The sequence below is a fragment of the Papaver somniferum genome, chromosome 11 (genome assembly GCF_003573695.1).
Source record: "Papaver somniferum cultivar HN1 chromosome 11, ASM357369v1, whole genome shotgun sequence".
NCBI lineage: Eukaryota > Viridiplantae > Streptophyta > Magnoliopsida > Ranunculales > Papaveraceae > Papaver > Papaver somniferum.
Genome location: NC_039368.1, coordinates 110,592,362 through 110,664,450, shown reverse-complemented (window position 1 = coordinate 110,664,450; position 72,089 = coordinate 110,592,362). Strand labels below are relative to the sequence as shown.

Below are 72,089 nucleotides of genomic sequence, written 5' to 3'. Positions count from 1 at the left end.
GTCCAAAATAATCCGAACATGAATCTGGTGTAAAAGGAAAGAACTACCTAAACTAGCCTGCAAGTGCACAGGGAAGTTGAAGCAAGAAAAAGTAAATAAGGGTTTGTCCACAGGGACTTGGAGGATTTGCTAAAGTTTTCTAAATTTCTAAGGTTATCTGAGTTCAAAGGAAGATACTAAGGCTTTTGATTCCATTACTTGACCCTAGGCTAAGGAAATTATGATGCAATGTATGTCTTGTTCTTTCCTGAAAGATTACAATGAGGATTCTACTAACTATCCTAGCCAAATTACCCCTAGCATCATTTGTCTTTAATCAGCACAACTGATCACAGGCATTTAGCTTCTCTAGCTAGTTTGGCTTAAGGCAGTCTCTCTAGTGGATTGAATTCTTGGCCAAAGACCTAGCTCCACTCCTAGTATCAGCTGTCTTCTAACAGCACAGGTGATCACAAGCAGGTAGCTCAAATGACTAAGCATTCATCCTAAGGCAATTCAGCTCAATAAAAGAACATACAAATACATTAACATTCCTAGCATATGATCAAGAGCTTCCTCTAAGCCCTAGCAAGTGAATTAGAACATGGACATGCTTGTAATCATGATACTAACAGGTATAAACATGCTCCACATTACACAGCATACAATTCACATTCAACTTTTATGCATAAGAGAGATTCAACATGAATTGAAAATGAATTGCTAATGGTGCTCACTGGCTAGCCCAGAGATGCCCAATTTTACAACCCCTAACACCCTTTTATAGTTACAACAAAATAAATTCAAAATCCCCAAATCAGTAAAATTAGGGTTTCACCAAATACCCAATTCACTCACCTAACTCTCTGATTCCTTCTTCTATTTCGTCGGCCCATGCTTCCTCAACGTCTTCTGCTCCTTCCCATGCTTCAATTACAACTTTATTTCAACCTATTCTACCAATTTCACATCTAGGGTTCATGAGATTGGTGAGGCGTGAAATTGGTGGAATAGAAGTCTATAGAGTTGGTGAAAGTGGTAGTGATGATGGGTTTTAGGGTTGGTGTGTTATGATGAAGGATGGTGGTGGTGGCAGAAGGAGCAGGTGGTGGCGATGATGGAGAAGGTGGTGACAATGGAGTAGTGGTTCTGCAGAGGTGAGGTGGGGGAAGATGGGTTCGATGGGAAAGAAGGAAGGGTGCGTTTGGTTTGGTAGGGGAAGGTGTTAGGTGCTCGTGTGTTTGGCGAGTTTAGCAATTGTTGATGAACAGCGAGGATGCGACGTTGGATGCGAAGATGATGGATCGATCTAACGGCGAGACAGAAGGAAGCGAGGAGCGACCGTTGGATGCGTAAGTACAACGAAACTGACGGCTCAAGATGGAGTTAGGTGCTGTAGTGTTTGACAGGAGCTTCAGACTTTGATGTACTGGTGATGCTGCGACCATAGGATGCTGAGATGATCCAATCTGACGGCTAGAAAAGGAAACGGGTATGGATATAGGAAATGGATTTGGGTGAGGGTTTTGGGCCTTGGGTATGCCAAGCCCATATCTCCTTTAAGAACAATTCTTCCTCTTCAAGCCCACTTCTAGCCTTTTGGTCTTGTGCACAACAATCTTCGCGGCTTCCTTGCGTGATTCCTCCCGGCTTTTCACTACTTTTCTGCTCTTTTCCGCTCCGCAATTCATCTAACTTTATTTGTTACCTAAAAATGCAAAATTAATTAAGAAAAATATTTATTCTTGAAAACAATGAAAATACAGAATATGGGATAAAATGTAGAATTAACGCACAAAAGATGAGTTAAATGCCAAGAAAAATATATAGAAATATGCACTTTTTAGAACTCATCAGAATCCAGAATCAGTTGATGTGTGTATTAATGTAATCCGATTATAGTTGATGTTCATCACATCAACCCAGAATCGGAGTATGTAGGTTCACAGTAAAAGCCGATTTTGACCACAATCGGGTTGCTAGGGTTTACATATAAACTGATTCTGGGTGGATTTTCAGATACCTTGATGAGTGAATTTCAAAGTTTTAGAGGTAAATCATTGTAGAGTATCTCTTAGAAGGAAGGGTTTAAAGGGATTTAACTCAATCACCCAAATTTTCTGTTTTTGGGTGTTTTTTTTTATAAACCAAAAGGAAATTAGATTATAATTGTTGTTTGTGATTGATTAGGATTTAGTTTTAATTTTGATAGAAATTGAAAAATAAATTGAGTTTGCTTAATGATTTTTGTATTTGTTAATTAAGTTATGATTTTGTATTTGTATTTGTGTTTGAATAATTAAGATTTTTTTAAGGTTAATTTAGTAAGTTTACAATCTTTAGACACCCCTTATCATTCTCTATTGGGTGGATGAAGAAATCTATAGGCCCCAATTTAGCCAGGATATTTTTATCTTCGGATCTGGAACTGAGTATTCAAATTAATTTCTGACTTTTATGTTTCCAGAAATCAAAAAACAATTTTTGAAGTGGTACCCAAATATCATTTGTTACCATTGCAATCTGATAGCATCAGTTTATGTTTGTTGGTTTACAGAGAAAGGATGAAAGGGGACTGGGGAGAGAGATTTTTGATGGAAAAACAAATTGTTAGAGAGATACTAGAAGAAATCTTTTGGATTAAAAGAAATTTGAGAATGAGTTTGCGGGATTTACTTGGACGAGTCGATCAGGAACACTGTCAGCGGTAGCGTAGTAAGCTTTTTCAGGTTGGAATTTGAAAGGGGAGAAATGAGGAGTGAATTTTGCATGGTAATTGATGTTTGATGCTATTTCTGATGGTTTCTCGGCTAATGGATTTGAAACGGCCGGAATCTTTGTAGAATCGGTACCATTCGTTGACATTTTCACTGAAAAATAAACAAGAAAAAAAGTATCAGCAGAAGAAGAAAATTCCATAGAAGAGGACAAATCTTCTGATATTTTCCTTGGGAGTTTGGAATGTTGCATATGAATATGTGATTCGGTAGGAGGAGGTGGGGAACATGCATGACCGCATCAAACCCAGCCAGGGACGCTACAAATTAAACTCACTGTGAGTTTGTGACCCTTGAGAATTGAGACGTTTCTTTCACTAAAGATTTCGGTTGTGAGGGAAGAATACTTGAGAGGATATACTGATGTTTGCATCAATAAGGCGTGGTGTACATGTACACTAGGCACTGCATGGTGCCCTCGCGCGCCTTTACTATATATATTTGTTACAAATGTGCCTTTTTTTCTTTTTTGATTCAAAACGAAAATTTTATTGCTTAATGGATTGGGGTTGCAGGATGTGCATCTTCCCAGATCACATTGGCAATGAAATTTGGTAAAAAAAACATGCCAAGTCTTACAGACTTTAAAAATTCTGGCATGCCTGGCCAGGAAGTCTGCTGGCTTATTAAATTTTCTCCTAATAAACTTGCACCTCCATAAAGGATGCTGGAGAGTTTAGTTCTAATATCTAATAAAATAGAGTGATTTTCCCATGATGCTTTGTTCAGGTCTTGAGTAACTGCTTCTACTATGACTTGCACGTCCAGTTCAAACTCTACAACTATAAGTTGAGATTTTCAGCCCATTCCATAGCTTTTAGCAAGCCCTCACATTCTGACTGCTCCGCACTTAGATATCTGTCTGCATAGGCATATCATGTTTGCTCGAAGTTTCCTGTAAAATTGCAAAGTATTAGTCCAATACCTGAGTGATTTGTTACAAATGTGCCTAGATCTATTTTCCTCTCTTTTTTTATTGGTCAAAAATAAAAATTGTATTAAGATGCACCCAAACCATGCGTGCGCAAATACAACTTAAAAAGAGCAATATAGTCCTAAAAAAACAAAAGAATAAAAAAAAAAACTAAAGTAAAAAGAAATTCCATGTACACATACTGGAAAGTGCATGATGCCCCCGCACGCCTAAAGTACATATTTTTGTTACCAATTACGAAAATTGATCTAGATCTATATTTTATTTTATTTTTCATCGGTCAAAAAAATTGTCTTAAAATGTACACAAGCCATGCGCGGGGGAATACAACTCAAAAAGAACAAGACACAAGCCATGCGAGGGCGAATAGAACTTAAAGAGAGTAAGATAATCCTAACAAAAGCAAAAGAACAAAGAAAAATTAAAATAAAAGAAATTCCATATGCAAAAGAATAACCTCATAAGAGAACTCGTGAAGGGCCTTTTCATAGTTACTAACCTTTACCTGAAGGGTCTGAGGGTTCGGGTTAAACTCCTGATTTCTTTCGATTTTCTGAAAGAATGACTATAGAAGTTCACTATACTATTAAGTATTAAGTAAGAACGTGCCCATGATTTCTTCTTGGATTGGACTCGAATGTCATTGATTTCCGACCGACAATATTACCGGAACGAGTCGTGTATATAGTGGCAATTGTGATCTGCCTATAGAATACTATATAGATAACCAATTAACAACTAAAATAAAGAATTTTTTTTTGAAAGTAAAGCGCGACCATAAAAAGAAAATAATGATCTCTTGAATAAAAAAAATAAAATAATGATCTCTCGGATAAAAAAAAAAAGAAAAAAGGATATACATATTGAGAAGAAAAAAGATTCCTACTTTAAACGATATTTAGGTGTTAATTCGTGCATTCCGCAGAGTACGGGCACTAAAGAAAGCTATGGAATGAGATCTTCTCCATGTTCTACTCCTAAAGCTTAAACAAGAAGATCATTGCCAAAGATTGTGATGGCACCACCATGACCAATGTCTCGTGTAAAAACATAATGTTTTACATTTTTAGTTTTATTAAACGCATTTACTTTCCTAGAATTTATAATCAATGTGTACTACGTACCTCGTGGCTTATGCACTAAGGAATGAAGTTGTGAATGCTTGTTGAAACACATGATAATCGTGCACTTTAAAATTAAGTCAAACACACAACCATTATGCATTAAATTGTTGTTGTTTTTAAAGATTTAAATTAACCAGTCCCTAAAACATAAGATTTTTTTTTAAATAATAAATATATTAAAAGAAAAAATAGTCATACAAAGAAGATGAGGAGGACTCTTCCTGTGAGACTTTAGATACAAAACAAAACATAAATTGAAAACAGTAACAAAACAGAATTTTAAATGATGATGAAACGAATGCAATGATCTTTAAGAAGGACCAATTCTTCATCTAAGAGAAATATCTATGGGTATTTCCAACTATTTTACAGTACAAGCAATGATGGGTTTTCGTTGGACAATCAACTTTTCCATGGACATCTCGGTTACACATGGACGACGTTCAATTTTCTTAACCACGCTGAAACGTCCACATGTATTATTTTGAGACTTATGATCAAACGAATCACAGTGAGGACAATATGTAGTATTACGATTTTGACAAAATCTTGAGGAATGTACATTCTACTACCACATTGAAAACATGCATGAATGCTTCGATCCTTTTGGTGGAAATATATAATATGTGAGTTGGTTTTCCTTGTCTATAGTGCTAAACACTTGAACATTAACATCTTTGTATACACCTTCAGAGAAATCCATATAAGTGCAATCTTTTTTAACCTATGTTTTGTACATACATCGATTGCCCTTAGAGATCGCTGAATTTTTTTCACTGTGTATATACATGTTGGAAAATCAAATACTTGCCATGCTTCCAATATTTTTCAGTAGCCAATAACATTATCTCTTGAGATACTCCTTTATAATTTTCTGGAAACTGTAATGAGTTATTATTATTATGTTATGCATTTTCATAATTAAGCTAGTGTTAATATACAACGTAAATATATTAAGATATTGTGAATTCTTTTTCAGAATATTTCACGATTATTTTTAAAATATCTATTGAAAAATATAACATTTTTGGGGCTCTTTTTATCTAGGGATTTAGGTGGCATTTAGGTGCCGATGCCTTTGTTACGAGCTTGCTCACGCTACGAAATCAGGAAAAAAATGCTAGAAATAAAGCTCTACGTTGGTTAAGACGATCATATCACGACATATCTCGATGACATTATCATGAATCTATCGAACTTCTCCCACAACAATTTGGTGTGAAGCTTTTCGTGGAAATGCACACTACTGAGTTTATCCCAAATGTAAATGTTATTGTTCCACACAATCATCGTGAAGGTGAGAAGAGAATTGGATTAGTAATTTGAGGGAAAATGTTTTGAAATAAGATAAAATTAGATGTAAATAAATTTTTGTAGGAGGGAAAAAATTAAAAGTTGTTTGGTTAGAAAAACGTACATACCCTTATATTTAAATATAACTTCAATAATACCTAAGATCTAGGTAAGCATATTTTTTAAAAGTCTGTGTGTAAACTTTAATTATTATTTATATATGTGTGTAAACCCTTATCTGTTTGATTAACTATTATGTTTGTGTTCCCCTAAATAAATTAATTTATCCCTTTATTTCCATTGTTTCCTGTATACCGAACATTATACTTACGATGTAATAATAGAAGAGTTTACATCGAATAATCCAAAAACTTAATTCTTTACTAAACATAATACTTTTACCTAGTTGCGTTTATACAATATTATATTTAGTGATATTGGTGTTGAGATGAATTATGGGTTCCCCTAAATTTGGGAGAAACTCGCTAGCATGCTAACAAAGTTATTATTGTTTGGCTAGGGATCAAATTGGAGTACAAACATCCTAAGACAAGCCCCCAGTTAAGCCGGAAAAAACGTATAAATGGCTCATACTATGGCCTTAACATCATAATTTATTTCACTATATTACTCCACGTCCACATCCAGAAGCATGAAAACAAATTAACAGACAATATGATATACAATATTAGGTTTGCCTGCTTTAGTAAGTGTATTGGCCTTTTTGCAGATTAGTTATTTGGACAAGAGGTGCATGAGTCAGGAAAAGAAAACAAGCAACATGTATATTGGTATTAATCCATCATGCACTGCTGAAGTGAATAAAATTTCACTTACAGTTGAGATGAGGAGGGGGAAAAAATTTCATTATTTCAATTCCGAATAAATAATCTAATTTGCAGTCTGCATAACATACTTTATGTTCTCTTCTAAAAACTTGGTCTCTATTCATCTATATTACAAAGCAACATAGGTTTTAAGCCTTCAACAGACATATAACATTCTGAGAGACAAACAGAAGATCCGACCATCACAATTTCATCCTAGCCATAAACATCCAATAGATGTAAGAGTTGTAACCTCTTTTCGTTTTAAATATATTTATTTGATTGAATTCCTTGGCAATTAGGATCATAAAAGACAAATTGAATGTGAAATTTTCTTATTTAGACCGATAACTATATCTTTCAATTACAAACATGTATAGTTGATCTTATTATTTGTAAAAATTATCCATCTTTTATCGACCGGGAGATAAAGAACAACTTTAGAACTTTTGTCAACATTAAAAATAAAATAATTCATTTTTTTTGTTTGGAACCGGCTAAATATGATTTCCAACAATAGTGTGCATGTATGTTAATCCAAATAGATTACACTGATGAAAAATGGTGTAAACTAATCGTAATTGTGAAATATAAATTATTCAATCGCATGTAGTGTCGTTACAACACGAGTTATTTCTACTAAATTCACAAGGGATAATTTAATTTATTTTTTTTCATATCGATTCCCGAATCAAGTTAGAAAGCTCTCCTTCCCCCACGAAAAAGTCGACGGACTCTTATTAGGTACCCCAATTATATATGTTTCCCATACGGTTGCTCTCTGGGGAAAAGGCCAAATCCACATGAAGAGCTTCCTTATCTTGAATGAGGTCCCACTTCTTGTCTTCCAGATCACGAATGTGTCCTGGATCTATTGCATCCCTCTTCCAACGGCCTCGAGATCGAGAATAGGGCTTGGTGAAGGAACTTTATAAATTTCTAAAAATTTAAATATAGATCAAGAAATTGAATTTCAATTATTTGTGGAAACTTATCAGTTGTTATTGGTTTACAAAGATATATAGTACTTGGCGAACCTTAAGTGAGTAAGGGGTGATGTTTATTATCTCTTTCTTTCCCAGGTGACTAATTTTATGACATTAAATATGATAAAAGTTGTACATGGTCTCACCATTATCTAAAATACATGAATCCTCGATGGGTTGAAGCAAGTCCAATATAATTTTCCCCTTTCTTTTTGTATCTGTATGATAATGGTAATCTTCTCCATATAGTCATCGAAAAGGATTCACACTTAAAGGAAACTGCCGTCGAACCTATATCAGGGGTTTTGTCTGTTTATCCTTTACTTTTATATATTATCTTATTCTTAAAAAGGAAAGAAAATAAGATCTATATATAACTGAAACAATCTTCTATTCAAATACTTAAAGAGTCCTGGAATTTTTTTTTGAGAGAATCCGGTTGATTCTCTGGTTTTCATTTTTTAGGAGTTCAACTTACAGATTGGAAGAGAAATATTTTTGGTCTACCTTCAACTCATTAAATTAAAAAATAAATAAATAATAATATAATAGAAAAATAAACTTAAAATATTTAGAGAATGTGAGATCCAATGTTAATCATCAACCATACATAGAAAAACATGCTAGAACTAGAGAAATTATATGATACTCAGGAAGAAATAGCAAAACAACAGTCAAGAGACAATGTGACGGCTCTAGGAAAGAAAAAAATACAATACTTTCATACTTTCACTCTCCGAAAGAGAAAATGGAAAACAATTAAATGTCTTAAAAAGAAATTAAAATAATATTTTTTGATAGAAAGGAATTTACTGTTTTCCAGTAAGGAATTTACTATCTGGACATGTTCAGGGTGTGGAGGATATATGTCCTCTCTGCAATCACGAACCTGAAACTATTGATCATCTATTATTGCACTGTTCTGTAACTATGAACTTGTGGAATGCAGTACATGCTAACCTTGCAGGGATAATAAGTGGACGATGTATTAAAGAATGGATTACTACTTGGTTTGATTGTGATGTTAACAATAGATTTTTGCAGGATAACTTAATAATGAATGCATGTTTTATACTCTGGCACATCTAGAAACTAAGATGTGGAATAGTTTTTGATAATGCTCAACTGCAGCAGGTGGAAACATTTAAAAGGGGAACTCAGCAGGATTTAGCTGATTGGGAAAGATTCGGTTACATGCATAATAGTGCTAGTAATGTTTCATCACAGAGTAGGACTATCACTCAGTGGAGATTGCCTGAGCATGACTACACTAAAATTAACTTTGATGGTTCTTTTGCTAAAGCATCTAAAATTATGGGTTGTGGACTGATTATGTTCTCTCATACAAGTGCATATGGAGGAGTAGTCTGCATCCCGGGTATAGCTCAAGATGAGGAGCAGGCAGAGGCTATTGCAGCATTGGAAGCGATTATATGGGCAAAACAAGCTGGAATAGAGTATCTGCATCTAGAGGGAGACTGTTTGAATGTAGTTAATGCAATAAATGGTAGAGAAGGAGTTGTCAAATGGACAAATAACAATATAATTTTAGATTGCAAGTCTTTATTAAACTCTTTTAGCAATTGAATCTGCACCCACAATCCTAGGAATTCAAATGGAATTGCAGATTCTTTAGCAAAGGATGCTAAGAACAAAACTACTAGAGAATTGTGGAGTGGTGTATTACCAGATTGGCTGGAAACTCTCATTAGAGAGAAACTTGATGTAATCTCTTTATAGTTTCTCAATAATAATTACTTTTTTTCTATTAAAAAAAAATATTTTTTTTTTGATAGAAAGGAAATCCATGCGATGCTTACAAGCTACTTTTAAAATCTTTTCATTACAGACATCGTTGACCACTCTCATCAACACTTAAAAACATACATTCTGTCATATCTAAGGAAGAGAACTCTTTTATGTTAGCAATTCTTTCTAAAAATGGGATTTTAGAAGTCCTACAAAAAATGAGACCAAATAAACTACTGGTGTCTGATGGATTTCCTACTAGCTTTTTAAAACAAAATTGGGGCACAATGGGAGAGGAGGCAACTGCAACAACTTAGTATTTTTTTTCAAAAATGGAATAATACACCCTTGCCTTTTCCTTTCTAATCCCAAAGCTAAACACCCAAAAAACCCAAGTCAGTTCAGACCAATAGGTTTATGCAACATAACTTACAAACTAATAGCTAAATTATTGGCTAATATAATTAACCCATTACTGGATAGAACCATATCTCCTTTTCGGTCCTTTTTAGGATGTTTTTCTCTCTTTTAGACTATTTTCGAACAACATAAATCATAGCTCATGAAATTAAATAAAAAAACTGAGACTGACGATTTTGGAGTCAATGACATGTCTAAAGATTTTAACAGAGATAACTGGAACTTCCTAATGAAATCCATGCAATCTTTTGGCTTTAATAATCAGTTTTGCAACCTCTATAGACAATGCATCGCTACTACTTTTATAGTTGTTCTTTCGAATGGCTCCCCTGATGACTATTGACCTAAATGAATGTAAAAACTTTTTTAATACCATAGACATTTTTAATAAAGCTTCAGGACGGCTTATAAATTTTGACAAATTAGGTCTTTCTTTAGTAAAAAAGTACACCCAAAACACCAAAGGATAATGTCTAAAGTCTAAACTGCTAAAAAAAAGACTTAAAAGATTCTTACTTAGGAGCTCCTCTTTTCATTGACAAATCCAAGATAAAATCTTTTGAAATAATTGTTGAAAAAATGGGGAAGAAAAAAAAACTCAGGGTTGGAAGAGTAAAACCTTATCTCAATCGAGTAAAATGGTCTTAAACAAATTAGTTCTTTCAAGTATGCCTGCGTTTCAAATGGAATGCTTCTTTATTCCAAAAAAACGACAAACAAAATAAATGCAATTCAAAGGGATTTCTGGTTGGGAAAAGAACCAAACTCTAAAGGTTATCACCTAAAGGCTTGGTCTTGTTTGAGCAAGCCCTTACACAAAGGAGGTCTCGGATTCAGAGATGCTCACAAAACCAATTTGTCCATGATAATAGGAGTTCCATGGAGACTAATCAAAGAACCAGAATCTCTGTGGGGATCAAACCTGAAAGACAAATATTTCCGGAAAAAAATTGTCTTTAGATTTAAAGTCTCTCTTACTGGTTCTTGGGTATGGAAGTGCATCAATAAAGGTATAAAACTGGTTAAACAATTTAGTATCTTGGAAACGGAGATGGAAATAATATCAATATTTGGGAGGATAACTGGGTGCCTGACCTTGGAAGCTCTTTGTCAGAATACTGAAATGATAATAACAAATCTTTAACACGTGTAAATGATCTTTTAGACCAAAGTAGAACACCTCTAGGATTCATTATGTGTTTCCTAATCATATTGCAGTAAGAGTAGAGCATTAAGGTGGTTACTCACTTCCTCAGGTGAATTCATAGTTAAGTCCATGTAGAACAAACTGGATAAACCTAGAATAATTAATGCTAATAACGTAGTATGTCTTCAATTTTAGAAGGATCTATCGGGATTGGATATGTGTCACAGAATAAAAATCTTTGCTTGGAAATGTTTTCAAAATGCTCTGCCTACTAACTTTGGACTTTTAGGGATAATCAAAGAGATTTCTCTCTGTTATTCTTTTGGATGTAATGACAATGAAACAATAGAGCATTTATTTTTCCACTACTCCTATGTTAAACGAGTTTGGGCCCTTAACCCAAAGGCAGTTCAATTTCACTTTAATGCTTCTGTTAAATATCTTAATATATGTAAAGATTGGCTAGACTCATCCAGCACTACAATTTCATTAGAACAAGTTTTGACAAAGACGTGGTTTATATGGAAAGAAAGATGTAACAGAGCTTTTCAAGGAAAGCAAATATCACATTTACAATTAACCATAAAAATTCAGAGACATTTACAATTTTGGTACAATAATGGTATCAAACCTAGGAAGAACAACATCCCTAAGAAGATAAATAGTTTACAAATCTGGAACTTCCCTGTTAAGAATTATCATAAAATAAATGTTGATGCAGCTTGGATAGCCAAATATGCACCATCTGGTTTTGCACTAATTTTAATAAATGATGCAAGTGAATTTGAAATGGGAAGAGCAGGACCATCCACAACAAATGAACCAGAAGAAATAGAGGTAGTAGGATTACTGCAAGCATTTATCATAAAATAAATGTTGATGCAACTTGGATAGCCAAAGATACACCATCTGGTTTTGCACTAATTTTAATAGATGATGCAAGTAAATTTGAAATGGGAAGAGCAGGACCATACACAACAAATGAACCAGAAGAAACAGAGGTAGTAGGATTACTGCAAGCAACGACATGGCCAGGGAGAAGAACATCACTAATTTCAGCATTGAAGGAGATTACAAGAATTTTTTTAACCACCTGAACGGAGATTCCTCATATATTATACTGTAGAGTCAAGCTATTTTTAACGAGGAAAATATGATTGTTAAATCCTTCCTTAATTTTGTACGATTTTTCTTTGTTCCTAGAACTGCCAATATGGTAGCAGATACTTTAGCCAAAAAGACAAAAAAATAAATAAATATTGTACTACTAATTAGAACAATGATCCATCTTCTTATATTACTTCAAAATTTTCGGTAGATAAAGCTGATGGTAAGGATGGACCTTTGTCTACATTACATGGTTTTACTACTATTCCACAACAGGTTCTAACAAAAACCAAGAAACGAACGACTAATCCACCATAGGTTCTAACGAAAATCAAAAAACGAACAATCTTTATATGTCTAATAATCGTAGTATGTCAGATCAATTTTGGAAGGATCTGTCGGGATTGATATGTCTCACAGAACAAAAATCTTTGCTTGGAAATGTCTTCAAAATGCTATGTCTACTAACTTTAAACTTTTAGGGATAATCAAAGAGATTTCTCCATGTTATTCTTTTGGATGTGATGACATTGAAACAATAAAGCATTTATTTTTCCACTAAATTTATGTTAGACGAGTTTGGGCCCTTAACCCAAATCCAATTCAATTTCGCTTTAATGTTCTGCTAAATTTCTTAATATTTGTAAAGATTGGCTAGACTTATCCAGCACTACAATTTCATTAGAACTAGTTTTGACAAAGATGTGGTTTATATGGAAAGAGAGATTTTCAAGGAAAGCAAATATCACATTTAAAATATCCATAGAAACTCAGAGACATTTAAAATTTTGGTACAATAATGGTATCAAACCTAGAAAGAACAATATCCCTAAGAAGACAAATATTTTAGAAATCTTGAAATTCCCGGTTAAGAATTATTATAAAATAAATTTTGATGCATCTTGGATAGCCAAAGATACACAATCTGGTTTTGCACTAATCTTAAGAGATGATGCAAGTGAATTTGAAATGGGAAGAGTAGGACCATCCACAACAAATGAACCAGAAGAAGTAGAGGTAGTAGGATTACTGCAAGCAGCGACATGGCCCAAGGACAAGAACATTACCAATTTCAGCATTGAAGGAGATTACAAGAATTTTTTTAACTACCTGAATGGAGATTCCTCTTCTATTTCACTGTAGAGTCAAGCTATTTTTAACGAGGAAAATATGATTGTTAAATCCTGCCTTAATTTTGTACGATTTTTCTTTGTTCCTAGAAATCCAGTATGGTAGCAGATACTTTAGCCAAAAAGACAAAAAAAAATAAAAAAATTGTACTACTGATTAGAACAATGATCCACCTTCTTGTATTACTTCAAAATTTTCGGTAGATAAAGTTGATGGTAAGGATGGACCTTTGTCTACATTAGATGGTTCTACTACTATTCCACAACAGGTTCTAACAAAAACCAAGAAACGAACGACTAATCCACCACAGGTTCTAACGAAAATCAAAAAACGAACAATCTTTATATGTCTAATAATCGTAGTATGTCAGATCAATATTGGAAGGATCTGTCGGGATTGGATATGTCTCACAGAATAAAAATCTTTGCTTGGAAATGTCTTCAAAATGCTCTGTCTACTAACTTTAGACTTTTAGGGATAATCAAAGAGATTTCTCCATGTTATTCTTTTGGATGTGATGACATTGAAACAATAGAGCATTTATTTTTCCACTACTCCTATGTTAGACGAGTTTGGGCCCTTAACCCAAATCCAATTCAATTTCACTTTAATGCTTCTGCTAAATTTCTTGATATTTGTAACGATTAGCTATTAGCTAGACTCATCCAGCACTACAACTTCATTTGAATTAGTTTTGACAAAGATGTGGTTTATACGGAAAGAAAGATGTCATGGAGATTTTCAAGGAAAGCAAATATCACATTTACAATTTTGGTACAACAATGGTATCAAACCTAGAAGAACAACATCCCTAAGAAGAAAAATATTTTAGAAATCTGGAAATTCCCTGTTAAGAATTATTATAAAATAAATGTTGATGCAGCTTGGATAACCAAAGATGCACAATCTGGTTTTGCACGAATCTTAAGAGATGATGCAAGTGAAATTGAAATGGGAAGAGCAGGACCATCCACAACAAATGAACCAGAAGAAGCAAAGGTAGTAGGATTACTGCAAGCAGCAACATGGCCCAGGGAGAATAACATCACTAATTTCATCATTAAAGGAGATTACAAGAATCTTTTTAACTACCTGAATGGAGATTCCTCTTCTATTTCACTGTAGAGTCGGGCTATTTTGAACGAGTACAATAGGATTGTTAAATCCTGCCTTAATTTTGTCTGATTTTTCTTCGTTCCTAGAACTGCCAATAGGGTAGCAGATACTTTAGCCAAAAAGAAAATTATTTTTGATAGTACTACTAATTAGAACAATAATCCACCTTCTTGTATTACTTTAATAAATTTAGTAGATAAATCTGATGCTAGGGATGGACCTTTGTCTACATTAGATAGTTCTACTACTTACTATTCCACCACAGGTTCTAACAAAAACCAAGAAAAGAACAACTATTCCACCACACGTTCTAACAAAAACCAAGAAATGAACAATCTTCGTATGTCTAATATATATTGTCCTTCCAATTTCTTTCTTTTTTTTAATAAGAAAGAATAAATTTATCGCTTAAAAATTGGTTAACATGATCAGTTCATCAGAATAGATAGCATTAGCTAACCATGTCGGCTTATACTGCTGCCATTCATGGATACTAGTAAAAGAAAGAGCTTTCTTTGTAATAGTGCCTGCAACATTATTTCCTTCACAACGGATAAAAGTACATTTCCATGTGGAAAAACTACTAAGTAAATGAATTGCATCTTGAATTATGCTCGCATTGGTCCACCTGACTGCTCTTTTTTTTCCCCATTGATTGTATTCACCACCCTTTGGTTATCACCCTCTAGATGAATATCCATAATTCCTTTCTCCTTTGCCCAAGTTATTGCTTCCAAAGCTGTCGATGCTTCTGCTTGCTCTGAGTCTACGACTCTTGTGCAGTGTCCCCTAGCTCTATTGCTTGCACCTGTGAAGCTCCAACATATCAGTCTTATTCCTGTTAGATTATTAAATTTACTCCAGGCTTCATCAAAGTTAACTTTGATAAATTGCATATCATGTTTCTTCCAAATTTTTAGTCTAGGATCAGCTATTGTTTCTCTTCTGCTGGTTGTTGGTGTTCCCTGAATTCTTGTCCAGACAGCCATACGATTTTTCACACTAATGAACATTTAGCTTCACTTGTGAATTTTCAAACACCAGAATGCATCTTATTTTCCAAATATGCCACATAAAGAAACAAATACAATTAAATTGTGCTATGTTTTTAGGTCTGTTTCGAACATCATTATCAAACCAAGAAGAAATCCATTCATGATTGTTTTTCCCTTGTAGAACTTGCACACAGTTAAGATCAATGCTATCAAGGACAGGGATAAAAATACTACGGTCAGCAAAAAGATGTTGTTGTGATTCATCCCGGACTTTACGTAGAACACATTCATAAATAGAGTGATTAGTATACCTATTTATTTTATCCCTAGTTGGCAAACAATTATGAAGGACTTACCTTTATGGGAAGGTTAACTTTCCAAAGAGCTTTCCAGTCAATCATATTACTATTAACAGGTTTATCTTGAGTTTTATCCAAGATGGCCCTATAAGCAATTTTCACGGAGAAGAGACCATCCATCTAACAATGTCCTTCCATCTTCATCTTAGAAGAAATTGGCATAAGAACTAGCCCCTTCGTAGCACTGACGTGGATTATACTTGTGAACTTTTGTGAATGCTCAAACACTATCATGACTGCATAACCTTTTAGGAGGTGGATTATCTTAGCAAAGTTTCAGTATTGCATGACAAGAAATTAAAAAAAAAAATATATGTAAAAGCACAAAATGACAATCTATAATTTTGCAAAATCATGTGGTTAGGCCCTAAAGATGAGCCATTTGGTGGAGAAAATGTTTTTGTCCATCCTTACGAACCAAAAGAACAGAGAGAGTAAGAAACGCAATCACTTTTGAGGCAGAAATATCAATCGACAGAAATCATATGATATGATATCTCACTCAACTCAGGACGCTCTCTCGTCCTTGGGTTTTAGACGGTCGAGAGAAATCATATGTCGTTATCACTGGTCACTTGATGCCGACGTTTACACCAACGACTACCGTTGTTCATTTTCATTATATTGAAGGAAAAATCACACTGTTTTTTCTTGTGCATTCATGTTCCCCGAATGTAATTTCATTAATTTTTATAAAAAATTGGCCAATTAATAAATTAAAAAACATTATTTACTTCAAAAAAAATGAGAACATATACTAGGATTGCCTTCTTGACAATGCTAAATTGATAAATCGACGAATTTTAATATAATCAGACTGATTATAAATTTGAATCATAACCCAGTTCAGGCTGTTAAATGTGCTGTAATTTATAGTGGCTGACCCTTGAGGAGCCTGATTTTGGTAGATGATGCATGTGTCTACCAAATCTTCCCGTTCCAAGTTGGCGATTCTAGACCGAGGAACGGATCCGTACACAATTTAGAATGAGCTTTGACATAGAGACATGTAAAATCGTCATTCTTTTGTTAGTAGAATACACGCTCTCTGGTTGCGTAAACGTTCCAAAAAACGGTGGTAATGAAGTATAAAACTGCTGTTAATGTTCCTACCGAATAACCGGTACCAATTGTGCTAACTATCGCTGCTAATGTTCCTACCGAATTCGTAATTCCTGTTTAACAAGAAAAATGAAATTAAAGACTAATTTACCATGAAATCTTTATTAACCATAAAGGAGAAAACAAATAGGTAAAACTTGGTGGGTTTTAAGCTAAACAGCTAAAACATACCATGGAGAAATCCTGCATATTGCGGAGCTATGTCCTGGTCATACACGACGTTGAATCAGTACAAGTACCACGAAGAAATCCTTCATTACAGTCATTGCATAGGTACCAGAATGATCTTATGTATTTTCTTGTAGTACTTACTTGCATATTGAGGAGAAAACCTGCTTGGCTGAAAGCACTCAAACTTAGAGCTGCAGTCAAGCATACTGATGCAGCTGCCGGTGTTTTCGCATAGTTCAAGCAAAGAAGCGACACCCCAGGACCAATGAATCCAATTGACTGCCAGATTCCAAATTGTGTTCAATCAAAATCACCACATTTATTCCCAATATGGAATGCAAGTATTAAGTGTTTTTACTAGCACGCATGAGTCTAATCAAGTATCTCACAATGGAGCCAGTTTTAGGACTTGACTAACGAGAAATACGTATGAATTTGATTACTTGATCACTTATGTTTAACAACAATCTAGTTAAGGCAACACCTTCACTTAACTCAGACGACTTCATTAAGTGATGGGATTTTTACCCCATCTCAATATCCCGACGACCTAAACCTTACTAATAAGACCATTTGTATGGAAGGGCATCATTCTAGAGTGTTTACCTGCATGATCTTTCGGACAAGTGTGATTGAGTATCCTGCTATGATCAAATAATCTGAAGCTCTAACAGCAACGTAACCCGCAATGGCCATCATTCCCCAAGGTAAGGCACTGAACCAAGCAGCTTGCTTCAGGTTCACATTGTATACCTAATTTATGAGTCAGAATTTCATTAAATATCGTCGGAAGTAAGTGAGTTATTGAGGTAAACCTCTAAGAAAAATCTCACAGAGCGCGAAGGAACCAGCACTCACAGTCTTGAAATATACAGGCATCCATGAGAGGAGAACAAAGTAACCCTGTAAGTAGGAACAGGTTTCAAATTCCGTAAACAATAACAACAAACAAAATGAATAGTACTAATAGTAATAGTTCAACATATTTCAGATAGTTTCGAAAGATTTCTTTACCCAATTGTTGGTAATTTTAGCAAATACAATCGCCCAAGTTGGTATCTTTGAGAACAATTCTCGTAAAGATGGAAGCTTGCCACTATTCGTTATTGTTTCTGTTTTTCCAGCTTGAATCAACTCCAACTCTGTATCACTAATAAGACGACTTTCTCGTGGATCATTAGTGACCCCAGGTAACCATACTGTAAGTGTTAAGAATCTGTGTATATTATTTCATATCATCAAAACTGATTACAAGTCTATATATATTTGTGCGACCACCTCTCAGAGTCCTAATACAAATACATTCCTTATCAGTCTCAGTTTCCTAAAATAAGTCTTTCCTAGACTTTCCTAATATAAGCACATTCCTTATCAGTCTCAAACTCTCCTAGTTTATGTTCTAAGAGACGTGTAATTCTGAGACCTTCCATATCAGTCTCAGACTTACCTAATACCCCCCCCAAGACGGAGCATGTAGGTCACAAATGCCCATCTTGGACAATAGACCATGAAATTGAGCTTTCCCCAACGACTTTGTGAATATATCCGCCAACTGTATTGTGGTAGGAGTATAAGAAGGTGAAATAATCTTCCTTATTATCGCATCCCTGACTAGATGACAGTCCACTTCAATGTGTTTCGTTCTTTCATGAAACACAGGGTTCTTCGCAATATATAACGCTGATTGACTATCACAAAGAAGACTCATTGCTTGTGTATGGTAAACTCCCAAATCTCGGAGTAATTGTTTCAACCATTTTAATTCACATGTAGCCGCCGCCATGGAACGATATTCTGCTTCAGCCGAGCTACGAGACACAGTTTGTTGCTTCTTAGTCTTCCAAGATACTGGTGAATCACCAAAAAGAACAAACCAACCCGTCAGTGAGCGTCTAGTGATAGGACAACTTGCCCAATCCGAATCACACCAACCTCTTAATTTGAAACTACTATCAGTGCGCAACAGAATTCCTTGTCCAGGATTCTTTTTCAAATATCGAACCACACGTAGTGCTGCTTCCCAATGCTCCAGTCTAGGTCGCTGCATAAACTGAGATAAGATATGCACTGAGTAAGCAAGATCTGGTCTGGTGACGGACAAATATATCAAACGCCCAACCAATCTTCTATATTTCTCTACATCACTAAGCAAATCTCCTGTTGCTAAGGCAAGACGATGATTTGTCTCCATAGGAAATTCTGCAGGTTTCGCACCCAATAAACCTGTTTCCATTATAATATCCAACGCATATTTTCTTTGGCATATGTAGAAACCCTTTTTACTACGTGCCACTTCCAATCCTAGGAAGTATTTCAACTTTCCTAAATCTTTCATCTTAAAACATTGACCCAAGTATGCTTTAAATTGTGTAAGCGCAACTAGATCATTTCCTGCAATAATCATATCATCAACATACACCAGCACATTAAGTTGCATCTTTCCCTTTAGCATAGTAAAGAGAGAATAATCTGAGTACGATTGCCGAAACCCATAATTCTTCAATGCAGTGGACAGCTTCGCAAACCAACACCGCGGTGCTTGTTTTAGTCCATACAATGATTTCTTCATTTTACACACCATATTAGGATTACCCTTAGCAAATCCAGGTGGTATTCTCATATATACTTCCTCTTCCAAATCTCCATGTAGGAATGCATTATGCACATCCATCTGATGCACATCCCATTGCTTAGCCGCAGCTACAGCCAAAAACATACGAACAGTTGTCATCTTTGCCACTGGTGCAAACGTCTCATTATAATCCAAACCTTCAACTTGATGATTTCCAAAAATCACAAGTCTTGCTTTTAAACGTACCAAAGTACCATTTTCATCATATTTTTCCGTATATATCCACTTACTTCCTAGAGCCTTCTTACCAGGGGGCAATTCGGTTATATCCCATGTGCCTTGTTCTTCTAAGGCCCGTATTTCTTCCGCCATTGCTTTCCTCCAACCTGGATGTGTCATCGCCTCTCTGAAATTTTTCGGCTCAGTCTTTGCCGACAATGCAGCAATATAATTTTTATGCATGTCAGAAAACCTGTCACAACCAACATAATATGTCAAAGGATAAGGTGTACCTGAGGATGATGACTGTGATGATTGAGAGTGAGATGGACTATTTTCTCGAATGGTGTGCGTCACAAAACCTTTCAGCCTACTTGATGGGATCTTCTGACGCTTGCCCTTACCTAAATCGTTGTTCACAGCAACAGTATTTGTGGGTTGTCCATCACCATTTACGTCTGCCTGAATTTCTGATGCCGCCGTAGACTTGTGCTGAACTGCGTTATCTGCAGCAGATGTCGTAGTCTGTTCTGCTGCAGTTTTCGCAGATGTCGCAGTCTGTTCTGCTGCAGTTTGTGCAGGTGTCGCAGTCTGTTCTGCTGCAGTTTCTGCAGGTGTCGCAGTCTGAACTGCAACATTTTCACCAGGCGCTGTCTGTACAACGACATCTGCATCTGTCTGTCGTTGTATTTCTGCACCTTCTTCTCCGTAGGCTATGACTGAATCTTCATCACTATCATCACTCCATTCTTCACCAACACGATCTGTCTCATGTGTAGTGCCAGCTACATCAGTCGTTATATGAGTTCTAGTTCCATCCAACTCGGTCTTATATGGAAATTGTGTCTCATAGAATTTTACATCTCTAGACACTATAAACCTTCTTGTGTCGAGATCGTACACTTGCCATGCCTTCTTACCGAATGGATATCCTAGAAACACACACCTTCGTCCTCTACTAGCAAACTTATCTCCTTTGCTACTTTGATCATATACATAACACAAACATCCAAAGACCTTCAACTGTTTATATAGAGGTGGTTTTCCAAACAATACTTCATATGGTGTTTTATTATTTAGGATAGGTGTAGGAGTACGATTGATCAAGTACGCCGCTGTCAATGCACACTCTCCCCAAAACCGTTTCGGCAAGCTTGCTTGAAATCTCAAAGCCCGCGCCACATTCATTATATGTTGATGTTTTCTCTCAACTCTTCCATTCTGTTGTGGAGTGCCTACACAAGACGTCTCAAAGACTATTCCACTAGTCTTAAAATACCCACGTAATGCATTAAATTCCGTACCATTATCACTTCTAACAATTTTAATATCCTTGTTAAACTGACGCTTCACAAGAGCAACAAATTCACGAAATATTGATTCAACTTCTGTTTTATTCCGAATTAAATAAATCCAAACACCTCTTGAAAAATCATCAACTATTGTTAGAAAATATTGTGCTCCACATGATGAATGGATCTTATAAGGACCCCATAAATCTATATGAACTAAATCAAAAATACAATTTGATTTACTCAAACTACTAGTAAAACTGCTTCTACGATGCTTTGCCCGGGGACAAATATCACAAGCATCATTATTCTTCTTAATTAATCTACTCACACCTTGCAATTTCTGCAAGACTTTTTCTGATGGATGTCCCATACGCTGATGCCACAACTCATATGAATCTTCATGCACAACCATAACTTCAACATGCGGCACACCACAGAAAATATATAGTCCACCTTGTCTCTCAGCCACTCCAATCATCCTCCTCGTAGACCGGTCCTGTATAAGACATAATTTGTTAGTACATTGAATAATACAACTCATCTCATCAATAAGTTGTGTGACTGAAATTAGGTTACAGGTTATCTGTGGTACATAAAGCACGTTTTCAAGTTTCAATCCACCAGGGAGAATCACGGTTCCAATTTTCTCAGAGTATGCATATTTTCCATTAGGCAATCCAACTGAACATGCCCTAATATCTCGTACACTCCTCATGTTAAGAAGTTCATACGTAACATGATTTGTTGCACCTGTGTCAACAATCCAGGATGTTTTATTCTTTTTACCTTGTAGATGAGAACCAGACTTTCTTGAGTTTAAAAACTCCATCACCTCTTGAACTTGTGCTGCTGTAACTCCTACTAGACCCGTTCCATCAGCTGATGACGTACCAGCACCAGCACTCTCCTTTGCTGCCGAAATATGCAGGTTATGAGCACGAACAGGATTTCCTCCTTGTCCTCTACCTCCTCTTCCAGTACGTCCTCTTCCTCCAGTTCTCCTCCTCTTCCATTCTTTGGTCTGTCTCCCCACCATTCTGGATATCCAATAATCTTAAAACAGCCATCATCAGAGTGTCCTTGTCTGCTGCAAGTTTTGCAGTACTTGTTGGGATCATAAGCACTATTAAGTAGGCGTTGATCAGATTGCACCTTAAAAGCCATAACATTCTCTTGCATCTCTGTAGTCACAACTCCATCTCCAATTTTCAGGCGTTCTGAGTTCACAATTGTTTGATATGCAACATCCACAGACGGCAATGGTTCTCTTGCAAGCAATTGTTCACGCAAAGAGCTGTATACAGAATCTAACCCAATCAGAAAATAATGCAATAAATCTTCTTCTCTCAACAAACTTACCTGAGATGCAATATTACAGGTGCACTTTCCACACTTGCATTGGGGTATCTTCATATAAGTCACCATCTCATCCCATATTTTGTTCAATCTTCCAAAATATAGCAACTTCCTCCGTTTTCTTCTGTTTGCAGTCACTTAAAGATGCTTTTAGTTGGCATATTCTTGTTCCACTAACAACACAAAATCTTCTCTTCAAGTGTGCCCATAATAGACTTGCATCCTCATAATCTCCCAGAGTTGATCTCACTGATAACTCCAGCGTGTTACTGATCCATGAGACCAGCATTGATTGCACTGCTATCCATTCTTCTAACTGATCCGGATCTTCAGGTCTTGTAACTGTTCCATCAATAAAACCAAATTTTCTTTTGGCTATTAACGATCTTCGTATGGCTCTAGCCCATTCATCATAATTATTTCCTCTCAAAGTTATTGGCGTGATGATATTTCCTGGTCCATCACTCGAACCTAGGTAATATACGGGTTCTTCTTTTGTACATCATATTCCACCGTCTTTCCTTTGGATGATTCAATTTCGTTAACCATCTTTCGTTTTTTTTTTTTTTTTTTTTTTTAAGGTTTCGAAACTGGCTCTTGATGCCATGTTAAGAATCTGTGTATATTATTTCATATCATCAAAACTGATTACAAGTCTATATATATTTGTGCTACCACCTCGTAGAGTCCTAATACAAATACATTCCTTATCAGTCTCAGTTTCCTAAAATAAGTCTTTCCTAGACTTTCCTAATATAAGCACATTCCTTATCAGTCTCAAACTCTCCTAGTTTATGTTCTAAGAGACGTGTAATTCTGAGACCTTCCATATCAGTCTCAGACTTACCTAATAGTAAGCCATAATAGTCCAAGAGATGAAAATAGAGCAAACGCTCCATGAATTCCAATTGTAGACATTATGATAGGTGTTAAAAGAAAGCTTATCACATTCCCAATATGAAAACCAGCCATGGAAATTCCAACTGCACTCGCACGTTCATTGCAAGGAAACCATTTAGTGGTATTCAAAATTACATCCAGACAACTGATATTAGTTATGACATACATTTACCAAATGCAATGCCAAACTAGTATGGTACTATCAAGCATATCTATAAAAGGAAACATAAAAAATACCTAGATAAGAGAGTGTTCATGGAGGGAAAAGCGACACCTTCAGCCAATCCAAATACTGCTCGAACGGCTAAGAGCATGGCCGTGGAATGGTTAGCTGCCCATGGTGTAAGAAGTGTATCCAAGGACCATACTGTAACACCCCAAGCAAGAACTCGCTTCCCACCATATTTATCAGCCAAAGCTCCTCCAATTACTGATGAGAAAATGTATCCCCATAGAAATGATGACTTCAAAACACAAAAATTTAACACTTAACTTAGTCAAATGCAATATAGAAAAACATTTTACAGTAATAAAACTAGAAAAGATGAAAATGCAAGCTTTCTTTTGGATCCAAAGTGACGAAGCTCTTAAAGGGTTTAAAGTTGATTCTATCATAGCAAATTGTGTTCATTACTTGGTGCATTGTTTTCTTCCATTCTTGGGCTTTGCTGTAACTGGGTTTGTTATATTTCGCTTTAGGTTCTCATCAGTTTGCTTACTTCCAGTAAGTTCACCAATATATTTTCACCATTGCCGACCAAAGAAACAAACCTTACACACTAACTAAAATCATATGAAATTTGAGTAACAATCTCTTTTTATATAACCAATTGAAGCAAGGATCAAACACAAATAGTTGGCTTATTGGGCCATATTAATGGGCTGAAATTACTTGAGGCTTGGACAAGAATGGATCAACAGAACTCCACTTGACTGAAATACAAAGAATTGACTAATTGAGGGTTCAAGGCGCCTTACATACGGCCTTACCAACTAATTCAACATAGTAGTAGTACTAATCACATAGATTTGACCCGACAATCCCCACAAGTTACACGCAGATTATGAATCAAATATGCGTGCTAATGCTGTCCATTTTTGCAACATGAGATACTCTTCAAAATCCCTCACTCCCTATTAAAGACACAGAACTGTTTGGTTTGAGACGTTAATGGTGACCTCATCCATGGCCCCACTCTCTCACCCCAAGACCCCCTAAGGTCACTTCTATATTTTTTTGAAGAGCCAGGAATGAAAATACATAGTGCCTGTAATATTAGTAAATTATTTAAGAAAGAAAGAGACATACTTAAAAAAATGTAGTTAAAAAGCCGTATTTGGTGGGGAACTGGGCAGTTAATCTTTTTAATGACCAGTGACAAACAAGTCTCCTCTCCCTGAGCCATTTCAAGATGGTTAGGTGAGAAAGAATTACAAGGTTTTCTTTTCCATTTCTATTTCTCATAGTTGCTGCAGGGTTTACAAAGAGCTGGAATATGCAACTTGTGTGGAGAATGTGTATCTCTTCCTCCACCAACTTACAACATTCTGAGCTAATTATAATAAAATGATTGATTATGCATAATTACATACTTTTTACTATATTTTTTAAATCCTAAATGCATCATTATTGACAAATAAGAAACATCAAAATGAGAAATTTTAAGGAATGACTAGTGAGATGGATCGCAGCATGCAAACAAAATCCGGAAATATAGAATCACACAAGACAGGGGATGAAAAAATGGATGATTCTAAGAGGGTACCTGAACAATACCAAGGAAAGAACTGCTCCAGCCATGAGCTTCAGCAAGAGGAACAATAGCAACGGACATAACAACTCTATCAGCATTGCAAAAACACATAACAAATGCCACTAAAGAAACCACCTTCAATCTCTCTGTCAATACGAACCCAAACAACCCACTTTCTCTTCTTCGTTCTTCTTTTTCTTCAGCTACTCTTCCTGCTTCAGTACCCACTAAAAAACCTCTGTCTACTCCCTCTGCTCTGCAACTAATTTTCCTTTTAATAACCCCATTCTTTTCCTCTGTTTTCAATCGTTTTTGGACGAAACTTGTGTTTTCTTCCCATTTGATCCCTTTTGAGATTACATTTGATTGAAATCTTTGATGGGTTTTTGTTAAACCAATCGATTTCAACCTAGAAGAAGATGTTAAAGCATCGGAAGGAACAAGACAATTGGATTTTATTGGTGTAACTGCTGTCATTAGAGCTCCAAGTAATAGAGCGGTCTAATGAAAAGAATATGATCACCAGATTTATTTTTTGAACGAATGATGAGAAATTTGGTGGGTAGGTTTATTTAAGAAGGGTAACTATGTCATTTGAGGACTGTTCCAGAGGCTTGATATGTACGTGGCAACACGTAAGATCCAAAGATTGCTCACCAACTGCTGCTGTCGTACTCTGTTGACTAATGTTTAAAAACAAGCGGGGCCGCATGGTTTATTAGAGGGGCGGCATTGTAATAGTAATGTCCTTTTAGTTGGTTAGGGATGTCTTAAAGGGATGTAAATTAATTAGATTACCCTTTTCACCTTAAATCAACCAAAATCAAATCAATTTTTTTTAAACATAATGAATCAGAAAAAATAAAATCAGTTCCTTTTTCCATCTTCTTCTTCATCTTTTCTTCTCCTCCATCAACCGTAACCTTTATTAAAATTGGAAATTTCATCGTCTTCGATTAATCAGCGATTCGAAAATTTATCAAGTGCAATGACTTCTATGAGGTATATTGTGAAAAACCCAGTTAGGGTTTAGTTTATTTTGTTCAATTTAAGTTTAATTTCTATCAAAAATTAGGATTTTAGGTGAAAATTAAAATTAAAATTTCTAGGTTTATGTTAGTTACGGTTGATTTTAACTCTATTACGAATCGTAACTGGAGAATTTGATGTTGTTACGGTTGGTAATAGAACTATTACCAACCGTATGTTCTTATATCTGAAAATTTTCTTTAATTACGGTTGATAACCATTTTTATTTACCAACTGTAACTCAGTTACGGTTGGTATCGAGCATTTGGTTACCAACCGTAACTGAGTTACGGTTCGTATCGAGCATTTAGTTATCAACCGTAACTGGTTTTATAATTGGGTTTTTCCCAAATTTAACCAGTTGCGGTTGGTAGTTCATCTTTTACGAACCGTAACTATGAATTACGGTTGGTTACGAGCGAAATGCCAACCGTAATTAGCTCTGAAAATGTAAAAAATTGAATTTTTTTACGTATTTGAGCAACAAAAAGCTAGTTGGGACTAATTTAGAAGTATACCTGGTCATTTTCAGGCATTGGGTATTCACTTTGTTGGTTAATTTCTTCAATTGATTGAGATTGACCTTCACTTTGGGTTAAAACTTCTACCATCTCCAAACTTTTCTTTTTTTTTTAAACTCTAAAGTCCGATTTTGTTTTGATTTTGAGTTAATATAAATGAATTTAATCATTAACATTAAACTTGATTATCATCACTAAACTAGATTATCAATTATGAGGATTAATTTATCATTTCCAGTTTTTTTATAAGAGACACCTTGAATGATCATGTAATGACCCTTTTTGTCCTATTAGAATGCCGCCTCTCTAATAAACCATGCCGCCCCTATAATAAGCTTGTTTAAAAACAGTCATTCTTTACCGGAAAAAGTTGGAATCTGCCGATGACTTTATATTGCCCAACTATCGACTGAAAATGCCGCTGCCAACTAACACACCCGGGGGAGTTTGCCGGAAAAAGTTCGGCAAAAACAAAAATCCCAAAAGATGACGTCGGTTGAATACTAAGCACCAACAGTAAAATTCCGCCCGCCATCAAAGCTCGCCGCATTAAGAAAGTCCTAAAGAGCCACGCTGGCGGAAACGACGCCAGAATTAAAAAAAACATTTTGGTTGCGCAGAGAGTAAGATTCCAAATCGTAAGCATGTAACTACAATAATGTACTCTCACTCTTCCTATAAGGTTGGTATGTTCTCAGTTCTCCGGCTCAGTGTTTCCTGTAAGAAGCCGTGCCAGTCAATTTGGGGTTGGTAATTACATGTACACATTTCCTTACAGATTTCTATGTCATCTAAGAAACTGTACATTGATGATACTGCTGGTTGCATTAGTATTATCAAGAGAGTAATAAAACTTCACCATGACTTCTGATTTAAACAACTTGTGATGTAAAAGTACAAGTACTCCTTTATTGATCAACTTCATCAAAATTAACCCGCTCTCCTGTAGCAAAGGTATTCCAGAAGACAGCACTTGCGAAATACAGAAGTGAGGTAAACAACAGGAACCCACGGAAAGAACCTACTAGCTCGACAAAGAAACCGGCACCAATAGTTCCGATAATAGCAGCTAATGTTCCGGCAGTATTTGACATTCCTGTTAGCAATCAACATTTGTCAGACTGAGACAACAACAAACACCATTCTCAAAGTTAAAAGCAAAAATTATCATTTGTCATTTCTAAGATTTATGGAACTAGAAAAGGAATATAAAATAAGAGATGAATAATAGTACCATGTAGTGTGCCAGCATACTGTGGAGCGATTTCCTGTTCACATGGTAAAACAAGGAAAACATTTAGAAAAATACAAATGAAAGATTCATTTGTCTACTGCTTCCAAATGTGATGTTTCAAAGATACCCACCTGAAGGTTCACAAGAAAACCAGAGTGGCTGAAAGACTTCAAGCCAACGGCTACAGTGAGCCAAAAAGAGGCAATAAACGGAGTTTTTGCAGCAGTAAGACCTAGAAGAGCAATCCCAGGACCAATGAAGCCGATAGACTGCAGAGAAGAGATATAACATATAAGTAAGGTTGTTATCCGTGTAATGACAATGGTAATAGTGTCGGTGTTGGGTATGAATACAGGGTACTCTGACATGTCGCTCAAAAAGATTAGGAAATGCTGACATGGGAATTAGGGACTGGGTAATATGATGTATTCTTCATCCTAGATAAAACAGCTACATCTAGGCTTATCTTGAAGAAAAATGAAGTCATGTTTCTACATTTTCTCTTTTATTTCTAGTTTCTATTTTTTCAAGTTTTGTACTTGTAGAGTTAAGCTGCAAATATATACAAGTTCACGGCTAGCAGAGCTGTTTCAATGTCCTTGAATGTTCGACCCCAGTACCAGTTTATGTATGTGTCCAAAAGGGAAAACAAAAATTGCATTGAGTAATAATCTATAATCGATCCTGACAACCATGCATGTGGGAAATTTTCTTCACAAGACATACCTGCATTATCTTGCGAGTAGTTGTAACTGGTGTGCCACTGGATATTAGCATATCAGACCAAACACCAGCAAAATATCCTAAAACTGCCATCATGGTCCATGGAACTGCACTAAACCATGCTGCTTGTCTGAGGTCGACATGATGGATCTGTTCCACACAAACAAATTTCAACCAGTTAAGACTACTAATAATCATCTACAGAATAGCCGAGGAAAAAATTGTTCCTAATTATATAGTGCATTAAAGCCTTACAGTGCTGAAGTATATGGGCATCCACGAAAGAATAACAAAATACCCCTGCACATAAGTCAATTGATGATTAGATTACCATTTCCAAAATTGTTAAATAGATAAATGCAAGACAGATAAGGTACACAATAAGACCAAGGCTACTTCTAAGCTATCACTAACAGAATTAAAGTCGTTACCCAGCTATGCATCGCATTTGCAGATATTAGGGCCCAAGTAGGTAATTTTGAAAGCAAGCGCCCAAAAGGAGGGATGACATTTGTCGTTTTAGGTTTCTTCTCCAACCCTGGAACTGCGGGGCTCTGCCTCATGTTTGTTATGTATTCCAATTCATACTTGGATATCTGACGATGGCGACCAGGAGTACTTGAGGTGGCAGAAACCCACACTAAAACCCAAAGTAACCCAGATAACCCAAATATCACAAAAGGTCCAAAGACTCCTCCCTGTGACATGAGGATTGGAGAAAGCATAAGTCCAATCACATTTCCAAGCTGAAATCCACCCATTGCAATTCCAACTGCCCTGGATCGTTCTGTCTTCGGAAACCATCTAAAAGTAAATGTTAGTTCAACAACCCTTATTGCAATTTTCATAACCACATGTTCTATCACACAAAAACCATATTATATCGCATGAACTTCAGCGTGAAGTCCGAAACCACAAATTAGGAAGTTTGGGCAATACCTTGAGATCATGTTGTTCATGCTAGGTAAAGCTACACCTTCGGCAGTACCGAGCAATACTCGCATTGCAAGTAATGCCCACAAAGAAGTCTCAGCTGCCCATGGTGTGAAAAATGTAGCTAATGACCATATAGCCACACCCCATGCCATAACTACTTTACCACCATAATAATCTACTAAAGCTCCTCCAACAATAGGTGAAATCAAGTATCCCCAAAGAAAAGACGACTGCAAACGACAATGAATCAGGGAAATGAAACCCTAATATAAAACCTCCAAAATCAAGAGTGAAAAGTAGGGTTTATATGTTGATTACCTGAACAATACCAGCAAAAGACCTACTCCAACCATGAGACAAAGAAAGAGGAACAATAGCCACAGACATGACAACTCTATCAGCATTACAAAGAGCTAAAGCAAGACCAACCATGGCGACAACTTTAACTCTTTCAGAAGTAATAAACTCAATAAAAGTGGGTGCTTCAAACTCTTTACCATCATCATCATTTGGAACTGATAAAGCATCATTAGGAGAAACCTTAATTTGAGATGAAAGAAACCGTTTCTTAAACCCATCTTCTTCAGCGATTCCGGTACTAAAATTACTCCACGAATTGAGAAATCTCTGTTTCTTGGAATACAATTGAAATGAAAATTGATTTGTTTTTGTGGGGATATGTTGTCTGGTTCTGTAAGAATTATTAGGGTTTCGAAATGAAGATGGAGGAGAACGAAACAGTGATTTATCTAGAGATAATTGATAACTCATAGTGAACACCAAAAATGAACTTTGGAAGAGAAAGCAGAAATTTTTGGTTTTGTTTTCACCGATGAAACTAAATTTAATTTCCTACTTGGAGCCATTTTTTTAAATCCCCAAAACACCCTTCTCTTCCACTTTTTTCTTTTTTTGCCCAGTTTGAGCTGATGTATATTTCAGCTGGGCAGATTATGGCCCCTTTCTGTGGGTGTGGAAAATATGATTGTTTGTCATTTAAGCACCCATCATGGAGGGGTCAAACTGGCCTGGCTAAGTGGTAAATTTGCCACTTAGCCAGGCCAGGTCAAGAACTCGACCGTTCGGTGTAGTTTACACCGGTAGGTGTAGTTTACACCTTACACCGTTAGGTGTACTGTCCACCGTCAGCGGTGTAGACTAGACCGCTCGTATCATCTCATCCAACGGTCATCATTTCATCTGCCTATAAATACAATATCAAATTTCATTTCAACTCACACCATTTTTTCAATCTCCATTCTTTCACTCCACAAATCTAATATGTCAGTTCGAACTCGCAAATTTAGCATATCTGAAGATGAATCCATTTGCAGGCATTATATTTTTGTTATGCAAGATATGGCCGATGGTGGACAAAATCAACATCAAGAGATTGTATGGAGTCGCATATTTCAGAGATTTCAAGAAGAAACATTGAACCTCAATAATTGAAATGCAGATGGATTTTGTGTCGTCGCTTTGGAATAATCAGCAAGGATGTGAAGTTGTGGATGTTGTACTTGCTGAAGGCTATCGAAACCGACAAAATGGCCAAAACGCAAATGATGTGGAGCAAATGTGTCGGCTCGAATGGCGCAACATAGTTGGTCAAAATTATCACTTTGAGGGTTGTTATCTTATTTTAAGGGTGTTGCCCAAATATGACCAGTTTAGAGTAAATGTCCGAATATGATGCATCTTTCGTTTGTATGATGCAACTATCATTTGTATCAAATTCTAATTTTAAGATATATTAATATAAAACTAGTGCATCTTTCATTAAAAGTTTAGAATTTTAATTTATATTAGTGCCTCTTTCATTCATCTAGATGATGACATAACTTATAATAAAGACTTCAAAAGTAAAAATTTGGGACAATGTTCTTCATCTTGTTTATCTTCTTCATTTCACCAAACTTCCAATCAATGCGCTCATGAACGGAGTCTCCTTTGTTTATCTTCTTCTTTGCCTTCAAATTTTCCTTCCTTTGAACTTTTCTTGGTCTTCTCTTAGTTGGAGGTTTGATTTGGTTAATATCCAAAACTTGTATACTTCTTTGATTTTTACCAATTACTTTAAAACCTTCACATATCTTGTTAAGGGCGGATTCAAGCACCACTCCAGAAAAATCAAGTTGGGTAGCCAAGTCAAGTTGGGATTCAAACTTTGCCATTTTTAAAGATAATAAGATAGAAAGATGGAAATTTTTTGTGTAAAAAATTTGGTGTAATTTTTGTGTGAATTTTTGCCCTTTTTTTAATAGCGGTGAAGAAAGAGCCGTTGGAGGTTTCAAATCCACCAAATGGTGGAAACTACACCGTTACCGGTGTAGACTAGACCGGTAGCGGTGTAGTCTCAACCGTCCGGTGGAGACTCGACCGCTTACCTTTTCTCCCATAGTGGCTCGGCCAGTTTGCCAAGCCACCTGGCATAGCATATGGAAGCTTTAGGGACCGACCTAAGGCCAAGCACTAACATTTCGCTATTAAGGCCTCGCTATGGCTTAATTGTAGCCAAGCAAAATGTGCAAATAGTGCAAAATAAAAACTGAGTTTCCGTTCCAGTTTCTCAGACGGGTTCGAGTTTCAGTCTCATCGCTTAGCAAAATAAAAACTGAGTTTCCGTTCCAGTTTTTCAGACGGGTTCGAGTTTCCAGTCTCATCGCTTAGCTTAAGGGTGGATCAGATCTGATCAACAATTTAACTAAGCTATAGTGAAGCGAAATCACCAACCATAGTGTTTGGCTTAAAAAGTAAAACAAGGGAAATCTTCTGAATAAGTTGAATCAAATAGTATCAAATCTTGCTCATTTCTCATGCTTTTTATACATTTGAAAGTTTCAAAATTGAAGCAAAACCGTATGTTCAATGAAGTGTAGAAAAAGTAAAAATCTCGTTTCAAAAATCATAAAATACAGGAGCATGCCAGTGATTAATCAGAAAATGAGGTTTAATTGCGGAATTTCTGGAAATACACACAGATTGGATGGGTCATGGGTACCTATAAGGCAAGAACACCATTCACTAGATCAACAAACTTATCAACATCATTAGCTAAAATGGTTGCTTCGCCGATGTAGCTGTGGGGTGTAAGTTCCAGAAGATTAGCTTTTGCATCCGCAGGGATCTCTAAACCTAAAATGAATTCTCTGATGCTATCTTTAGAAATTCCTTTTCCTCTGGTTAGTTCCTTCAGCTTCTCGTAGGGTTCGGGAACACCATATCTTCGCATCACCTGATAAGGGAAAATACAAATCTGTGAGTTTTACAAAAATGGTGAAAGTGTAAAGAAAAAATGCAAGGATTTAATTATGTAATATGTATCGGTTCAGTTACTCGCGTAATATGTATCGGCAGAGTTACACGCAAGTAACTCAGGGATCGCCCTTCAAGCGATACGATCAGTAAATATTCGGCCCAGCCGAGTGGTAGGCATTTACTCGCCGAGTCAGTCATGACTCGGTCCGATCCCCGAGTAACTCGGTTTACAGGGTCAAAATAGTCAACCACCTTCAAACTTTCTATATAAGTAAAAAACAAAAACTAAAAATAAAGGCTGAGAAACTAAACTAGAGGTGGAGGCGCTGGATCAGAGGATCTTCTTCTCACTTTTATCAGTTTTCTTCCATTTTCAGTCATGACTCATCTAATGTTGAGACTTAGTTTGGCAGAACTATAAAGTTTGTTTTACAATAGCCTTGCATTAGGATTTAAAGTGTTGATTTTATCATAAAATGTTAGGCAGTACAAAAGATAATTGAGACTACTAAAAAGTCTCAGATATTAAATATGTACATGTGTGCGATCCCCGAGTCATACAACATTGATTTAATATATATTACAATAGAGGATTATCGATCTTGGAGATATACCGTTTATTTTGCTTTATTGTATCGTTCCTTTTATCTAATATAATAATCTAGAATGTCAACAAAAAGAAAAAGTTTTGAGATGCTTACAGTCTGTATTGGCTCAGCAAGAACTTCCCAGCATTGATCCAAATCTTCGCTTAGGCGAGCTTCATTTACCTAGAAATGAGAAAAAATAAGAAACATGAACAACTTACTATATCATAGACGAAGATACGCATACTTTGTGCTTGAATGTAGTTTCTCCAAGTGTTGGAGAAGATTCCCCAGAAAGCCTACAACAAAATACTTACTTGGAGCTTTCCAATGCCCTGGAGGGCACTTCTGTAAGCAAGAAGAGAATGCCCTAATCCCACCCCCATATTCCTCAGAACAGTTGAATCAGTAAGATCACGCTGTTAAACGAATATAAAGTAAGGTGTCATAAAAAAAACATACAAATGAAGAACATAAAACCATAAGGCAACGGCAGTACAAATATGCAAAATCTGCGTTGAATTGTATCATGCATAAACAGAATGTCCAATATTTTAGTAACCCTTGATAAGACCACTACTTGAGGCACTTTGAAGAATAAGATTCGTAGTTAATAAACCGAAGGGACTATCTGAAGAACATTAAGATCGTTATTACCTGCCATCGTGAAATAGGCAACTTTGTGCTCAGGTGAGATAGCCCGTCATTGGCCAACCCAAGATTACCCTCACTGTTTTCAAAATCTATGGGATTCACCTTATGAGGCATAGTAGAAGACCCAACCTCACCAGCCTTTGTAATCTGCATGAAAGGTCAGAAAAGGATAAGTTTTTAAGTAGAGCAACATAAAGTTGGCAGCCAACATATACACTAACTTCCTTCTCATTTTGTGTGTTTACCTGCTTAAAGAATCCTAAAGATACGTAGCCCCATACATCCTTGTCAAAGTCCATTAATATGACATTAAACTGTTTCATTGCATTGAACAGTTCTGCCATATAATCATGAGGCTCAATCTGAAGGAGAAACACAACCAACCATCACATGTAAAAACAGGAGAAATATATGTTTAATAAACTAACAAACGCATTATTTGAGTTGCATAACTATTAGCTCCACGTTCTCCAACACTACCATGTTAAACAATTTACAAAACCATGACCCTCAGTGAGAATCTTCAATCATTATAAGTAGAACAAGTCAAGCGATATCAAATTGGTGGCGAAAATGTTTCATCATAAAACATAGTATATCCACGAGCATGAGACATATACGATAAGAAACAAACCTGAGTCACATAGGGGTTGAAACTTAATCCTAGAGATTTTACAAACTCCTCTGCAACTCGAGGCCAGCTTAGCTCAGGGTATGCGACAAGATGCGCATTGTAATTTCCAGAAGCACCAGCAAACTTGCCCAGTAAAGCAACTTCAGATAGATGACGTCTTTGTTTGCTTAATCTAGCAGCAAAAATTGCCATTTCTTTTCCAAGAGTAGTTGGTGTAGCTGGCTACGAGAAGATCAAAAGAACAAAATGATAGAACTCAATAAGTGAAAGCCACGGTAAGTCCAAGAAACAAAGCGAGTCATATAAATATCAGCCTCTGGCCCTATGAACAACAAAGAGTTTACACAACTTTGCTATTCACGTAAAAAACTCCAGTACCTGTCCATGAGTGCGAGAAAGCATAGGAACATGAGCATTGTCTTTTGCCATCTTGCATAAAGCTCTTATCAAATCATCCATGACGGGTAATATCACTGTATTCAAGGCCCCTTTCAGCATCAAGGCATGAGCCAAATTATTGATATCCTCTGATGTACAAGCAAAATGGAAAAACTCAAGCACCTGGTGTAGATGAAACAGCACAAGTTTAATGACAACTATAATTGAAAGAAACAAGAAGCTTCAAAAACATGAAACTGAAGAGAATAAAATCCAACCTTTGCAATCTCCGGATGGGATTGACATTTTTGTTTCAGAAAGTATTCTACTGCTTTCACGTCATGATTCGTAACTCTCTCAATTTTTTTCACCTCCAAAGCATCACTCACACCAAACCCATCAATAACTCCTTCCAGGAAAGACAGGGCATCCTCGCTGAAACTGGGGACCTCAGTTATTTCCGGAATTTGTGAAAGCTTTATCAGCCATTTGATCTGTGATTAAACAAAGATCGAAATGAAACTTTCATAAATGATCTTGTATCAAAAATCAAGCATATAGGGTACAAAACGATGCTGAGGGTAAATCTTGACTTATGAATTGTACCTCCACTATAACGCGGAAATGAATAAGTCCGTATTCACTCATAAACGGAGCCAAATCTTTAACCTTTCTCCAATATCGACCATCCAAGGGTGATAAAGCCGTTAAGCTAGAGAGCTCAAACTCAGAATCATCAATCGTCATGCTATCCATCTACAAAAAACCATGTTTAATTTTAACCATCAATTTCTAAAATTTCATCTCATAACATAACATCTTAAAACCCCAAATGTTCCAGATAAAAATCGCATACTCTATCGACAGAATGAAAAAGAAAGAAAAAAAATGATGGAATGAAATTAATTACCTTGGCAACAACTGATTTAAGGCTATCTTTCACAGAGGCGCTAACACAACAAATTTTATGAGGAAAAGAAGGTTTACTTGATACAAATGAAGCATTTGAAGTGAGATTACAAGAAGAAAAAGAAGAAGAAGCATGAAGTTTTGAGTTAAATTTAGGGCTTAAACGCGATGGTTGGATACTACAACCAGAAACCCTAACTGATGATGCTGCAACCTCCATGGATGATAAACCCCTACTCTGTTATTCCAGGACAGCGAGGTTCTTTTTCCTTCACTAAAACCCTAGTTAGGGACCGATGAGGACATATGAGTCTTAGGGGCGGTAGTATATAAAACGTTTACATAGGTCCGTTTACATAGACCGATGCTATAAGGCCGGTTTCTATGCACTTCTTTTTTTTTAGTATATATATGATTGGACTCGAGAGTGGGTCAAAATGATGCGGGGATCAACATTTCCCAAATGCTTTTGGTAGGTAGCTCGTTACAGGGGCGGTATGGTTTATTAGAGGGGCGACATTTTAATAGGACAAAAAGGATCATTATATGATCATTTAAGATGTCTCTTATCAAAAAAATAATAGTGGAACCTTCATAATTGAGAAGTTAGTTTAGTGATGATAATCAAGTTTAATGTTAATGATTAATTTCACTTATATTAACTCAAAATCAGAACAAAATCAGATTTTAGAGTTTAAAAAAAAATATTGGAGATGGTAGAGAAGTTTTAACCCAAGGTGAAGGTCAATCTCAATCAATTGAAGAAATTAACCAACAAAGTAAAAACCCAATGCCTGAAAATGACCAGGTATACTTCTAAATTAGTCCCAACTAGCTTTTTGTTGCTCAAATACGTAAAAAAATTCAATTTCTTACATTTTCAGAGCTAATTACGATTGGCATTTTGCTCGTAACCAACCGTAATTCATAGTTACGGTTCGTAAAAGATGAACTACCAAACGTAACTGGTTAAATTTTGGGAAAACCCAATTGTAAAACCAGTTACGGTTGGTAACTAAATGCTCGATAAGAACCGTAACTCAATTACGGTTGGTAACCAAATGCTCGATACTAACCGTAACTGAGTTACGGTTGGTAAATAAAAATGGTTACCAACCGTAACTGAAGAAAATTCTCAGATATAAGAACATACGGTTGGTAATTGAACTACTACTAACCGTAACAACATCAAATTCTCCAGTTACGGTTCGTAATAGAGTTAAAATCAACCGTAACTCACATAAACCCAGAAATTTGAATTTCAATTTTCACCTAAAATCCTAATTTCTGATAGAAATTAAACCTAAATCGAACAAAATAAAGTAAACCCTAACTGGGTTTTTCATAACATACCTCATATAAGTCATTATACTTAATTAATTTTCGAATCGCTGATTAATCGAAGACGATGAAATTTTGAGTTTTAATGGAGGTTACGGTTGATGGGAGGAGAAGAGAAGAAGAAAGAAAATAGATTTTCAATTTAGCTTTGATTTAGGTTAAAACATGGGAAGATAACCTAGACAATTTACAAAACCATTTGGACACCTCCTAACCAACTAGAGGGACGCTATTATCACACTGCCGCCCCTCTAATAAATCATGCCGCCCCTATAAAAAGATACTTTTGTAGAGTTGTGTCCCGTCTATCTAACTATTGAGCAAGGCACGAGAACATGATCCATGAGAATTTCTACGTTATAAGTTAAGATGAATATGTGTTTAGATGAGTTTATCTCATCATAATGTTGATATTTAAACCTAGGTTATGAATTCTAAGAAAAATTATCAAGACATGATAATCATATAGGTATTTTGGGAACATCGTTTATCTTAACTTAGGATGCGCACTTGAAATATTAATAAATCAACGGTGAAATTCGTGTAACAGACAAACATATAGTCCAATGATCCACTTGACTATCATTCATGTTTACCTGACTTATATGTTTAAATTCTTAAGCGAACATGTTGGGACAAATAAACAAAGTTGTTGGCTTGAGATTTGTATGGATAAAATAATTTTTCGAGTTCAAGCATGTACTTGATTTATCCCGAAATATAATTCAAGCAATTATATTCTCATAGGCTTATTGCTTTTTTGAGGTTGGGAGCAATTTATTGTTCGGAAACTTTGTTTGGGAAAATATAAAGCTAAAAGCATCAAGTATTGCTAAAGTACACAAACTGATTTTTTTCACAAACTGATTCGTCAAGTTTGCAAACTATGTATTTTTTTTAATGTTCCTGTATACGTTTGCCACAAAATGATTTGTCAGGTTCGCGAATTGTATAATTTTTGAAGGTACTTGTACACTTTTGTTCATAAACAGATTTTTCAAGTTCATGAACTGTGCACTTTTGGATCTACAACTGCGAACTACTTTATTCATGTTCACAAATTGATTTTTCAATTCGCGAACTTGGATGTTTTTGAGTGTAACTGAACTCCAAAATTGCCTGATTTTTTGTATGTCAGCGAGACCTTTTCACTCTCTTATGGTTGTCATTCTTAGTGTAATTCCTTGTGGAAAAGATTAATTCTTCCTTTTAAGAGTAAATCAAATCTTGTTATTGCAAGTTTGTACAAAGATGATAGCAATACTTGATCTTCGTGATTGAATATTTTTTTTTAATACCACGAGGTAATTCTAAAAGTATTTAGAAATATGATCTCATGAGAAACTTTTGATGATTGTTCTTAGCTTGAGAATTTAACTAAATATAAGAAAAATGCTTCTCTTTTAGATATAGGCCGTTTTTGTTGTTCTTTTTGAGAATGACATTAAATGGGGGAGAGTTCAATTTTGAACTTGTGCTTAGTTGCTATATTTTTCTGGGGAGTGCGTTTGTGGAATTTACGAGGGAATTGTACCTTTAATTTCTCAAGGTGAAGATACTAACTAGGAAAACTTAGAAGACTCATCCTAAAAAATTAGCATTTTATATTATTAAAAATCTATTAATACATATGGCTATTTAGAGCAATATCTGAGAGGGGGGGGGGGGTGAATTACTTATGCATGTAAATACCATATTTTACGAAAAATAGAAGTAAAGACTAAGGGGGAGAACATATATATCATTGCAGTATTGCTTAAAGTTTTCGTATAATGAACTTTAAGGTAGGCAAAATGTATTGGCATAAAAACTTGAATTTAGATTGATCAAATATCCTTTGGAGTTACATTAAAGAGTTGTTATCTCTATGTGACGCAAAACCCAATAAAATTGCAAGTAGATCTAAAGCAAAGACCCTTGAATAATATGTATGCAAAGTTTTTCTGTTTTCTCTTCCACAATCAATATGTATATACCAAAGGTCCGTGTACTTGATTGTGTAAAATAGTTCTTGGACGATCTAAAGAATTAATATCCAAGATCAATCTAGTCGTTTCCAGATTAAGAGGATTTGAGTTCTAACAAGTATGAAACTTACAATCTATCTTTCAAGGTATATATTCAACAAGAAAACTCTTGTTTTTGATCTCAATCAATAGGGACTTAACTATCTAGATTGATTATGTACTACTTATGTTGTTCCTATTATAAAGATAAAACAATATAAGAAATATCTTTCAAGTCGGTTAGATAACTTAACAACTAGAACAGGAAGAAAATCAGAAGACAAGAAATCTTTGAAATGTAATTTATATTAATGAAATTCCTGGTTATATTACGAGCTTTTCTGGGTATTTACACATTGTATGAACATGGAGACTACATGTAAATGATTTCTATGTTGAATTTACATAAACAAAACCTTATGTGCGAACATTTTATTTGATATATTGCCCAAATGATTGCTTTCCTGGTAGAATTGATTGTTGCTTTAATTCTGAGATTCCTCTTGTTTTCGCGTTTAAAAAGTTAATACTAAGATTGGGTTTGTGTGAATATTTGAATTTTACTATGTACAAGAGAATAATTTGTTTAGGTATATAAGGTGTTCGTCCTATTCCATGTCGTGAAGTTACTGATTATTGTGAATACATCTAGTTGGATTTAATTGGTGGTACTAAGACATGCTAGATCGTTTATTATTTGCAGACTCTATAAATTAAAAATACAGCTAAATTATTGTGAATACATTTTAGTTACAGCTAAATACCAACATCTTCACAAAATAAATATCTCCCGAGATACCTAACTTTTTTTTTGTCTTGTTTTAACAGGTTTTAAGCGAACCTTTTCACCGATGGGAAGCCACTAATTGTTTCGGGAGATACGAAGAACTCTATTGACTCTCCCCAAACATCTCTGACACCAAAATCTCAAGAAAAACCAATTCATCCATGCTTGTGGGACTTGAATCTGTAACATTTTTAGTTGTATTAGGCTTATGTGTTTGGTTTTCTATCAAGTCACATAGAGTTAATGGTAATGCAAATATAGCTTATAAACGTTCAAGGTTTCCCTCGTCTTAGCTTTGATTAGTTGGGTCAATAGGTTTTGATTCCATTATACCTTGTAGTTTCTACTTCTTTACAGGCGATTAAAGCATTATGCCTGCAAATTTGTTCGTACCTTCTTTGGTTTCTCTTGTATAAGAGAAATTGATATTTTGTTTGTCAACTATGTTGTTTGCTTGTAAGAATTATGCATGGTAAGTGAGAAAAGGCCATGTCTTTTGAGTTTATGTTACAATACCTACGAGTTCTCTTAGGTCAGGAGCATTACCTACTTTGACATTGTTAGAGCATTGCTCGGTCGAACTCGCAAGCGTTGTTATCTCAAGCTTGTTTGTCAAGTTTAGTTGATCAAAACTATAAGTTTTGATTTCTAGTCTACTTATAGTTATGTCTCGGATTAGGATAGAATGTGTAGTTGAGCTTTAGACTTCATGGCGTTCATCGATTGAAGACGAAGATTTATTGGGGGGGCTTGGAGGAACTTCATCAACAAAAGATATGTGGAGACTAAAACTTATCTATCACTCAAATGTCTATTCTATTCTATCTCCTGGTGAGGCTAAGTCGTATAGCTATACAAACTTTTATATTACACACATTTGATATTTCGAGCCGAGTTTATCTCGCTTATTTATTTCTCGAAATATGTGTTGGAAGTTTTTTGCTTTAGCTATGTTCATCATTATTCTTGACGAGTTTAGTTGGAAACAATTATTTGTTGGTGTTGATGGTGGTTTTTAGCTTAGGGTTAAAATCGTAAAACCGTACAACTGACATGACGTCACTATGACCATTAGCACATTTATTGAATCGATCAGCATGCCTAAGTAAGAATTACCAGGGTACCTTTTTTTTATGTGTCATGTTCCATGGCAGAACCCTTAACATTGACCGACATCATCTATGCCAAACCCTAATTCTCATGCTACCGCGCCGAGGCATGCCAACCATGTCAGCCGCACCATTGTGCCAATGGCAAATCATGCCAGCCACATCTCCGCGCCAAGGCATGACAACCATGCCAGCCGCACCACTGTGCCAATAGAAAACCATGTCGGCCACATCGCCGCGCCAAGGCATGCCAACCATGCCAGCCGTACCACTGTGCCAATGGCAAACCATGCCAGCCACGTCTACCGCGCCAAGGCATGCCAACCATGTTATCCGCACCATGCGCCAATGGCATGCAAACCCTTGGCCCCACCATGCTAAGCCAACCGCACCTTGCCTTAGCCCCAACCATGCTAGCCGCACCATGCGCCAATGGCATTCCAAACCCTTGGCCCCAACCATGCTAGACGCACCATGCGCCAATGGCATGCCAAACCCTTGGCCCAACCATGCCAAGCCAACCGCACCTTTCCTTGGCCCCACCATGCCAAGCCGTCCGTACCAAACCCTTGGCCCCACTATGACAAGCGATCTGCGCCATTGGCCTTGGCCCCACCATGCCGGCCTTACCTATGCGGCTACCAAAACGAAGGCGTGCGACGATCAACGAACACCCTTCCATCCTAGATGCAAATCCTAGCCGTCCAAAGTCGCCAAACAACGCATGGTAACCTTTGGCCCAAAACCCTAGTTTTGGCCACGCCAAACCGCGCCAAGGCATGCCATGCCACATGTGCCAATGACATGCCAACCACCTTGCCGCGCCATACCATGCCGGCCTTCCCCATGCGGCTACCAAAACGAAGGCGTGCGACGATCAAAGGCCACCCTTCCATCCTAGATGCAAATCATAGCCGTCCAAGGTTGCCAAACAACGCATGGTAACTTTTGGCCCAAAACCCTAGTTTTGGCCTCGCCAAACCGCGCCAAGGCATGCCATGCCACATGTGCCAATGGAATGCCAACCACCTTGCCACGCCATACCATGCCGGCCTTCCCCATGCGGCTACCAAAACGAAGGCGTGCGACGATCAACATCCACCCTTCCATCCTAGATGCAAATCCTAGCCGTCCAAGGTCGCCAAACAACCACGGTAACCTTTGGCCCCAAACCCAAGTTTTGGCCACGCCAAACCGCGTCAAGGCATGCCATGCATGTGCCAATGGCATGCCAACCACCTTGCCGCGCCATACCATGCCGGCCTTCCCCATGCGGCTACCAAAACGAAGGCGTGCGACGATCAACGGCCACCCTTCCATCCAAGATGAAAATCCTAGTCGTCCAAGGTCGCCAAACAACGCACGGTAACCTTTGTCCCAAAACCCTAGTTTTGGCCATGCCAAACCGTGCCAAGGCATGCCATGCCACATGTGCCAATGGCATGCCAACCACCTTTTCGCGCCATACCATGCTGGACTTCTCCATACGGCTACCAAAACGAAGGCGTGCGACGACCAACGGCCACCCTTCCATCCTGGATGCAAATCCTAGGTGTCCAAGGTTACCAGCTAACACGTGGCAACCTTTGGCCCTAGTTTGGTCGCGCCTAAACAAAGCCAAAACCCTAACTTTTTGCCGCGCCTAAACTGGGCCATGTTAAAGCCATAATGATCATACTTTCATGCCACTAGCTACCAAATGAAAGGTTGCAATAATCAACGGCTACCTTCCTATTAAGGTGAAAAATCTCGACCGTTGAACGTCACCACCGAGTCAGCAAGTCTCCCAAGCTCAACTTGCCAGACAACAACAACATGATACATGTTTTCCACGAAAACACTCGAGACATCAACACATGTCACAAACTGGGGATGCTCATTGGGTATTGGTTTGGCGGTTTACAGCGTTCGGCGTACACTACGCTCTTTATAAGAAATTGTCATAAGGATGAGGTGGTTAGTAAATACAGGGAGTAAAGGTGAAACGCTTTCTTTTATGGAACATCAATTCCAAGCGTTACCGGTTAACAACTCCTCCCATTTACTCACCCGTTTTCCATTTCTTAACGAGACCAGAGTACGTTTCACTTCGACTTGTATAAATAGGCATTACCTATTTCCACCGAACAACAAGTTCTGGTAGGGAACATACAACACTCAGAAAACGTGTTCTAGCTTTACCATATGTTATCTTCCCACTTTCTGACACAAGTCACAAAACAACTACTCTTTCAGAATCAACTATTTTGGTCTCAACACTCTCTTCGCTTCCCTCCCCAAAACCAACCCTTCTCCTCTACTTTGTGACCGAAGCAAGTCTGAAACGGCCATTTCTTGGTTTAGGCCGGACTTGTACATATTGATCTCTCGAACCTAAAGTACTCCCTTGCAGTACATTGTTTAGGGTTTAGACTTGCTTCTCACCCACATTACACGAAATTACCGAAACCAGCAGAAACTGCTTTCACCCTCAAACAATTGGCAACCACAGTGGGAGATTGATCTTTTGGTTACAATGTCAACTTTCAATCCTCGATCTCATATTTCGACCCAGACGTCAGGACGGTAAAACCAAACGATCCGCTCAGGGATCGACGACTCAGCTACCAGACGACACGATTACCAGTCATGACACGACAAGGGATGACTGGGGACTTCCGAGAGGACGACCCTCCAAAGGATCGACGGCTCAGATACCAGACGGCCCGGTTACCAGTCATGACACGACAAGGGATGACTGGGGACTTTCCACAGTCACGACGGTGCTTCCCACAAAACTCGGTCTTACACCCGGGAGATTCCTTTTCATCAGGAGATCCGAAAAACTGAGTAAGTCTTGCTAGACAAAATACATGGTCTACTACTTCAAATCTTCACAGGGGAAATAAAAAACCGATAGCCATATTTTTCCCGTGTTTCATGCTTTCTACTATCGCACAACATTCACAATTCCATGACTTCCCTGGGGTACTCATGCCACTTCTATTCATAACCAAAAACATCATTATTCTAAAGCAGTTCATTCCAAATAATAATCCAAAACCCTCAGGGGTAATACTTGTCTATCAACCCAAAAATCCAGAAAATCAAAACCATAAACTAGGCGTTTCATTTGCCTTTCAAAAAAAAAACCTAAAATAAGAAGTTCAGAAGACAGAAATGCATTCAAGGAAAGTTTTTCAACAACGGCTTTCTCTTCTTAGAGAAATCCTCCTTCGTGCTTTGGAGAGCCTCCCGTTTCAACTTCAGCTTCCTGGATAACTTTTCGACTTTCGCTTCCTGCTGTTTGACCGTATCCGCAGAAGGACCTTCGACTGTTTCGGCCAACAACTTTTCAACCTCAGAGAAACCTTCAACGAACCAAGGAAAATTGAACTCGAAATTGATGCACATGTCACGATGGAACCTCCAGCTTGAGATTACATCCTCACAAACGGTACATCCAGTCACGTTTCACATGTCGTCAATTGAAGACAAGGCTTCCTCCACACGCTTAACCAATGCAAATCGACTAGTAATTCTCTTGGTCGTGGCAATATGTCCGTAGCTTTCCCATATCTTAGTGTATAGTGCCGCATGCTTGCTTGGTACGCTAAATCCCCCGATCAACACATGATCTGGATGAGGAACCAGATATGGAGGATTGAAGGTGGCACCCGCAACTGCATCAACTACCGGCAAGGGATTCCTAACGATAATTGCGCCAGCATCCACGGGAGTGATCTCCATTGTATGAGTCGCAAAAACACTTTCATCTTGATCAACCTCTGTTTCAAGGTCACCAGGTGCAGCTACCATGGTTAGAGACAAAGCTGTACCTCTACCAGTCTTCGTCTCAGGTTCATCTTCAGAAACGTCATCCCCCTATGATATCACAGATTAGATACTTTCCCAAAAAGAAGAGAGAAAGAAGGAAGAAGGAAAAACATGTAGAAGACTCACTGATTCTCTTTCAGACCGACCAGAAGAAGATTCAGCACTACTGTTGGAAGAACTATTCTCGTCATCACTAGACTCCGAACTTTCTTCATTCTCGAGTTCTCCTTCACCACGGACAGGTTCAGCATCGCCACTTCCCGTCTCAAGAAACGTTGTTTTCTGACTACTTGCAAGTTTGGTAAAGGCGTTCACACTGCTGAGACCCTGGGCAAGGTACAAAGATAGACGCTGAGAAAAGAGACGAGGATATACGCAATCCAACTAAAATCAAAGAGAAAATCATACGTACTCGCATATTAGAAGAACTGAAAGTCGGAAGAGCTGTCGAATCCGAATGGAAACCATCTGAACGGCTTTTAGACCTTCGCTCCTCCGCTTGGGGATTGTCCGCGTCCGGGATGATGGATTTTATTTTGGTTGAAGAAGGATCCCTCAGCAACGGATGATTCGCTAAAATTGCAGCAGAATGCTTACCACGGGTATTCTCCACTACAACTTTCACAAATTTTGGATGACAAGGAACTCACTCTGCCATAATGTTTTATACTTGGAGGTAGTCGAAGGATTTCTTTCCGTAAACAAGAAAGGGAGACTTTTACCCGGCGTGAGAACACTAGCATCAAGAACGGCTGGTAATGAGTCCTGTGGAGCTATCGGCTGATGAACAAGAGGGACCCCTTGGTCGAAACCCATATACCGAGATTCCCGATCAATATTGTAAGAGACTGCCTGACACGAGCCTCGAAAGAAAGACGGTATATAACCGGGCGTACAACTTCGCATGAATACAACCTCTCCGACACCCATATTCCTTTCGTCAGAGAGCAACGACATGTTTGGAGCGGAAGCAAAAGTGTTGACCTGAACTATGGATATACACACCGGGGTCCACGGACGAAAGTTGACCGCGTACGAATTGTCGAGGAAATCAACCAGGTTTGAACCATCTCTTGGGCGCCTATTCGACCAGCGAAGCATCCTCGAACCACCACAAGACTCGGGAAGTGGAGCCAACGGTTTAGGAGCGTATCTCTCGAAATGGTCCCATAGCCATGCCTGGAGGAAAGCGGAATGAACATACGAGTCCACTTTCATGTAACCATTTGAAGCGCGCATGTACGCAACTAGATGATCCAAATGTGTGTACAGAGAACCGAGAAACAATCCGCCAATGGGTAGAACGACTCCTTTCGCTAATCTTATAAAAAATTTGATAAGTTCTGGCCTTATCTCCTTCTTACCAGAGCCATCATCGAAAATATCTCTGGATAACCAAAGAGCCAAGAATGCCGCGACGTGAAGCGTACTATTCTTTTGATCCGGTGCCAACTCATCGGGAAACCATTTAGACACCCACCAGCTATAGAAACACTTTATCTCGTTTTCTTTCCGAACAAATCCTTTCGACTTCACAACCAGGACGACACGCATTTCTTCTTCATCATCTGACAACTTGATGTTGAGGTTTCCTGTTATGGGAAGATTCAGCAGAACGACTGCACTTTCTAAGGAGATAGTCATTTCACCCCACCTGCATATGGTTGTATGAGTATCTGGACACCATATGAAGATGAAAACGACCAAACCCGAGATATCTTTCCTAATTTGAAGTGATGCAGAATCCGCGACAACATCAATGATTTGCGCCTTGGTCAAGCTAGCTCTTGCGCAGCTTTGACTTATCATGAATTGCATCCATTTATCAAAGGAATGCAATGGACTCACGGAGATTTTGAAGTCAACAGGAGAGGCGGAATACTCTTTCCTCTGAAGACAAAACCGCATTACGTTCCCTGGCGGAACCGACCAATCCCCTCCCTCACTCTTCGGACCGGTCAGAAGAATCGGCTCATGCTTATGATGATTTCTCCTGGAAGAAAATATCGGGAAGAATTCATCAGCCACGTTTGGCTTAGAGTTTCTAACGTCCTTTGGTACGGTAGTGCTTCCCTCAAGTGACATCCTAACAAAAAATTTTTTACGCTGCTTTCGCTATTGAAGGGAGTGCACTGAAAAAACCCGAAGAGAAGTTACTACGAAAGTACATGGAAGCTATTCTATCAACCACAGAGGATCCATTCTGGACACAAGCCAATTTGCTGGAAAGTCATAACACGCATAGGCAACGAAATGGGTACCGGCAGACCCTGCGTCACCGCCTCATGCCAAGGCCGTACCCTGCAACGGAAGCTCGCTCCCGGTCGAGAAGGCGCCCCCACCACGGAAATCATGCACACGGCCACACCAATGAAATTGGGGAAACCCTAGAAACTAGGTTTTCGCGGGGAAGGAATGGTCGACAGTTACCTGCCCATGCATGCCTACTTTGCGTAATAATTGAGGTGGCCAACATTACTACGATATTCACGCCGAAATATTACTACAAATTCATGGAAAGTATATCTATGGATAGGATTCTTACCAACACATAAGAACAATATTTCTACAAGTTCATGAAAGGTACGCCTATAGCTAGGGTTTGTACCAACACAAGAAAACAAGAAAAACAAATTGAAGAGGAAACGCTGGAAGACATACCTGGGACACGCTTGCTCACTTTATTACTACCACACGGCCAGAACGAAAGAACAAAGGTGTAAAATAAAGGAAGAGGCCGACCCCTTTTATAGGCGTGACACTTGTGAGTTTGAATAAGGAAAGGACTTCCTATTTGATTCAATTAAGGAAAAAAATGCAATTGGTCCCGCGAAGACAAGCCACCACCGTGCCAAGACGTCCGCGGCATGCCTTGCCCCACTATGACGCACCATGCCTTGACTCATCGAGAAGTCTCCCAATCCCACTCACACACTCGCGTCGTACCAAGTATAAGCCAACACAATGCATGCGGCTCCCTTCCAAACCACACCAACGCCAAAAAACTCGTCAAGCCATCGTCACGATGTTCCCTAACCCAGCCAAGGTGATGCATGGCCAGACTAAGCCGACGATTTTCATCTCACCACTCCACGGTCTGCACTACCAGTACAATTTATGCAAGGCCTCCAGCACGGGAAGCATAAAACTCTCTTTACCTCTCGAAAAAGGTTAGTCGGACCTTCCTGACCATGTTTTCACGACTTGTTGTTTCGATTTTTGTCCTAGCCTGTCACCATCTTATGCTTACCTCGCAACGACGCTCCGGTTCCGAGCTAAGCAGGGGAATTAATGTTGATGGTGGTTTTTAGCTTAGGGTTAAAATCATAAAACCGTATAACTTACATGACGTCACTATGACCATTAGCACATTTATTAAATCGATCAGCATGCCAAACCCTTAACATTGACCGACATCATCTATGCCAAACCCTAATTCTCATGCTACTGCGCCAAGGCATGCCAACCATGCCAGCCACATCTCTGCGCCAAGGCATGCCAACCATGTCAGCCACATCTCCGCGCCAAGGCATGCCAACCATGCCAGCCACATCTCCGCTCCAAGGCATGCCAACCATGCCAGCCGTACCACTGTGCCAATGGAAAACCATGCCAGCCACGTCTACCGCGCCAAGGCATGCCAACCATGCTAGCTGCACCATGCGCCAATGGCATGCCAAACCCTTGGCCCCACCATGCCAAGCCAACCGCACCTTTTCTTGGCCCGCACCATGCGCCAATGGCATGCCAAACCCTTGGCCCCACCATGCCAAGCCAACCGCGCCTTTCCTTGGCCCCAACCATGCTATCCGCACCATGCGCCAATGGCATGCCATACCTTTGGCCCCACCATGTAAATCCAACCGCACCATGCCAAGCCCTCCATACCAAACCCTTGACCCCACTATGCCAAGCCATCCGCGCCATTGGCCTTGGCCCCACTATGCCAAGCCATCCGCGCCATTGGCCTTGGCCCCACCATGCCGGCCTTCCCTATGCGGCTACCAAAACGAAGGCGTGCGACGATCAACGACCAACCTTCCATCATAGATGCAAATCCTAGCCGTCCAAAGTCACCAAACAACGCATGGTAACCTTTGGCCCAAAATCCTAGTTTTGGCCACGCCAAACCGCGCCAAGGCATGCCATGCCACATGTGCCAATGGCATGCCAACCACCTTGCCGCGCCATACCATGCCGGCATTCCCCATGCGGCTACCAAAACAAAGGCGTGCCACGATCAACGACCACCCTTTCATCCTAGATGCAAATCCTAGCCGTCCAAGGTTGCCAAACAACGCATGGTAACCTTTGGCCCAAAACCTTAGTTTTGGCCACGCCAAACTGCGCCAAGGCATGCCATTCCCCATGTGCCAATGACATGCCATGCCCCATGTGCCAATGACATGCCATGTCACATGTGCCAATGGCATGCCAACCACCTTGTCGCGCCATACTATGTCGGCCTTCCCCATGCGGCTACCAAAACGAAGGCGTGCTACGATCAACGACCACCCTTCCATCTTGGATGAAAATTCTAGCCGTCCAAGGTTACCAGCTAACACATGGCAACCTTTGTCCCTAGTTTGGTCGCGCCTAAACAAATCCAAAACCCTAATTTTTGGCCGCGCCTAAACTGGGCCATATTATAGCCATACTGATCATATTTTCATGCCACTGGCTACCAAATGAAAGGTTGCAATAATCAACGGCTACCTTCCTCTTAAGATATAAAATCTCGACCGTTGAAGGTCACCACCGATCCGGCAAGTCTCCCAAGCTCAACTTGCCAGATAACAACAACATGCTACATGTTTTCCACGAAAACACTCGAGACATCAACACATGTCTCAAATTGCGGGATTCTCATTGGGTATTGGTTTGGCGGTTTACAACGTGCGGCGTACACTACGCTCGTTATAAGAAAGTATCATAAGGATGAGGCGGTTAGTAAATACAGGGAGTAATGGTGAAACGCTTTCTTTTATAGAACATCAATTCCAAGCGTTACCGGTTACCACCTCCTCCCATTTACTCACCCGTTTTCCATTTCTTAACGAGACCAGAGTACGTTTCACTTCGACTTATATAAATACGCATTATCTATTTACACCGAACAAAAAGTTCTGGTAGGGAGCATACAACACTCAGAAAACGTTTGCTAGATTTCCCGTCTGTTAGCTTCCCACTTTCTGAACAAGTCACAAAACAACTACTCTTCCAGAATCAACTATTCTGGTCTCAACACTCTCTTCGCTTCCCTCCCCAAAACCAACCCTTCTCCTCCACTTTGTGACCGAAGCAAGTCTGGAACGACCATTTCTTGGTTTAGGACGGACTTGTACAGATTGATCTCTCGAACCTAAAGTACTCCCTTACAGTATATTTTTTAGGGTTTAGACTTGTTTCTCACCCACATCACACGAAATTACCGAAACCAGCAGAAACTGCTTTCACCCTCAAACAGTTGGAAACTAAATAATTAGTCAAACGATGAACAAATGAAAATTTCATTGAAACATCTTACATGATTTGTTTGAGAAAATAATTTGATGTCGACTCGAAAAGTTTCGTATTGATCATTCGATCACTTAAAAATTACTTATAAGCTAATGGTATGTGTGAGACGGCCATTTGTCATCTTTTAAGGATATTTCAGTGATTGAAATGGGAGTTTAGAAAAATTAATCTTTGTCTGGATACAACACAGTATGCATACCGTTATGTAAACTGTTTTGGTATGATTCAGGTCCGGAAACCTTGTTTGCATACCAGTATGGAAACAGTTTTAACTAGGGGTGCCAACGGGTCCTATTGGGTCACGATAGTATACTACCCGGACCCGGACCCTATTATTTTAGTTGATTCCGGGTCCTAAAGGTTCCGAATCCGGTTCCCAATTTTATTGATCCAGAACCGGACCCGATAAAAACACTGGGTAGTTAACGGGTCCGGGTAGTTATCCGGTATCATGGACTCTGGTTATAATTTTTTCCTACACGCTTTATATTGTTCGGCCGTCGCGAACTGATAAGATTAAAGAGAAATATAATCCTCCAATGGCGGCGACATGGGTTAATCGAATTCTCATCTACTGTTGATCAAAAAAATTCAATCCTTCACTACATGACTGATATAGCTAGCCACCATACATAAAAAAAAAATATAGATTCGTCACTTGTTTTTAAAGCCAAATACTTCTAATTCTGCAAAGCTTGAATACATCCTCAAGACAAACTTGAAAACTGTGAAAATAATAAAATTCACATACAAAATCTTATCGTTTTTCATTCACATGAATAAATTAATTAAAGCTTGATTAATATTTCCTTTTGCTTGCGTGGTTTGAAAAAATCTAACTTAGATCTCAAATTAATTGTTGTACTTTGTTATTCTATTCTCCATAAATCCACACAATTTGAGATCTCTGTTATCAGATTGATACTTTATTTTAAACCAACGTGCGGAGATGCCGACATATACAACAATTTGAAAAATCTGTTCAAACCCATCTTTAGAAACAAAGCAAGAACATGAAAATCCATGAAAACAGACCAAACCAAATTGAAATGAAGTTGAATTGCATAAGCTCAAGCGAAGGCAAATGATATGCTTATGAAAACCTTAATTACAATATAAGTATGGCTGTTTGAGCTAGATGAAAAACAATAGAAATGGAAGAGTAGATTATAATGACCGATAGCATATCTGTTGATTTTACATATTTTATCGGGTACCCGGGACCCGATGGGTCCGAAAACTGTTAATAGGTATCATATTATGAACCGGAATCGGACCCGAATGAGCCGGGTTTAGTTCGGTTCCGGGTAAACGGGTACCCGTTGGCAGCCATAGTTTTAACTGTTAAAGTCCGGGAACCAAGTTTGCATACCAGTATGTGAACGGTTCTACCTGAGCTAGGTCCGGGACTGCTGTTTGCATGCCCATTTGCAAACGGCTGGACAAGACCAAAGTCCAGAACTATAGTGTATGTACCAGTTTGCAAACTTAGTGGTTAAAGTTCTATAATCGGTTAAGTATGTTTTTATTCTCATGAACAAATACATTAATAAATTAAGGAATGCAATCTTTGCAAATCGTGGCTTAATGTTCATGAATTGATTTCGATATAAGTACTTTGGACGATTACAAATCAATCCGATTTTGTTTCAATTGGTTCTTATATACTTATATGAGATATATACAATTGAACAACTCTATGAGTAACACAATTAGATTCATTTCATTATCTATCATGATTGATTGATCATCATATTTGATCTAGAAGTGTTAGAAGAATGTGGTTAAGACAATAGTGTTCATATGGCTAACTTCGGTTTACTATTGTTGAGCCAACTCAATATACACGTTTAGGTACGGTTACCCATATCTAAATGAAGATATATTTCATTTGTGTGTAACAAGCTAAGACCATCTAACGGTGGAGAGATATTCCTTTGGTTTTAAGTAAACTTAGCTTGAATCTTAAATCAGGATTTCATCTAACGGTGAATATTGAATGTTTTGTTACTAAGCTATCTTAGCTTTGATTGTAAGCAAACCCCGATTGAAATACTATATAAGGGAGAACTCTAGCAACTGGAAAACCTAATCCCGACACTTTCTTATGTCCTAGTTGCGACTAAATTCGATTTTCCTTTAACCTAGGTGTTTCCATTATAGGGTAATGACTTAAAGACTACATTTGGGATTCGTGAAGCCAAATCCAACTAGTTTTTCTGTAGTTGCATATTTCGATCTTATTTTTTCTATCATATTTAGTACTATCTTCTCTAGATTTGCTCGAGATTTATCTCTGATAGGTAAGATATGAAAAGTAATCACAAAGTTGTTCGTCTTATTCTTTGTGATTCCACAATAACTTATTCTACTACCATACAGTTAAGTTAGTGTGAGGTAATTGATATTTCTAGACTGTTCTTCGGGAATATAATACCATATTATCAATTGGTTCCTGTTCACCTTCATTTATCAAAAGACGGAACAAAAACTTCATAGGTACTTCTGTGGGAGACAAATTTTTCTATCAGAGTAGACTTATCTGTGGGAGACAAAAAAATTTATAAGTCTTCGACTTTAGGTCGTAAAACCTCTTAGTTGTGGGTGAGATCATCTAAGGGAATCAAGTGTTTAGAGTCCTGCTGAGATTCAGAGGCGTAAGGAACGCGACTGTACCTTAATCTTTGTGAGACTTGGTTACGGATCAACTACGTTCCACTTCGAAGTTTACTTGTAGTAGGCTAGTATCTGTAGCTCGTTAAAAAAACTTCTGGTATCTGTGTTATTTCTTTTTTCGCATTATATTTGTTTATATAATTAAAATATCACATGTTGTGCGCAGTTCAATCAATTGGTAAATCCGACCTTTGGTTGTTGGATATAAATTGATTGACACTTGGGCATTGGTCTTTGGTACCGTCCAAGTTATTTCTCATATCAATCGGGCTCACAGATTTTTTATCTGTTCGACTACAGATTGTATTGAGAAATTGAGATATAACTCTTTGATATATTTCTTGATTAGAGTTGTCTATTAAGTTAGATCTCTCAGAATTATATTGGAGTCAGTCTATACAGATTGCCAAGATGAATTATTGGGTGTGGTTGTTATAACCCTGCTTTTTCATACATTACAAAAAATATTTGTGGTACTTGTCCTTTCACGCACATTGTATTTTTTTAAGCATTATAGTTCGTACATGTTTTATATAGCTATACGCCTATATATTCGTGCTACATGAGCTAAATGAAGTCTTCTTATGACAATAGAGGTTATAAAAGAAAATAGCGTGAAGTGATAAAACTAGTATCTATACATGTTTATTTCATGTGTTAAAAAAACTAATAAAAATAAAAATAATTTGCGTAGTTTTATATTTGTTAATTTATTAAAAGGTAAAACTAGTATCAAAGGGTTGGTAAATGATCATGAACAAGAGAACTTAACCAAACTTGTTACATATAGGTAAGGTAATAAAGAGTTGGTATATAGATATAATAAAAAAATTGTTACATATAAAACTTGTTACAAAGAGTCGGTAAACTTGTTACATATACGTAACGTAAAATAGCGTAAACTTAACCAAACTTGTAACACAATACATTAAAAGCTAAAATTAATTGGTATATAGATATAATAAAAAAATTAAGAAATGATTCACATATTTTTAACCTCATCAATTTATTAATTGCCATAAGTGGTATTAAAGAGTTGATGAGAAGATTGATAAGAGATTTTTCTACATTATTTATACTTGTTTGTATATTAAGAAGGACTAAATAATAAATCAGAAAACATGTGGGTACCTTTGTCGAGAATTTATCCCCCATCAATTTGGATCAATTTTAAATGATAAAACAACAATTAATAATAATCGAAGATATATACTCGTTTCTTATATTAAAAAAATAAATGAATTATGATGAAATCCCAAAAATTTAAGTGAACAACCGTAATTCAATTGGTGAACCCTAATTCGCTAAAGTCAAATAGATAACAAATCTAATTCAACGAGTTCAAATTAATTTGAAATCAAATCAAAAGTAAAAAATTAATCTAGTAAATCAACCTAGTTTTATAATTTAAAGAATCAAATCATGAGTAACAAAAATCTATTTGATGAAGTGTCATGTCGACCTCGTTGCAGAACAAGATAAAATTCTTAGTGATAGTTTATATTTCTGGTATGTTGTAATTATGGAGTTCTTTTCTTACTTTCGACTCTAAGATTTGAACGGATTACGAGATTCACATTTGTGAAGGGAGGAAAGAAGAAAATACTCAGAGAAAGATGAAGTTAATTTTTTTATTTATTAACAATAAACTAAACTTGACTCCCCAAAACCATGGCCTGTCTGGTCAAATCCGTCTCCCGAATCAGAGGTGGTGACCTAGATAATGTGTTTGGTGAAAAAGCAAGGCCTCGGTACTTAACCATGCATTTAGATTTACGTGAAATATATATATATATATATATATATATATATATATATATATATATATATATATATATATATGCACTTTTTGCACAATAAACATCATATCTAAAACTAGCTCCATGTTTTCAATAAATTAAAATTAAAAATAAAACAAAGAGAAGTTAAGCGAAGAATAAATAAGCTCTTATTAATAAATATATTTTTGTTCCTCTACTTCTAGGATAAATAGGGAGAGGCGATTCACTAAATTAATGTTTACAATTAATATATACATGCATATAAAATGTATGTTACGAATTAGTGAATGACATGTATATATACATCCATTGATCAGTGGGACTTGTCGAAAAACTCAATTTGACAATCCATGGGAAATGACAAATGAGTTTCTCCATTACGGGTAACTGACAAATTAGCCAACTGGAACTTTAGATATACTCATGAAGTGCTCAAATTTTTGTTTGATGCGTTTAGTGTATATAAAACAATAGTCAAAAGCTTGCGAGATATATGGAAGATATTCAAAAGAAGACACTCTCTTAAAACTTTAAATATGAAAAAAAAATCGGTTCTTTTATATTAAAAGATAATATTTTTGACATAGTGACCAAGTTTTCAGAAACTATTAATATTTATAATAAGTTTTGGTAATCTCTTACATTTCTTAAGGATAAATCTTGTCTATTCCTCTTAGAACAAGAATTATGTACAATACAGGTTACCATGCATAACTTTCCGCAAGGGTTTCAGAAAGCTATGCTGAGAAAATGGTTTTTGATCTTTATGTATACTTGTTGATGGTGGTTTTTAGCTTAGGGTTAAAATCGTAAAACCTTGCATCTGATGTGACGTCACTCTGTAAGGAAACAAAGTTGTGAGTGCTAACCTCTCCGCTGGTATATTTATTGAGTCGTTCAATATATCTACATGAAATTTATCCAGACTGGCGAATGTAGCAACCATCCCAGATGTTCTGTAAATTTCGGCGCCTTGCCTATATTTACTTAATATAAGTTCCTTTGAATGCCTTCCATGCTATGTTCCCCGGCTGAACCCTTGATATTGATACGGCATGACAATTTTTGTTCACTCGCAGCAGAGTAGCACTAATTTCCAAATACCAAGGATAAGGTCTTTGCATAAAGTATTCAATCATAAAAGCATGCTGCTCTTTGGCAATGAACTTAAAAGAACTCTGTGTCAACACATAGAATTCAATTAATTGCCCTGACTAACTTGCAGAAGTTAGGGTTTCACGCCTCGCGCAGTATACTAGACCTTGCTTGACGAAAGTAAGCCTAGGCCAGATGGCGTCACTTTCCATTGGCCACGACCCATCCTAAACCGGCCCTATTTCCTTCGACCAATCAGGTCGCTTTAAACTCGCCACATGCACATAAGTTGTGGCTGGGCCCATACTTGCTGGCCCCACTTCTCATCGACCAATCAGGTCGCTCTAAAGCCGCCACACTCTCACCAGAAGTGTATCTGCGCCTTATGTTTGGCCGGCCCCTTTTACTTGGCCAATCAAGTTGCTCTAAACTTGACACCATACATTAAAGGACAACGCACCCTGTCGCGCCACCATACTAACTGGCAAGCCAAACACACCCTGCCACAACAACATATTGATCGGCATGCCAACACGCCACTCTGTCGCGGTAACATGCCGACATGCCACTCTGCCGCGGTAACATGCCAACATGCCACTTCGCGGCAACCTGCCATAAATAGCGCCCTATGTGCTAACTTACCTCTTGTTCGTGGCCAATGATAGACACATTTTTGTGTCCGATTTGTCTCGATTCTATATATTCTTAGGGCTCATTTTTGTACTTATTATGGTGTTTTATTTATTTGTAGGTATTTTTGGAAAAATAAACTTTTGTGGCGAAATTGGCTCGAAAAGTGATGTTTGCACTCTCCGGAGGAATCACTAAATACACCCCGAAGAAATGTTGTTGGCACCCGGACGAAGTGTTAGATGCACCCAGTAAAAGTATTAAAAATACCCAGAAAATCGCTAAAGGGACCCCTATCAATGGATAAGGGATACCCAAATTTCTATGGGGAACCCAACCAGCTATTCTCACCCCAGCCATTGTCAGGGGGACACCATCTTTATGGTTTAAACGCACTGAATTTTGGCGGGAAAATTATTATCAACAGCGAAATCCCTGAATTGGATTTGGACGTGATATTCTCGTGGATTTTCAGCAGACCAAGTTGGTTTGGGCTTGGTTTGATCATACATGCAAGGTACGTGGATTAAAATCGAAGATAAAGGGAGATATGGGAAGATTTCCTAAAACAGGTGAAACAGGGGAGTAGTTGTTCACGGATTTTATGTTCGGCTAAATTTGGTAATACGTGGGGAATGGGATAGTGAATATCCCCTTATGGATTCGAATTTATCAACAAAGGAAAGTTTGGTCTAAACAGGGAGACGTGTGAAGAAAATATGAAAATTATATCCGTAACTTTTGGAAAAAGAAAAGGAAGAAAATCAGAGATTTCTTGGAGACTTGATCGTGCTGTGGCATATATACATATATGTTGCTTGGAGTTCCAAAAGGAGTTATCGAGTAGTTTGGGGCCTTTACGTAGTTTAGGGGAAGCTCTGGTACGAAGAAATAACACTGCAGAGAAAGTTGCAGCAGCAGGAGGAAGAAGACGAAGCTGAAGAACATTGGACAGACGAAGACAGTCACAGAATCCATGGCCTTTTCTTTCAAAATTCAGTCACTTTGTAACAATTTCTATAACAACTATTCAGAGTTCGCAACAGTTCTGTGTTAGGGTACTCTGTAAAAGTGGTTCGTAACGATTATATTCGTTACAAACACGCTATTTTATACCTTCTCTTCTTTTTAATCAACTTTTGAGCAACAAGCATGTATTTTGAGCAAGTGGTTAATATGAGGAGCTAAAACCCCATTGCTGAGGCGACAGAGGAAGCTATTTTTCCAACAAAAAGTGGTATATTCTTATTTATTTATTTATTGCAACTATTTTTATGATTGTTTTGCCTTGAGTGAAAATTGTTTGAATGATTCTTGTTAAGCAATTGTTATTTCTTTTGATAGATCATGCTTGGACCTAGGTTTTTGATGTTCTATGCTTCGGATTTACACCTGTTATTTTGAGAATCTACTTGTTGCAATAGTTTAGAATCAAATTGAACGAAAAAATTGCATGAATATAAATATTGGATTAAATCACTTTGAATTTGGAAAATAGTGGAATCTTAGCCTCAGTGTTTCTTTTAGTATTGATATCATCTTTGATTGAGTTTGCTATAATTTTTAGTGAGTTTTCTATTTTAATATTAGGATTTAAGTCTAATTAATATCCTTCACAACTGAGAATCGAACCACTTTTACCACTATCTACAAATCACATCAGCCAGCGCCATGAAAAGCTTAAGATTAGGGTTTTCTGGTCAAAATCACGCCTATGCATTAACCAAAGCCCTAATTTCCAGTCGTGGCACAAATTATGCCACTTCGACCCCATAACATACCACGAGCCATGTGGGACCGAAGAATCCCTAGGGTTGGCGCCACATCATAGCCACCCACGACAATCCCTACTCATGTGGGCGTTTCCACACTATGGCCTTTCCATAGTTCCTTTGGAATAGCCATGGCGCCATCTGCACAAAAGTATTGCCATGCCGCATGCCACACACACTAATTAGGGTTTCGACATGACAAACCCTAATTTGGGCAAAGTTGCTACGCCAACCAAAGCCAAATAAAGTTTCCCAAAGTAGTGGGATTGATGTGGCAACAACGCCAATGTAGCCACATGTGGGTCCAACACCACGACGCCAAACCCTAGCTTTGGCCATGCCGCAACGCCACTGGCATGCCGCTAAGACACGGCTACTAGCACGCTGCTATGCCACGACTACTAGCATGCCGCCATGCCACGGCTACGCCACTGGCGTGCCACTAGCATGCCACTATGCCAATGGCGCCACTCCGCTATACAACAAGATGCGGCCATAATCAAAGGTCATCCTTCCTCATGATATGCAATCTCGACAATCCAAGTTCGTCACCGAACTGACAGACTTGTGTCAAGTTTCAGGCCACCAGCTGCCTAAATCTAGTGGCCATGGCTCCGCCAGGCGCCACTTGCACCACTGTGCCACTGGCATGCACGAGTCATGCCACATCGCCACGGCGCCGTCATCAGGCACCAACACAAGGTAGCCATAATCAACGACTACCCTCCTTCATTAGATGCGATCTCAGCCATCGAAGTTCGCTACCGAACTGAAAAACTTGTGGCAAGTTTTAGGCGGCCAGCCAAAACGAGCCTAATAGCATTACATGATATTTTCCTGCAGTAAGTCCCTTGACTTTGAATTGCCTCATGTAGCGAAGTGCTACATGTTTTCCACGAAAACACTCGAGACATCAAACACGTCAGAAACTGGGGGATGCTCATCAGGGTATTGGTCTGGCGGTTTAAAGCGTGCGGCGTGCAATGCGCCCGTTACAAGAAAGTTTCATGGAGTGGGACAATTAGTGGTGGTAAAAAGTAACGGTGTAAACGAATTCTTTTCCTTCATCATAAAATCATAATGTCTTACGGTTACACGAATTCACTTCCTTCATCATGGAAGCATAACGTCTGACGGTTACACGTTACTTTTTTCTTCTGCCACTCAATCGTTTCACTTTCTATGAGACCAGGGTACGTTTCAATATGACTTGTATAAATAAGCTTCACCTATTTTCACCAAACAACAAGTTTGGGTCGGCAAAAATACAGGATCTATAAATCACCTGGTAGCTTTCCATTCTGCTAGCCAGTTCTACTTTCAGATACAAGTCATAGACAACCATACCTTCAGAATCAACTATTCTGGTCTCAACACTCTCTTCGCTTCCCTCCCTAAGACCAACCCTTCTCCTTCACTTTGTGACTGAAGCAAGCCTGTAACGACCATTTATTGGTTTAGGCCAGGATTGTACGGATTAATCTCTCAAATCAAAAGTACTCCCGTGCAGTGCATTGTTTAGGGTTTAGATTCGTTTCTCATCCACACACCCAAAATTACCAAAATCAGCAGAAACAGTTTTCACCCACAAATAATTGGCGACCACAGTGGGAGATTAATCTCTCGGTTACAAATTCAACTCTTAATTCCATCATCCTACCAGTGAATGCAATGCTTTGAAGCGCATTATGCAAGGAAAGAAGGATTCAGGAGAATTACGTCTGGGGACTAGAGATTCTCCGCCTTACCACAGACCGATATAAAGACGTTCCACCGACAATAAAGAATTACTGGGGACTTCTCCCGGTAGCGAGGGCATCGCATAAAGACTCGGATTTTACTCCATGAAGATTCAGTTTTGGTGAAAGGCCCTAAAGCGAGTAAGTTTTGTCAGACAATGTTTACACGATCTACTGTTTGGGTTTTCACATTTATAATGGAAGCCGATAACCCAATCACCTCGAAATTTCATATCATCCCATATTTTTCCCTTTCCCATGTAACATTCACGGTTTCACAATTTTCTCGAATGACCTTGCTACTTACATTCTCAATTCAGATTTTGACATATCAATTGATCAAAGGGGAATTATTCCAAAATAATCCAAAAACTCTTATAAGAAACAATCATATATCAATCCAAAAACCAGAAAATCAAATAATAAACTACGCGTTTCTTTTTCCTTTCAAAAAAAAAACTTAAGAAAAGAAAGTTCAGAAGATAGAAGATATTCAAGGGAAATCATTCAACAACGGTTCATTCATCTTGGAGAAAGCATCCTTTGCGCTTTGAAGATCCGCCTGTTTCAGCTTCAATTCGAGAGACAACCTTTCGACTTCTGCTTCCTGTTGGTTGATCACATCCGCAGAGGGACCTTCGATCGCTTCAGCCTGCAACTTTTGGATCTCGGAAAAATCTTCACAGAACCAAGAGACGTTGAACTCAAAGTCTACATGTACATCCCGGTGAAATTTCCAGCTTGAAATTACATCTCCCGAAATAGTGTGGTCGGTCACGTTGCACATGTCATGAATTGAGGATAAGGCTTCTTCTACACGCTTAACCAATGCAAATCGGCTGGTGATCTTTTTAGTTGTTGCAATATGTCCATATCTTGGTATACAGCGCCTCATACTTATATGGTACACTAAAACCTCCGATTAGCACATGGTCTTCATAAGGAGTCGGAAATGGAGGGTCGACAGTGGCGTCTGCAACTGATTCCGCGACCAGCAAGGGTTCCTTGGAAACAATCGCACCCCGCAGCCACGGGGGGGTTTTCCATCATCTGAAGCGAGGCAGCATCTTCACGACGATCAATATCCATCTCCAGACTGCTAGCAGGAACGGCTTCCATGGTTGGAGACAATACCACATCTTCATCACGACGAATCTCCATCTCAGGGTTATCTTATATGGCTTCTTCCTGTGACAACACCGATTGAGTATTTATTCCGAATAAATAAATAGCATAAAAAGGAGGGTGTGGCAAACTCACCGACTCATCCGTGGGCCCGCTGGAACTATAAGAAGACCCGTTGCCGCGCTATGAAGTGCTTTACCTGCCGTTCAATATATCTACATGAAATTTATCAAGACTGGCGAATGTAGCAACCATCCCAAATGTTCTGTAAATTTCGGCGCCTTGCCTATATTTACTTAATATAAGTTCCTTTGAATGCCTTCTATGCTATGTTCCCCTGCTGAACCCTTAATGTTGATATGGCATGACGATTTGTGTTCACTCGCAGCAGAGTAGCACGAATTTCCAAATATCAAGGATAAGGTCTTTGCATAAGGTATTCAATCAGAAAAGCATGCTGCTCTTTGGCAATGAACTTAAAAGAACTCTATGTCAACACATAAAATTTAATCAATTGCCCTGACTAACTTGCAGAAGTTATGGATTAGTAGGTGCAAAACCCTGCCCAGAATCAGAAAAACAGGGAGCCACAGTAGCAAAGGGAGGTGTGGCCATGCCTTAGGCCAGATGGCGCCACTTTCCATTGGCCACGCCCCATCCTAAACCAGCCCTATTTCCTTCGACAAATCAGGTCGCTTTAAACTCACCACGCGCACATAAGTTGTGGCAGGGCCCATACTTGCTGGCCCCACTTCCCATCGACCAATCATGTCGCTCTAAAGCCGCTACACTCTCATTAGAAGTGTATCCACGCCTTATGTTTGGCCGGACCCCTTTTCTTGGCCAATCAAGTCGCTCTAAACTTGTCACCATACATTAAAGGCCAAACGCACCCTGACGCGCCACCATACTAACTGGCAAGCCAAGCACACTCTACCACAACAACATATTGATCGACATGCCAACACGTCACTCTGCCGCGGTAACATGCTAACATGCCACTTCGCGGCAACCTGCGATAAATAGCGCCCTATGTGCTAACTTACCTCTTGTTCGTGGCCAACGCCATGAAAAGCTTAAGATTAGGGTTTTATGGTCAAAAGCACGCATATGCATTAATCAAAGCCGTAATTTCCAGTCGTGGCACAAATTATGCCACTTCGACCCCGAAACATGCCACGAGCCATGTGGGACCCAGGAAGCCCTAGGTTTGGCGCCACATCATAGCCACCCATGGCAATCCATACTCCTGTGGCCGTTTCCACACTATGGCCTTGCCATAGTTTCTTTGGCATAGCCATGGCGCCATCTGCACAAAAGTATTGCCATGCCGCATGCCACACACTCTAATTAGGGTTTCGACATGCCAAACCCTAATTTGGAAAAAGTTGTTACGCCAACAAAGCCAAATAACGTTTCCCAGAGCAGTGGGATTGATACGGAAACAGGGCCAATGTTGCCACATGTGGGTCCAACACCACGGCGCCAAACCCTAGCATTGGCCATGCCGCAACGCCACTGGACTGCCGCTATGCCACGGCTACTAGAACGTCGCTATGCCACAGCTACTAGCATGCCGCCATGCCACGACTACACCTATGGCATGCCGCTATGCCATGGCTACGCCACTGGCGTGCCTCTAACATGCCACTATGCCAATGGTGCCACTCCTCTATACAACAAGATGCGGCCATAATCAATGGTCCTCATTCCTCATGAGATGAAATCTCGGCCATCCAAGTTCTCTACCGAACTGACAGACTTGTGGCAAGTTTCAGGCGACCAACTTCCTAAATATAGTGTCCATGGATAAGCTAGGAGCCACTTGCACCACTGTGCCACTGGCATGCACGAGCCATGCCACATTGCCGCACCAAAACGCCACTGCGCCGTCATCAGGCACCAACACAAGGTAGCAATAATCAACGGCTACCATCCTTCATGAGATGTGATCTCAGCCATCGAAGTTCGCCACCGAACTGACAAACTTGTGGCAAGTTTTACGCGACCAGCCAAAACGAGCCTAATAGCATTACATGCTATTTTCCTGCGGTAAGTCCATTGACTTTGACTTGCCGCACGTAGCGAAGTGTTACATATTTTCCACGAAAACACTAGAGATATCTAACACGCCACAAACTGGCGGATACTCATCAGGATATTAGTCTGGCGGTTTACAGCGTTCGGCGTGCAATGCGCCCGTTACAAGAAAGTGTCATGAAGTGGGACAATTAGTGGTGGTAAAAAGTAACAGTGTAAACGAATTCATTTCTTTCAGCACGGAAGCATAGTGTCTGACGGTTACACGAATTCACTTCCTTCATCATGGAAGCATAACGTCTGACGGTTACACGTTACTCTTTTCTTCCACTACTCAATCGTTCACTTCCTATGAGACCAAGGTACGTTTCAATATGACTTGTATAAATAGGCTTCACCTATTTTCACCAAATAACAAGTTTGGGTCGGCAACAACACAATATCTAGAAATTACCTGGTAGCTTTCCATTCTGCTATCCAGTTCTACTTTCAGATACAAGTCATAGACAACCATACCTTCAGAATCAACTATTCTGGTCTCAACACTCTCTTCGCTTCCCTCCCTAAGATCAACCCTTCTCCTTCACTTTGTGACCAAAGCAAGACTGGAACGACCATTTCTTGGTTTAGGCCAGGATTGTACAGATTGATCTCTCGAATCAAAAGTACTCCCGTGTAGTGCATTGTTTATGGTTTGGATTCGTTTCTCATCCACACACCCAAAATTACCAAAATCAGCAGAAACAGTTTTCACCCACAAACAATACTCCAACTCCATTGGTTTAGTTGGAAACAAAATTACCTCTTACAGTAATGTCAATCCATCTTATTCCATGATCGATTATGAAAAGAGCTCTACAAAATGGCACGTAATTATGCAGAAACAAAGTTAGAGGTCATGATCTTGAAGCGTTATCTTGAGAAATCTGTACTTGTTCAAGATCATTTTTCAATCAAAAAGAAATTCTTATAAAAAGATTAAACGAGGGAGAACCTAACTTGCTCAAGGTTGAGGAATTATTCTTTGATCAAGGATCTCTTCAAAGAATTCGAAGAATTATTCTTATTAAACGAAGAAGTTTGCAACATCATGAAGAGATTTGATCTTCATATCCTTTCTATTTGGGAATAGACTATTCAAATTGTTGATTTATTTCGATAGTTTGTATAAGGTCTATTCGAATAACTATCAATTATTATGAATAAATATATTTTATTACATAATTTTTGTTTCATTATTTGATAATTCCGATTGCATAGTCCCGTGTTGAATGATTATGTTTTTATTCTATTGTTTTCGGTTTATGAGATATTAGTTTCGGTTTTTGTTAACCCAAATATTCGATCTCATATTTTGATATCCCTTATGGTTTGTGTGGCTTTTTGATTTAGCGGGATTAAGTTCTAGCCTTTTTAGGTAGGCTTTATCAAAGGATCATAAGATGATACTATTTAAACTCATGTGTGAAAATTAACAATGATGTGATATCAACTTATGTTTACATAAGTTGTGTTTAGCATAACATATGAGTTTCGGGTTTAAACTTTTACTATTGGCACGCAATGGTTAAAACCGATTCAACCTTTCTCTGGTAAAGGTTGCTCTTGTTGTTGTTCTCTTGTTCTTGCGAGAGGATGAGAACAAACATGGGGAGATTTCTTATTGAACTTGCGCTTAAATAATATATCTTTATGGGGACAAGTGGATGTGGAAATCGAGGTGACGATTTTATTTTGTTAGTTAATCATTTTTCATGTTTAAGAAAAGCTTAATTTTATTGCATAATTTTTCTTTTGCTTAACAAAATTTTGGTACAATTGATATTTTTTATTATGATGTATGGATTGATTATCGTGATTTAATTGTTTCCGGTTAAGAAAAATTGTGTCAATTTTATCGGCTTAATAATTTGGTATCTTCTTTATTGTTTGGTATCAGTTTTTTTTGTTTAAATAAATTTGCTGCAATTGTTGTGCTTACATTGGATATCTTTGTTTCAATTGCTTCCGGTTGAGAAAAACTATGACACTTCAATGATTTTGATTTGTATCTACTATTTTTATTTAACAAAATTGCGGGATCATTTGTTTAGTCCATTTGATTCCGGATAAGAGAAAACTAAGTTAATTCTGGTCTTAGTTTAGACTTATCAAATATAGGATTTGGGTATTCAAGTCTAATCGAAGTCCTTGACAAGAAAACTAACCTAGTGTTTGTCTTGTCTAAAGGGAGGTTTAAGTTATATTATGGAAAATTAGAGCCTGATAAGAGAAATTGAGTTAATTGTGATCTCTAATTGTGTCTTATCACGATTGTGCATACATAATCAGTTCAGTTAATAACTAAGTTATCTTAGTTGATTATCAGACTAAGGGAAAATTGCTCGGGGAAATTGTTTCCTTGATAACATACTAAAACAAGATTGCTTTTGTAGTTTCTGTTTTAATATTGGTTATCAAAAATGGTATGTGAAACCTTCGTGCTTACTCTTATAGGTTGTGCAAGTCTCGTGGATTTGTAAGATCCTTTCGGTTTTCTTATTTGTTTGCTCGTTCCTTTGTCATTTTTGTGACAAAAAGGGGGAGAAACCTTTGTTATTGTTTTTTTTTAAATATATGAAGGTTATTGTTCTGTTGAAACTGGGAATCAAGCATACGAAGAATGGGTTATTTTGTAATTCGTTCATATGTAATAAGAGTTTTGTCACTAAAATTGACAAAAAGGGAGATTGTTAGAGCATAGCTCGGTTGAACCCACCAAGCGTTGGTATGTCAAGTTTGGTTGTCATACTTTAGTATCAAAACTCATCTAGAGTCGCTTGATTAATTACTATAGTCAACGTCGTTTAGGTTAGACTAGAAAGTCTAGGAATGTTGAGACTTACAAGTATTAATCTGAAGACCCGAAGAATGTGAAAAAGAAACGACTGCAACGAAGACATCATCCTTCCACTTATGGTTAGTAATACTGACTTGACTTGTTTCCATTCCTAACGTATCTTTCAAGTCGTATTATATTGAAAACATAACATGCGAAATTATATATTTATAAGACTCTAGTGATTAGACTTGGTCATATCCAATGTAGTTAATATCCGATATCGGTTCATCTCGGCCGAGACCGATACACTGGTACGATTTTATATCGGGGATATTATCGTTGAAATATTGGTATAATATCGGTTCTAGATTTAGAGACTATAATTTTATATTAAACATTTCCACACATTTTCGGATAAGATATAATAGATAACATCAATTTTATCAAAAAAAAACAAAAGAGTAACTTTAGTAACTTGCTTCGAGAGCTACATGCACCTCTACTACCACCTGGAAGACTTTCTTCGCCAAAATTACCCTTAAACTTTATAGAAAACGACCAATACCGTCTCATATCGGGAAATGTAGGAAAATTTCGTATCGACCGATACGGCCGATATTTGACCGAAACAGCCGATATTCGACCGATACGGCCGATACTATCGGGCGAATATCGTATCCCCGATATCCTTCTTATCGTATCGTTCTGGGCCGATATCCAAAATATCCCCGATATATCGGCCGATATTGACTACGTTGGTCATATCATTATGATCAAAGTGTCAACGAATTTACGAAGAATAACGCTTATCTTTTGAACTTCGTAAATACGACATCAACATAATATATGTATCTAGTTACATCCTTATGTATAGGATATAGGTGCGATTTCATCATACGAAACTATGTATTACTACATTGGTTTAAGGAAGTAGATGTATCAACTTGTTTTATAATCGAAAGGGAAATCATGAGTGTGTTGGTCCGGTTCTTCATTGAATATATTTGGATGACCAATAAAAGATGACAAGGTAGAACCTATCTTGACTTATGTTGAGATATAACCGGTCATAGCCCATAGTGTGCAGCATGTTGTAACCGTTCACAAGCTAATTTGGAAAGCTAGGTGTAATCGGTCACAAGCTACACTGGGAAGCAAGGTGTAACTGATCACAAGCTACTTTGGAAAGCAAGGTGTAACCGATCACAAAATACTTTGTGAAGTAAGGTGTAACCTATCACAAGATACATTTAGCATGATGTAACCGGTCACAACCTATCTTGGGAAGCATGATATAACCGATCACAACTTATATTATGAGTCATGGTATAACCGGTCCCAAAAGAAAATCCGAGTTTCCAAAGTTCATACATTTCTTCATGTTGTGTGTGAATTAAGAACTAGGGTTTCCTAAGATAAGAAACATCCATATGTTGATATTATTTGAACATGTACATAACTCTTACCTTTTATTGTTCAAAGATATTCCTTGATGCTCAGGGTGATCTCAAACCGAAATATTGAAAAGCATTTAATTATGATTTTCAAGAATATATGTTTTAATTACCATCAATTAAAGCATATACTCCGGAAGATTTTTATTAGTTAATGTGCTAAACTAATAATAGAAGTTTTCTATGAGAGATTTCGGAAATATGGTTTGACATTAATCGAAAATAGGAAAACCGAATTTTGCACTAATGCATATCTTGAGAATACAATCGGTTTTGGAATTTCCTTGTTGTCCAAACAACCTTAGTCTATGAATACTTGAGTTTGAATCCTTGAAAACTATCCTAAGATCCGTGCAAACTTCATTCGTCTTGTTTCTGGTGGAGCCGTCTATAAAAGAGGAAAGTACCCTAATTAGGGTAAATCTCTTACGACCGCTCATTTAAAAACTTTTGTGGGATCAAGAAGCTCTACGAGTACCGTTGGTGGGAAACTAGATTGAAAAGACGAGGGTACCCAAATATACCTCAATCTAAAACTTTTCCTACCTATAAGTCTTTTCTCCGAAAGTGATTGTCTATGGACTGAGTCGTGACAATGCAACTAATCGGTTCACACCGTGTGATCGTCAATGGATACGAGCTCGAGACAATACAACAACGAAGTATGTTTACTTGATAAAAAGGTTCAGACTTAACCAAACACAATATGATTCACTTATCAAGTAAATAGGAATTAATTTTTGTGTAATTTACTTTAATTATAATAAAACAATTATAATACGGAAAATAAAAGTAAATGACACAGCAAGATTTTGTTAAAGAGGAAACCGCAAATGCAGAAAAACCCCGGGACTTTGTCCAGAATTGAATACTCTCGGGATTAAGCCGCTATACAAAATAACCTAACTTCATATAGTTGAGACCAAGAAACTAAACCTATAGTTCACCTAGTTCCGTCTGTATTCCCACGCCTCCAACTTATAAATAAGTCACGTACTTGGAACAATTCCTTTGGTTCGTATTCCAAACAGTAAAGGAACAACAAATCTGTTTGATATCAACTCTCTTCAACCAAGTGATATGAGTCGGACAAAGGCTCTTCTGCTTATCTTAACATAAACTCCTTCTTCAGGTCCTTAGATCTATCTTATGTTCAATTACCGAAGTAATAGTTAAGATTTTAGGATCAACACTCTTAATCCAAAGAATTGCGTTGATGCCGATCTAATCAACTAATCAATCCAATTCTACCACAAGGATAAAACCGATTATTAATTGGATCCTCTTTTTACCGAAACAAGTATTGTGCACACCAAAGATTATGAACCCCAAATCAGAAATCTTCAATATCTTCCTTGTCTTCAAATCTTCTTAGATCTTCAATAAACACCTGCACACAATCACTTGAATCTCTTGTGATCAATCACGCACAAAACGGAGTCTGTTAACAATGGATTACACAAGATCGTCTTTAGAACCACAAACAGTTTAAAGATCCTTGTCGAAACTCTGAACTAGTTTGAGTGAATCTTATATCAGAAGAGAAGATCTTGAAGCATAAAAAACTAGGTGCAATCAAATTTCAACCACCGTTATTCAATCAAATCATTCGAAAACAAAAGATAAACCGCAATTATCTAGTTTCCCACCAACGGTACTAATAGAGCTTCTCAATCCCAAAGAAGGCTTTAAACCGAGCGGCCGTAAGAGATTTCGCCTAATTAGGTTACTCTCCTCTCCAAATAGGCGGCTTTACCAGTAGCAGCACAACAAGAGGTAGTTTGCTGTTACGAAGGATTAGTTTGCTAGAAATGCAAACTTCAAGTATTTATAAACTAGGAAGATTGGACACCAAGGAATTTCCAAAATCGAAAATATTCTCAAGATATTCATTAAAGCACAAATTCGGTTTCCATAATTCCTGGAAATGCTCTGTCCAAAAATAATGATCGAAATCTCTCAAAAAATCTCTAATTAGTAAATGCACATTACTAATTCTTGTTTTCCTAAAAATGAAATTAATAACCTTAATTAAAAGATTCTTAACTTATTTATGTTCCGATCATGTGATTTTCTTCCCTTAGATATTAAGGAATAACTTTTAACAATTAAATATAAACATTCACATCACGTGTTCAAAGTATGTCGACATACTTACTTTGTAAGTCCTCTTTCATACTTACAACCTTGAAACCGATTTGGCACACTTCCAAACAAGTTTATAATTGGTTCGTCTGAATTTCAAGAACTATGTGATTGATCAAGAACACTCAATCACAAATCATGGGTGTAACGGTTCTACCAAAACAAGTTTCGGTTCTACCTTCCATGTGAGTATTGTGCTTAGTCACACTATCTTTCCAAAATTCGGTTGACTAGGTACTAGGATTGGTTCCCCACATATATATGTTATCTAACTTATATGTGTTGCACATGTCCATAGGATCGGTTCCCCTTTGCCTAAAAACGTGTTGCACGTGTCCATAGGATCGGTTCCCTTTTCTGCTATAAACCTGCTGCACCTCATACAAGGATCGATTCCCCTTTGTGATGTACTGCACGTCTTACTAGGATCGGTTCTCCTTTTCCCAGATTTGGACAGACATAAAATCACAAACTCGATCATACCATCTCAGGTGATTACTTAAGATCGGTTTCACTAATAAAAGTCATACCAATACATAAGTCAGGTATTTGTGAATAGTTTTACCAAGAACACAAATAAGTCATGAACGGTTATACTAATCACACATATTGGTTGTTCAAAAGATATGCAATGAATAAAAATACCGATAACACATGGCGATTTCCTTTTCGATTCACAAACCAAGTTCTTGAATTTACTTCCTTAGAACACATGTAAACATTGTTTCCTAAGATGAAATCCTCACCTCATACCCATACATAATCACAATAGCATTTAAATGATTATGGTGATGTCTTATCTACAAAGTTTAATGGTTAAGCAGTAAAGCTCGTATTGTATTCCTTAATACTATGTCTATCTAGAGTTCAATCATGCTTCACAGTTTTGTTTTCAATATGCACGACTTGAAAGATACATTAGGGAATGAATCAGTTCAAGTCAAATATCACTAACCTCAAGTGGAAGAATGATGTTGTCGTTGTAGCTCCTTGCTTCTTCACATATTCAAGTCTTCGCAATACTTGTAAAGTCTCATTATCCTAATACTTTCAAGCTAACCTATACGAAGTTGACTCTAGTACATAATCAAGCGACTCTTAACATGAGTTTTGATTCACTAAAATATGACAAACAAACTTGACATACCAACACTTGGTGGGTTCAACCGAGATATGCTCTAACACAGATAATTGTATTATTATTTTAGTTTTTTGTTATTGATTTTATTTACTAATGGTTGTTGAAACTTTGATTGCACCTAGTTTGATTATTCTTGAGATCCTTTTCTCCTAACATAAGGGTCACTCAAACTGGGTCAGAGTATCGACGGGATCTTTAGAACTATTGCTGGATCTAAAGACATCTTGTGATAATCCATTGTTGACAGACTCCACTTTTTACGTGATTGATCACAATTAATTCAAGTTTGTGGTGTGCATGTTATTAAGAATGCAATTGAATATTTGAATACGAATAAGATTTTCTTATTAGTTTTCATATCTAGTGAATTTGTGCATATATATTGATCATCTGGGATCCGGCTTAGATTAAATTTATCTAATCAGAAATTCGTGTTTATCGGCAACTATCATTTGGTGGTACTCTTAAGTATCCGAATCTGATAGTTGTGAATTTGAATCTGAAAAAATGGGGGTCTAACAATACCACCCAATATTTCGCTTAGCAATCTGTATGGACTAACTCGAATATACTTTTAAGAGAATCAACAAGATTCAATCAATTAAAAGTATATCAACGAGTTTATATCTCTCTCTTGATTTGATTTACTCAAGCAGGAACTACGAGTTCTAATCAAATGCAAGGAATAACTTGGACGGTACCAAAGACCAATATCCAAGGATCAATCAATGACAATCAACAACCAAAGGGTGGATTACTCTAATTGATGATCTAACGCACAACCTGTATTATTTCAATTATAAATATAAAACAATATAATGTGTAAATAAAAATAACACAGACACCAGAAATTTTGTCAACGAGGAAACCGCAAATGCAGAAAAACCCCGGGACC

The 72,089-nt window shown here is 37.7% G+C and overlaps 2 protein-coding genes and 1 pseudogene across 2 annotated transcripts; all 3 read right to left on the bottom strand.

Annotated features, from left to right (window-relative positions):
* Positions 1-16,865: 16,865 nt before the first annotated feature.
* On the bottom strand, positions 16,866-25,844 carry LOC113324911 (annotated as a pseudogene).
* A 1,892-nt stretch (positions 25,845-27,736) lies between these two features.
* On the bottom strand, positions 27,737-30,547 carry LOC113324956 (probable anion transporter 4, chloroplastic). The gene is made up of 8 exons (XM_026573225.1): positions 30,095-30,547; positions 29,780-30,006; positions 29,272-29,644; positions 29,096-29,140; positions 28,844-28,990; positions 28,249-28,386; positions 28,118-28,151; positions 27,737-27,979 (listed from the first exon to the last, which is right to left on the bottom strand). The coding sequence occupies exons 1-8, from the start codon at positions 30,545-30,547 to the stop codon at positions 27,792-27,794; spliced, it is 1,605 nt and encodes a 534-aa protein (XP_026429010.1). The 3' UTR covers positions 27,737-27,791.
* A 2,010-nt stretch (positions 30,548-32,557) lies between these two features.
* On the bottom strand, positions 32,558-36,526 carry LOC113323659 (adenylosuccinate lyase-like). The gene is made up of 10 exons (XM_026571993.1): positions 36,198-36,526; positions 35,894-36,043; positions 35,566-35,781; positions 35,288-35,470; positions 34,910-35,131; positions 34,521-34,637; positions 34,279-34,422; positions 33,939-34,040; positions 33,736-33,804; positions 32,558-33,011 (listed from the first exon to the last, which is right to left on the bottom strand). Exons 1-10 carry the CDS (start codon positions 36,414-36,416, stop codon positions 32,778-32,780), a joined length of 1,656 nt encoding a protein of 551 aa, XP_026427778.1. The 5' UTR covers positions 36,417-36,526; the 3' UTR covers positions 32,558-32,777.
* Positions 36,527-72,089: the final 35,563 nt, after the last annotated feature.

Excerpts from the sequence above, each read along its gene's own strand:
- LOC113324956 (XM_026573225.1), bottom strand. The coding sequence starts at position 30,547 with ATGAGTTATCAATTATCTCTAGATAAATCACTGTTTCGTTCTCCTCCA. Across the intron at positions 30,007-30,094 it reads CTTTTGCTGGTATTGTTCAG|TCGTCTTTTCTTTGGGGATA; the intron begins GTAATCAACATA and ends TGTCGTTTGCAG. Across the intron at positions 27,980-28,117 it reads GTATGCTGGCACACTACATG|GAATGTCAAATACTGCCGGA; the intron begins GTACTATTATTC and ends GATTGCTAACAG.
- LOC113323659 (XM_026571993.1), bottom strand. The coding sequence starts at position 36,416 with ATGGAGGTTGCAGCATCATCAGTTAGGGTTTCTGGTTGTAGTATCCAA. Across the intron at positions 36,044-36,197 it reads TTAAATCAGTTGTTGCCAAG|ATGGATAGCATGACGATTGA; the intron begins GTAATTAATTTC and ends GGTTTTTTGTAG. Across the intron at positions 34,638-34,909 it reads TCAACCCCTATGTGACTCAG|ATTGAGCCTCATGATTATAT; the intron begins GTTTGTTTCTTA and ends TTTCTCCTTCAG.